Consider the following 72,089-nt stretch of genomic DNA (forward strand, 5'->3'; position numbering starts at 1 on the left):
CTCCAGATAGGATGTATCTGCAATAAAACATTACAGCCCCCTACCCAGAACCCCGAGAATCTGGGGGGAAGGACAGTGGAATCCCTTTCATCAGAGTTGGCAAGCATAAAAATGACAAACATTTAACAATCCACTCTAACACAAGGACTCAACGTCTCCCATTGCATTGCAACATTGCCTTAATAAAAACCCATATTCCTGCAAAGCCTTCACATCATCAGATTTTATAAGTGGCCATTTACTGACCCTTTCAATGTAGGCAGCAGCAATTTTCAGCGAATTGCCAAAGTTCTCCTGGAGCAAAGATTTAGCTGTAGCATATCCATACTCGGCAGGCATATACTGACAGCTTCTGACCATTTCTCTTGGATGGCCTCTAGTGTATTGCTCGAGAAAATATAAACAATCCTTAGCACTGTGAGCTTGACTCTCCACCATGTGCTCAAAAGCTCTCATAAATGTTTGATATTGCAAAGGATCACCATCAAAGAACTGAATGTCACGCCTTGGTAGCAAAAACAGAGACTGCTGCTCAGCCAATAAAGTTGTAATTTCATTTTGTTTCTTCAAAACGGTGACTAGATGATCATGACCCTCACTACCTTGCGCTGTATGTGTAAGATGTTTTGATTGTGCCTGAGACTGCGACATCACATGAGTAGTCGAAACTGCACCTGGGAATACTTGATGTAACTTCGTCTCTGACTTTTCCAACGAAACGACCTTGGGCTGAAAAGTATTTTTAACCTTGGGCATCCAATACCTGCGCTTCATGATCACTTGCATCAACACCCTGAAATGGTCGCTCTGGTAACACAGTGTAACACTAATGTGTCTCTAATACTCTAAGACCAAAAGGTACTTCACCCAAATTTGATGCAAAAGAGCTCACTGCTTTGGACCAGTAGGTTCGGCTATGTACAGGAGAGGCAAACTGAATGAGACTCAGGCAACTGTGAGTTTTGAAAATGCCGGCTTTGTATTTTTTGTCATCCAGAAACAAAAGAAAGAAAATTACAAACATACAAAATATTATAAATAAAAGTCTCTGTTTTTGGTACCAGTATTTTCCTCAGTGACAACCCTGTGGCACAATCACAGTAATCACAAAAAAAGAAACCTTACCTGGGTGCACCCTTCTAAATGTACAAAGTTCACTTCCAAAATGAACCACAATATCACTTAGCAAAATCCAAATAACAACACTTGGTTGTATCTTCATAGACTTTGTTAACAAATTGCAACAATTATTCAGCTGGAGAAATAGATCCAACCGCCCACACCCACTTCCCTTCCTGTTCGTGGGATGTATAGAGTCCGTAAAAAGTCCTTAAAATAAACCGTCCGTAAGTCCAGGGGGATGTGTGTGAAGAAGGGGAACAGTAAGTTCAAAGTGGCGTGGTGTGTTTTTGTTTTGTTGCAACTGGCCTACCACACTCTGCTGTGCAGCACAGAACAAAGTCAATTGGTCCTTCAACGGGGTTGGCTCGCCATCGATTACAGGATCCGTTGCAATGCATCAAAAGGAAGATACAAAGGGAACAAAAAAACCTGACCTGTCAACGACAGTGTCATAGGACATATTAAGTTCTCATATAATCACAGTTCAGTATCAAATAAAATATATTATTTGCAACGTTAGCCATGTTACAAATTGAAAATAAACAGTAAAACACACACTCAGCATTTGCTTCAAATGCTGTTTTTTTTTTCAGTAAATTGAATAAAGTTTTCCACAAAATATTTTTAAACAATTATCAAATAAACACTGGAACATTTTGCTTACAAAGAACTAATGAAAAGTGCAGATAAACAATGAACTATTAAAATACTTTGCTCACCGATCTCAGAAAAGAAAGGCGGAGCAGCGCGAGATGGCGCAGGAAAGATGAAATGGCGTCGTCTCTAACTCCCGACCTTCGTCGACCAAACAATGTAAAAGGAACCAGCTAGTTACTTGTCTTAGCAGTACACATACAATAAAAAATCTTTCATAAGCGGCGAGTGCTAACTCTCCCGTTTATATTATTTTTTCCATACCTCGTTTCAGTGAATCGCCGTGTCTTTTTCCTTGCTAGCGTGCTCATGGAGGATTCGCGAGAGAGAGAAGGAAAAGCCTGTGCTCTCTCAAACGGAGATGGCAGGCGGGACCCTGCACCACGTTTCAGCAGCTCATTGGCTTAGAGCAACACACGTCTACACCAGAGCAGTTAACTCTTTAACTGCTGCACCTATGGCTTATTCACTATAAACAGAGTGTACTGCTAAGATTAATGGTCCCTTTTTTCATTTTGGTATATTTTATCCAAGCCATCCTTAAATATGGGTTACAACAGGTTTGAACGTCGGAGCATTAGGATTTAAAACGCCTAAACGCCCCTGCTCTCGTTCCAAATACGAATTCATTCCATCGGATTTACCATTAACAGCACTTGAGACTCGGGACATTTCAGAAGCTTTTAAAACATTCACCTTTGCTGCCGAGGCTGCTATTTCAGTTTCTAAGTCAAGCAGCTCCTTTCTTTTCTTAAGCTGTATTTCTTGTTCTTCCAAAGCATGCTTTTCTTTCAACAACCTCTGTCGAACAAGAAGGGCAGCCATGTCAGCCTCTGCCGTTATGCGTGCTGACAAGTCAGATGAAACCATGGAGCCACTGAGTGATGATTTACTTTTCCTACAACTTTTGTTTCCAACATTAGAGATGCTATCACTTGGATTAACATCATCTATCGCAGCACCTTTACCAACATTCCCGGCGTGCCTAGAAGCACCAGAACCATTTCCAGCAGGTAATACATCAGAAGACTCAACACCAGGTGGATTTAACTGTGGCAAATCAAGCTCAGACACCAGATTTTTACTCTGAGGGTTTCCCTTTGCATCATGAAGCCATTTCTATCTCTTCCATAAACTCAGTATTATGTGCTCGCACACTTATAAACCAAGCAGTCTGTTTGTCTTGCTCTTCTGGAGGAAGCAAAGGAAGCAAGGTTTCATGCAGACAAGTTGCCTCATTAAGTAACACAGACAAATTCTCTAACTGAGCCTGAACAGTGGAAACATTATCTTCAGATTGCTTTAACTCTTTAATAATCTTTATGACCTTTTTAATTTTAATCTTAGTGTGACGTTCTGTTTGAAGCCTTTCAATCTGGTTCTCCAAAGCCTTAGCAGTCGGTTTCGGCTGTCTTTTCTTTCCATCCACATCAACACATTGTATTAATTGGTGTATCTCCATTTTTCTTCAAAGCATTACAAAATCCAAACGCTAAACTGCACCTATGCCACACAGTTTCATTCCAACACATCAACTTAATTACATTCAGTTCATAAAACCTTGGACACACACAATTAACAGGAGCAATATCCCCCACTATCTGCCTATTAAACCTAACTAACTCACCCTAGTCTTCTGTACATACTAGCGGTGGGTATTTATGTATCTCCATACCGTCAGCTGTGAGGAAGACAAACTGTCTTAAATACAAACTGCGGCGGTACTCCCAAGCCAATGGCTTCAGCCGCCTGATGCACAATAACTAGAAAGCAAATCAGTACAATGCCTAGTGCAGCTGTACTGCTGAAACCTAACAGGGGAATAAGACTCCTGAAAGAAATCTGTTTTGTGTAGCCAAAGGCTTAATCTAAAAGCTGTGTGGACAAAGGCAACAGCAAACTATAAAACTCACCAATAAAACTCATCTATATAGAAATAATCCAATGAAACCTACAAACTTTTCTGTTGACAATTTGTTGCGGCTCCTCCAACCTATGGCCACGGCAGGCTAAACATGAGGACACAGATGACGTGCAACAATAAACGCATAAAATACACTTCTGTACCATTTTCTCCTTTTATTCCACATGCAGCTGTCCAATATACAAATCAGCACATGGGATTAACTATTAAACAAATGCACAGACTACACAAACAAATAACGGCAACTCACAATGGCTGCACTAATTACTATGCCAAATTACAACTTGGCCTATGGCATCAATTAGTGCACAAATATACATAAACCATCAAGTTACAGTTAAAATACATCAAAATCATTCAAGCTGCGGTCAACAGAAAGTTTTGCCTCATGCTCACCCTACCTTTCTGCTCATCAACATCAGGTGCAGTGAACAGGTGAGTGCAACCACATTTATCATCTACCACACCCATGAGACACGCCCCACACCCATGCACCAATACAGTGAGTCCATTTAAACCAACCCACTTTAGTCAAAGAGGGAACAACTCATATGGCTCCTACATAGCCTGTAACCACAGTTTTCTTCACACAAAATCTCAGTAATCCTGTGGTAAAAAAAACATCATTAAGTTGTGTCCTGCTGTAAATCACGTGATCAAGAGGGGAGAAGCAGACCGCTCCGACTCCGCAGCAGCAGGGAGGCCCCACATTCCAGACCCCAGTCGGACGGCCAACTCCTCCCAGCCCCCCCGCTCCAGCAGGCCACAGACAACGGGGGTGTGAGAAGACTCCAAACCTCCCTCCACCCGCTCATTGTAGTGTTCATGTGTGTTCTAAGGTGCATTTAAAACCCAGGAGAGCATGGAGCTACCTGCCAAAGAGCAACAGATAAGCGCATAGCCTCTCCTACTAACCCTCAATGTCTACATGTATTTAAAATTGAGAGGTGAGCAACGATGTCAGGGGTGAGGTGTACACCCTGATGGTCTTTTGGAGTCCGTGTAGTGCGCCCACCCCCAAGATCATATATGTATGTGTTATGAGAGTGTGAGTAATGTGAATGTCTAAGTTGTGAGATAAAATTGAGGCACAGGCAGCCAGAAGGGGACAGAGGGGGGGATGCCTCCCCTGCACCCTGGTGACACACCTTTACCCCAAGGCCCTGCATGTGTGGGTGATTGTGGTGGAGCGGGAAGAGGGAGGCAGCTGGAGATGGGGAGGGAAGGAAGGGAGGGGCAAGTGACCCTGTAACTTTGGTTTCTTTTGGTCACTTTGCATGATTGACACCTCTTTGTAATTGTTTGAGCCAATAGAGTCACAGTAACGATGCCACGCTCACATTACGTCAACCAATCAGACGTTGTAATGCCAAAACCCACGTGGGCCCAGATTTACTGCATGTGACGTCTGTCCAGTCACGTGTCTATAGGTGGGTCTAAATTGGAGGTTGTTGACGGAAAACGGCTCTGATGTGGCTAGGTAGGCATGGTAACTACCGGCAATCATGTGGTTACCGGCTACCGGCGAAAAATAACGGAGGAAATCTGGAAGGTAAGCCAATTTCTGTCTTAGCGCATTTGCGCCGCTGTGTGTTTTTGTGGTCTTCTTTTGCGGCTCATTCAGTGAATTGTGGTCAGGGTGTGGTGAAACTTGGTGTTTGGAATTAGTGATAGCTCTGGAAGATAACCAGCCTTTCTTTAGCCGGTTACATGAAGTCTGGAGAATTTCTGGTTCGCCTTGTTTGTTTAGCGGACTTGTGCGCATTTACATGACTGCTTGTTGAATCATGGCTTGTTTTCGTTGAGTTTGGTGGTTGTAGAAATGGTTTATATGACATTTTAGTTGAGATTCAGAGGTTTCTGTGGCTACCACACATGTCTGGACTTATATTTCTCACCCCGTGTTATAACCGATTAAACGTGATCTCCTCCTTTTGCTTTCATGGCACCGGGGCGTGGGGCTTAAAGCACTTGTTGCAGGCTGCTGAGTTTGCATCTTTTGCTGTGAAGTACAGCCAGACTTTTGACCGCTTCACCTTGGGCATTTTTAATCTGTAGCTCTGCTCTAAAAGAATGTACGTACCTGGGCCCGCCTACTATCCTTGTAAAGGTAAAATGATTGGCTAGAATCCAAAGCGTATGACATCTCAAGAAAAAAAAAGCACCGAAATAAAGCACCGAAATGTGCGCTGATTTTAGGTCTGGTTACTACCATTTATGTCAGAACCGGTGCCATCACGGCACCGGACACCAGTACCCATCCCTAGTCAGCGCAGACCCTCCCCTAGCCCCGCTGCATGGAGCCACGAGGAAACGGTCACCTGTATATTTTGGAAAGTAATTTGGGGGTTTTAAAAGTAAGACTTGTCAAAGGAGTTTGCAAAGAAAAGCGTCTGGACTTCTTTAAGTAGCTTGAAGACGTTTCACCTCTCATCTGAGAAGCCATAGACAGGGGAAAACAGTGGAAAAATGTAATCAAACATAAGCTCCTAGCCTTCATTTGATTGACCATTCTTGCAGGAAGTGAGAAGAACTGGGATGTACCAGTCGGTGTGTTTTTTGGGGATTCCTCTGCATAACCCATTGTACAAGGCCACTATGTCTATTCAAAGATTTAAAGATATTCGCCGTTTCTTGCACTTTGATGACAAGAGGACCAGAGCCTACCGACTGAAAACAAACCACATGGCAGCTTTCCGCTACATATGGGGCCTGTTCCTGGTCAACTGCAGGCAGAAATTCATCCTCAGTGATTGTGTTACAGTGGATGAACAACTTGTGCCTTTCAGAGGGAAGACCCAGCTTCTGCAGTATACGCCGAGCAAACATACAAAAGTGATACAAGTGATACAAAAACTGCAATTTCTTAAAATTAATGAAAAAAATAAATAAAAATGCAAAGGGCCTCATGTCACAAACATGTTTTATGAGGAATAACTCAAATATGAACATATAACAACTCTTCGTTTTAAAGATTTTGAAGAATAACAATATTTTTTATAGCAAAATGCATTGTTTCTATTTGGGGTCATTTTTGAACCCACACTGTAATCCCTAACAGTTGTTCTAGCTCATAACTAATAAGCTCATAACACTCAAATGTCGTTTTGTAGTTGAGCAAACTATAAAGTATTGAGCTCTGTTGGCTTTTATGCAACTTTAATTGAATAGGGCTCAATATTTTTTAGCTAATTTGTTTGGAACGCTCAAAAAGTTTAAGAAGCATATATTAGTGACGTTCTGGTGGGTGGAGTCTTGTCGCTCCCTCAGGAAAGCTGAGTCAGCCATCTTGAATTTACCTTGATGCGGGGAAGATTTGGCCAGCCCGTGTGGATTAAGAGTCCCCAACTTCAACCCACCACGACCACCACCTTAATTTTTTTCATCAACTGCCCTAAATTTGGTAAGTCTAACGTGTTTTTGTTTTGTTTAAATTTAATTTCAACAAACAGTCTTTTTATTTTTTACTGGAAATATATTCGTACTTTGTGCACAGTGAATGTTTGTTATAAATAAATTCGAATCCAAGTAATTGTAACTTTAGAAGTTTTCGAATGTGACAAATACGTAATGTTATTTCAAATTACAACGGTGTAACGTTTTGGCGGTTTTCCGTGGGGGACAACATTTCCCATAAAGCATTGTATTCTTGCCCGGGAAGTTGACGGTGGCAGTTCTAGCTCCATGCTTTGAACTTTCTACTAAAACTTTCTACTGTCCGTTTCTACCGGTTGTCGTATTCGCCGGCAATGCATGTGCGTATTGTGAGTATACTTATTTCAATAAGTGTCCGTGTTACACAGTCAGTAGTTTACGCTATTGAGCTATATGTGTGTGTGTGCTAGCATGAAACGAACAATGCTAAACAACATGAGTGTGTTATCATGATTAGACATGTTTGTATTTTTTCGTAGTCTCAAATATGTGGTTGTGAGATAATCTCGAAATCCTTTTAACAGTTTAGAGGGGTATTCCACTAAGCGAGCTTGTAACGTGCGGTGGAGATGAAGCCAGCCGCGGAGGTGTGCAGGTGGATAGCGAATGAGCAACAGCTTCTGACTTTCCAAAAGTACTTATTTATTTACAATATCAAAAATAAAAGTGCCACCTCTACCACACATTACTAAAGAGCACACTAGTCCGCGTACACACGGGAGCATCCATTACAGGGAGAGTGCGAAGAAGAACAAAAAAAGGGGTGACACACCATTCATGAGACAGAAGGCGCCGCCATGTGGTGATACACTGCATTACAACAGCAACTGTTACATAGTCCCCCCTGGTGAGAAAAAGGCTGTCCCCAGCCGTACACAGCTGAAAAAGCACACACCACATCTAACAGTACCCTATACATAGATGTCACAGCTAAGACTGGCACACACAGGGCAAAAGACCATTCAAAAACAAAATTGGTGAAAATAAGACGAACATGTACAGTGGAAAATCAGTTTTCTTAGGTTTTTCACTTTTTTTTTTTTTTTTTAAGTAAATGCCAACAATGAACCTTAACGCACTAAAGAGCCATAAAACTGGATTAAGTAGAGCAAACAGAAACACCTACACGAAAAAGGCTGTCCTCAGCCGTACCCAGGTGACCTTCCTCCCGCTACTCCCTTTCACTATACATAGTTACTTTAGGTAATAAGCAGGTTGTGAAAGAATTGTTATACAGCATTGGTACAGTCAATACAATCAATAAACAAAATTAGTGCTTGCCGGCAATTAGAAGGCTGGCCTCAGCCGGACCCCAGGTGACCCTCCTCCCGCTACCCCTTTTCACTCTACAAAGCTACTTTAGGTAGTAAGCAGGCTATGGAGGAAGTGTTATACACCCTTCCAGCCTCGGTACAGTCAATAAACAAAATGAGTAATTGAAGCAAACAATATAGAATATGCAGTGTTACTGGCTAGTCATCATCTGGAGATGGTCCTAGACAAGGGAAAAACAGACAAAAATACAACACATCCCGTCGCTTAATTCAGTACAATAGAAAAGCAAACCAAAAGCCTCTCATGGGCCGCGGTGACGAGGGTTCAGTGGAACAGAACAAGTAATCATCCCTTATGAACAGAACAATCACATTACATACATCTTGCATGAATCCAACCCTCAGTCAACCTCAAGTTCGTCCATATGATAACGGTTAGTCCACCTGGTACCCATCCAACCAGCGGTTGTTAAGGGGCACCGGCGGGGTTTGTTGGGGAGATGGCCGCTCTCCCGTAGCTCCATGATCCATACACTTCAGCAGGCTCTTTTGTAGCTCCAGCAAAGCCGGTAAGCAAACTCGCGGCTTCTCGACCTCCCCTTCCAAGTTTTCCACTTCAAGGTTGAGGTCAAGAGGTGTAGAGGGAGGGATGATGTACTTTGTCAGGCCGGGCGCTTCAGCATCCGGGTCGCAGCCATCTTCCTCACTCCCCGTGTCTGCGTGGGACGCCATTTTAAAAGTGTGGAAACTACTTGCTCCCACAAAAGTAATGGCGAAGAGAAAAGAGCTTTCACACACAGCACCTAAGCGTTAATATCAGTCAGACAGAGAGCGTCCATGCACACTCTAATGCTTCAATCCTTCAAACAAAACAACACGTCCGTCCGAATGAACACTGAGTCAAAGTCACTACAGCTTTAGCCTTAACTTTAGCGCCGCCGATGTCGTAACGGTCCAACAGCACGTCCAAATAACAGATCCACAGAGTCCATTCGCGTCGCGTTAGCTTCTCTCTTTTTCTTTTTTCCAAGCGGAGCAGCGGCACACCGCGGTATCCAGAAATTAGTCGGGTCCCAGCTGGGCTGAGGCTGCGGCCATGGCTGGGGAAAATGAGCTGAAAGAAATAATTCAAGAGAGGTTCAAGCCAAGACTGAATGGGGACTTTAGCCTTCACTATGTCCTCATGGACACAACCTATGCCCTATGTCGCCAAGAAATTGTTGGAGCTCCATGAGTGAGAGACTTCGTGGACAGATGGCCAGCCCTACTTATGGAGTCACAGGTAAAAATTAAAATATAAAATATGTGTATATATGTATGTATATATACATGCATATGTGTACGTGTGTGTGTGTATATGTCTGTCTGTCTCTTTACTGTTCTCCCAGTTTTTAAAAGTCTAGATTTTCAAACAATTTACCAAAAAGCAAATGACAGATGTGAAATGACAACACATCACTCTGTGACGTATTTTTTTCCCCATTCACAGTAAACGAAGTCTCTAGAAGTTTATTTATTTAAATGTCCTTTAGATAACATTACAAAGAATGACGAATAACTTTCTATTTTGGCCTTGGTTCTGACTAGAATTGCTCTGGTTTTGCTAACCTGAGAACTTTTTAAAATACATTCACATTTCTGTTCCTAATTCATCTTTGTTCATTTCTGTGTATTTCTGTTCATGTACAGGTGGTTGCAGAGTCCCACCGAATCAAGAATGTTAACCTGCACACTCAATTCTACAAGGAGCTGGACAGACACACGCCTAGACTCATCACTTTGTTCCCAGACAAGGCCATCAAGACTGGCAAGATTGCAGAGGAGCTAGCAAAGCTCATGAGAATTTATGACATTCAGGTAAATTTTTCATTTCACATGATTCAGAATTACATTAACAGATGGTCTGTACACAGCTGTAAGAAGAAGTAGTGTCAATTGCTTCAACTGTGCCCCGCGATTAAGTGATTATGCCATGGATACAAGGTTGTCATTTTAGGAGAAGGACATCTTGACAAAATGTATCCTTTCAAAAAGTGTTGTGTTAAAAAGATTTATCAGCTTCAATTTAAAGAAGTCCAAACAAGTACTGTTTTTGTAAAAATTGGTTTACATTTGGAAGTTTTTCCTTTGTGAGTTGTTGATGTATTTACAATGGAAACTTATTAATTTAAAATGTGTATTACTAAAAATGAGGTTATCCAAAATACTGGATTTACCATCTTTAGCCCGGTACACAAAAAGTTTGGACTCCCCTGATCTATAACAATGACAATCAGAACATGGCTATCCAACACTTTGTTTTTACTCTGCATTTGTGTAAATACTATTCTAATAGATATTGTATGTTCATCTAGGAACAGCGTGATGTAAATACAAGACGGGCCCTCGTCCTTCGTACACTTCCTGTGTACCTGCGTGAAGATGCCTCCACGTTATTCAGGACTTGTGATGTAAGTGTACTGCCCTCAGCATCAACCCCTTTGCCTAGCTGTTCAGTCGAATACTGTATATCACTCAGAACTCAAGGAGAACCAGGGTGTATATCAGGTTCAACACAGTCCTCATCTGACTTGTTTTCTCCCATATATCAACTATTGTTGAATAAGATTGCAAGAAGATTGTTACGCATAAACCAGAAAACATGAAAATAGTTGAAAGATTATTAAACAAAAACAAATCCACAGATAAAAACTCTCTGCCTTTCAAAATTCAAGTGTTCTATTTTTTTGGAGGTGCCATGTTGTGGTCAGAGAAATGTTTGGTAAATAACAAAAACAAATATCTTGACATATATTTATTATTGAAAACATTTATTTAAGCATATGTTTTGAAACCAAACCCAAATTAAGATTATTGTAATGCATCATGATGTATCAAATTAAATCGTTGACATTATAATCCTAAAAGAAACGTGCGACTTATGAAGAGTCACACCTCTAATCAATAGCATGATTTGTGTCCTTGAGGGGCTGAACTCATTGTTGTATTATTTGTGTTTTGCAGTCAGCAGATGGTCCAGACCTCACTGTCAGTCCTGTGGCTCTGCTGACAGTTGTCACGGATGACACTACTGATTCGGCCCTCTTCAGTCCCCAAAGCATCTGCATTGTCGTTGAGGATGAAATACTTGTGAATGGTCCCACAAATCTGGCTGACTCATTTCTCCTGCTCTTTGGGTACATCTATGCACTAGACCTACAATACCCAAAGAAACTTGGTTGTGATGTGCCTTGAGGACAACAAACCCCTGAAAGGGCGTCTACTGATGCTGAAGAATGATTTGTTCAATGAGTGAATCACTCAGAATGGACTACTTGTTGAGCTGAGTATTGAGGAAGCTTTTTTTTCCCCTAATCAGTTGGCTCTTCTACTTCAAATTTAAAATGACTGCTCATTTCGTGGACTATTCACGTTTAACGTTCTGTTGCCTAATACCTTAATGCACTGCCTTGATGTTTGTTACCTATGAAGTACAGCAGTGGAAACCAGTACATTTTTTTTTTATGTATTTTTAAAATAAGTGAGCTGCAGCTGTCAAGATACAGTAAGTGTTAAATGCCTCAATGTTCTAATAGCTGCAATTGCTGTTAATACTGAAAATGTTATTTAATTTTAGAATTGAGATGGAGACCCTTGGAGTCTAATTTCTTTTGTTTTGTTTATGAAGCACTTTTTTATGAGTGAGCTCCGTTATCTGTGCCTTTTTAAAAGCACATTGTTTAATAAAAAAGTTGTTAAATTGTTAGTGTTGTTACTTTCATGTTTTCTAACACTTTTAGCTGATTATAATTTACTGGGCAAACAGTTTAGAATTATTCGTAAATGCATTTCCCACAGTATTTTAAAAAATATTTATTAGATTTTAAGTGTTATTTCCCATATTATAAGTTAGAAAATATGAAAAAGTTTGAGTTTATTTCCCACATCCTATGAGTTGCAATATGTAAAATATTTTGAGTGTATTTTCCTCCTTAATTAAGTTGAAAAATATTAAACATTTTGAGTTTATTGCTCCCTAATTATAAGTTGAGGAATATCAACATTTATAAGTTAACATTGAGGTAATTTAAGGCAACTGCAACTGTAATTTTTCATTTTAGTTAAACTTAAAACTTTTAAAAACATCACTAAAAAACTGTTGTGTAATCTGTTACACAACAATTTTTGAGTTCTGTGAACTTATTAGGTTTTACAGTGCACTCGTGGAAGAGTGTAGGTATTGGTAGGTTGTGCATCCAAGGGTTAAACCCAGTGGGAGTATCCCCCCCAAAGAGGGACAAAGGACCTCCTGATGATCCTCTAATCACATGAGCCAAGGTGTGAAAGCGGGTGTGGGACCTAATCAGCCCGGGTTTCGGGTGAGCTCATTGTGTAACCTGGCCCCACCTTGTCATGTGAATTCCTGAGGTCAGATGGCCCAGGATGTGAGTGGGCGTTAAGGCGTCTGGGGAGGGAACTCAAAACTGGATTATAGATGGCAGACAGTTGGTGTTGTAAACCACCGCCTCTGTTCAAAATGGTCGCTCACAGTGGACATAGATGGCCTCTTTCACTCCTCTTTCACTCCTCTTTCAAACCATCTGTCCTCTCTGTCCAAAATGTGAACATTGGCATGCTCAAAAGAGTGACCTTTATCCTTAAGATGCAGATGGACTGCTGAGTCTTGTCCCGTGGAGGTGGCTCTTCTATGTTGTGCCATGCGCTTGTGAAGTGGCTGTTTGGTCTCTCCGATGTAGAGGTCTGGGCATTCCTCGCTACACTGTACAGCAAACACCACATTGTTAAGTTTGTGTTTAGGAGTTTTGTCTTTGTGTTGCTGGGTCTGAAGTACACTGGTGCTTGGAGAAGACTCTCCTGAGTTTTTCTGATACACCGGCTACATAGGGGATGACAATATTGTTGTGTTTGTCTTTCTTATCCTCCCTCGCTGGTGTCTGATCTTTTCTGTGCTTCCTTGCTAACTTGATGAGCTTTAAGAGCTTCCTTTAAGGATTCAAGGAGCTTTATTTGTCATTCACATCACATGTTAACATGAGGTGGAACAAAATTACAGGTCCTTCTCAAAAAATTAGCATATTGTGATGAAGTTCATTATTTCCTGTAATGTACTGATAAACATTAGACTTTCATATATTTTAGATTCATTACACACAACTGAAGTAGTTCAAGCCTTTCATTGTCTTAATATTGATGATTTTGGCATACATAACTCATGAAAACCCAAAATTCCTATCTCAAAAAATTAGCATATCATGAAAAGGTTCTCTAAACGAGCTATTAACCTAACCATCTGAATCAACGAATTAACTCTAAACACCTGCAAAAGATTCCTGAGGGTTTTAAAAACTCCCAGCCTGATTCATTACTCAAAACCGCAATCATGGTACCTGACTGCTGTCCAGAAGGCCATCATTGACACCCTCAAACAAGAGGGTAAGACACAGAAAGAAATTTCTGAATGAATAGGCTGTTCCCAGAGTGCTGTATCAAGGCACCTCAGTGGGAAGTCTGTGGGAAGGAAAAAGTGTGGCAGAAAACGCTGCACAACGAGAAGAGGTGACCGGATCCTGAGGAAGATTGTGGAGAAGAACCGATTCCAGACCTTGGGGGACCTGCGGAAGAAGTGGACTGAGTCTGGAGTAGAAACATCCAGAGCCACCGTGTACAGGCGTGTGCAGGAAATGGGCTACAGGTGCCGCATTCCCCAGGTCAAGCCACTTTTGAACCAGAAACAGTGGCAGAAGCGCCTGACCTGGGCTACAGAGAAGCAGCACTGGACTGTTGCTCAGTGGTCCAAAGTACTTTTTTCAGATGAAAGCAACTTTTGCATGTCATTCGTAAATCAAGTTGCCAGAGTCTGGAGGAAGACTGGGGAGAGGGAAATGCCAAAATGCCTGAAGTCCAGTGTCAAGTACCCACAGTCAGTGATGGTCTGGGGTGTCATGTCAGCTGCCGGTGTTGGTCCACTGTGTTTTATCAAGGGCAGGGTCAATGCAGCTAGCTATCAGGAGACTTTGGAGCACTTCATGCTTCCATCTGCTGAAAAGCTTTATGGAGATGAAGATTTCATTTTTCAGCACAACCCGGCACCTGCTCACAGTGCCAAAACCACTGGTAAATGGTTTACTGACCATGGTATTACTGTGCTCAATTGGCCTGCCAACTCTCCTGACCTGAACCCCATAGAGAATCTGTGGGATATTGTGAAGAGAAAGTTGAGAGGCATAAGACCCAACACTCTGGATGAGCTTAAGGCCGCTATCGAAGCATCCTGGGCCTCCATAACACCTCAGCAGTGCCACAGGCTGATTGCCTCCATGCCACGCCGCATTGAAGCAGTCATTTCTGCAAAAGGATTCCCGACCAAGTATTGAGTGCATAACTGCACATAATTATTTGAAGGTTGACTTTTTTGTATTAAAAACACTTTTCTTTTATTGGTCGGATGAAATATGCTAATTTTTTGAGATGGGAATTTTGGGTTTTCATGAGTTATGTATGCCAAAGTCATCAATATTAAAACAATGAAAGGCTTGAACTACTTCAGTTGTGTGTAATGAATCTAAAATATATGAAAGTCTAATGTTTATCAGTACATTACAGGAAATAATGAACTTCATCACAATATGCTAATTTTTTGAGAAGGACCTGTAATTTTGTTCCACCTCATGTTAACATGTGATGTGAATGACAAATAAAGCTCCTTGAATCCTTAAAGGAAGCTCTTAAAGCTCATCAAGTTAGCAAGGAAGCACAGAAAAGATCAGACACCAGCGAGGGAGGATAAGGAAGAAGGGCCTGTATGTACACATGGTCCAGGAGTGAAAAGGAACAAAAATAATGAAGAAACAGAAATGTTTTTTTTAAGTATTAAAAAAAATGTGCTTGTTTCTTCTTTTTCAACTGAAAGCTCTGAATAGATACTTAAAAGACAACAGACAGCTGCTCATTGGAATTCTATACTGTGGGTGCAGCCACAGAGGAACCCTGTTTGCTAAGTGTGCGCAGCACACAACCAACAATATGGGCTGCACACATCTGGTGCCCACAGGTTCATATGGCAGGGGAAAAAACCATGGATTAAGTACCAAACTATCCAGTTGGCTAAAGATAAAGGGGGGCTGGGGTTCCCATGTTTGAAAGATTACTATATTGCAGCTCAATTGAGGATATTAGTGTGTTGGTGTAATGTAGACTACCAAGCGAGATGGAAAGAAATAGAAACAGAAACAGAGGCCTTAAAAGATTTCCCAATTCAGGCAAGTTTAGGGGATGTAAGACTTATTAAAAAACAAATTAATCAAGGAAACCAATGGATTAACTTGCCTTTAAAACTTTGGTCACAATTTCTTAATAAGAACGATTGGAATGAAGAGGCCAGGATTTTAAGATGGTGCTCTTATGATCTTGACTTTCTACCCAATAAGTTAGATGTAAGATATAAAAATTGGGCAGGACAAGGCTTAATGGCATATTGTATGTTCTATGATAAGGGAATTCTTAGGGACTTCCAATCACTAAAAGATCAATACCAGTTAAGCAAAACTGATTTTTTTAGGTTTCTCCAAATTAGGCATCACATACATAACTTTATACCTAAAAGAACAGATCTTTTCTCTCTTCCTGTTTTGAATATATTTGTCAAGACTTACCAGGCAGATCCTGGCCACAAGGTGATCTCTAGATTGTATAAGGGTATACAAGAGGTTAAGAAGTGGAATACTGCCTACATTTAAAAAAAATGGGAAAGGGAAACAAATACAACAATTTTAAATGATATATGGTATCAGCAGTGTGTTTTTCAGTGGAGAATCTCTAGTTCTAATATATGGAGATGTTTTGGTTGGAAGAGTCTATGTAGGTTTTTTATTACCCCTGCACAAAGTAAACATTATTCTATTCACTCCAGCTGTTGGAGAAAATGTGGGGCCCAAGGAATAAAACATTTCCACTTGTTTTGGTCATGTCCATTGATCAACACTTTTTGGGTATCGGTTCATTCTGAGTTACAGATCATTTTTAGTTTGCAACTTCCCTTTAATTGGGATGAACTTTTGTTTGGATATGTATACTCAGTGAATGTAGATAAATCGTTCAAGTTGTTGTATGGTATTTTGAGTCTGGCTGCCCGTAAGACTATTACCAAGAAATGGCTTAGTGTGAAAATTCCATCACTTAATGACTGGTATGAGATTGTTTATGGGATGTTTAAAATGGAAAGAATTACTTTCATTAATAGACTCCAATATAACATATTTAATGATATTTGGGATAAATGGAAACATTACATTTTGTCAAGGAGGCCTGATTTTGTTTGAATCTCAGTAATTATTTATGCCATATTTCTGAATGGCTATGTGTATATATGTATATGTCATTATGTATGAGTGTATAGGTGAATACATGTGTATGTAGGTATATGTATGTATGACTAAGTATAGTGTGTATATACACACTAGATGGTACACCCTTTTGTTTATTTTTGATTATTTGATTATTTTGAGTTATTTGTGCTCTTATAGGTTGTTTATTTAAAAAAAAAAAAAAAAAAAAAAAAAAAAAAACATCTGGTGCCCACAGTAAGTAGGGCACACATGTGCCCTACTCTTCACATTAGTACTGGGCCCCACCGGGCGCTGTGTCAGTCTGCATCTGCTTAAATTGGCTCCACACAAGGCCCAAAAAGTCTAATGTTTATCAGTACATTACAGGAAATAATGAACTTTATCACAATATGCTAATTTTTTGAGAAGGACCTGTATTGTACTTTGATTTTGCAATTATCTATTGTTTCTAGTCTTTTGGTTTCTTTGTTAATGTTCTGGTTTCTGTCTGTTTCTTAGTTGCTCTGTCTCCCCTGTCTTCTGTGTCCCCTTGTCAAATGGATGGAATGGACTGATTCTTATATACCACTTTTCTATTCTCCCAGAGTACTGAAAGTGCTGTAGACAACATGCCAGATTCACCCAATCACACCCATTCTCACAAGCACTTTCTCTATATGTAGTGCTTTCTAACTACATTCACACACATTCACACTCCGACGCATCGGAGAGCAACTTGGGGTTAGTATCTTGCCCAGTCTTGCAGACTGGAGGAACCAGGGATCTGCTGCTGTTCTACCTCCTGAGCTACAGCCACCCAAGTCCACGTCCCTCTTTTATGTTTCCTGTTTTACTTCCTGATAGTCCGTGTGTCATATTAATGTATCTGGGCTGTGTCCGAATTCAGGGGAAGGATGCTTAAAATGCCATATTTGGATGCAATGACGTCACAGTGACGCGACGAGGACTGTCCGAATTCAAAGGGCACTCAAAATGTGGCAACAAATGCATCCTACTTTTCCGCGAATTTGAGGCTTAGCTGTGTCCGAATTCAAAGGAAGGATGCTTCAATGCAATATTTGGAGGCAATGACGTCACGGCGACGCGACTAAGGGTGTCAGAATTCAAAGACTACTCAAAATGTGGCGACAAATGTGTCCTACTTTTCCCCAAATTCTAAGGATGGTCCGATGTATCCTTCATGTCCTACTATATCCCAGGATTCATTGCGGGTCATAGAGGAGATTTGTTTCTGATAACGATGGTGGTCGAAGCAGGAGAGGAAAACACTTTCAAATGTAAGTATATGAAAATCTGGTTGTACAAAAGTTAAATTGTTATAGCGGTCGTGTTGTTAAGCTTTGGGCATCTGCATAGACATGTTTCTTTTCTTTAAATAACTGTAAATCAGCTTGTATGGCGGGTCCCGCGGTTTGTCATGTAATGCCGCTTACATACAGCAAATTTTGATTTTTTCAAATTGGTGATATGTTGTGGGGAATAAAGACCAAACGACTTAATTTATTAAAACGAGGAGAAAACGATCACCTCTTCACTGGGGTAAAGAATTGGGCCGTTACCGCGTGGATGTACAAGAATAAATCAATTTCCACATCATATTCATATGAGTGCGGTCCTATTAACCCCCATGCTGTACAGCAGCGTCCCCAACCTTTTTGCACCGCAGACCGGTTTATGTCAGACACGGAGCGGCCTTTAAGGTATCGCGGATAAATACGACCACATAAAATGATCCGACCAAGACAAAAACGGTGGTATTTTGTAAATATAATAATAAACGTGACTGTACTGTGTAATTGTGTAACTTTATTAGCAGCGTCCTAGTGAAAATGTGCGAAATTGAGAGTAACATCCTCCTCTCTGTCGCTTAATGATCTCTGGTCGCTATGGTAACGTGTAAATATTTCTTTCAAAATAAGACACACAACTACAACACGGGAAAGACCCAGGGAAACAGAGTTAACGATAAAACCCTGAAAACCATAAATTTCACAGCGGACCCTTAACTCTCGTTGCCCGGTACCAAACGACTAACGGACCGCTGCTGTACAGAACCTGTGATGTCCAGACGGTGTTCCTCTGGTGTTCTGCTGTGAAAACTTTTGGGTTTAGGGATTAACATAGTTGCCATGGTTTCCTTTCTGCTCTTATTTGTTGTGTCTGATCAGGACAATTCTGGAGAGGATGGGCCTGCAGGGGGAAGTCACCCCCTTGCAGGCCAGAAGACATGAGATAACTTTAAAGAATACAAAGTACGTATGTGTGTTATCAAGAAGATAATTCTTAGGAACACAAGTTAATAAATGTGCAATTACTAAGAGTTGTTGTGGTGTTTTTATTTGCCTGCTGTCATTTTTATTTCCTCTGCCTTTAGGATTGCAAGTATCCAGGCTCAGGAGAGGGGGTCAGTGGGAAGCCCACTGCTGCTGCTACTTGGCCCTGGTTTGCCCTCATGGATGAGGTGATAGGACAGATGCCTTCCATTAAGCCTCCTGTCCTAATTTCCTCTCTCTCTGAGGACACTCAAGGGCCAAGCACAGCAGTGGGTGGCAAAAACGACAGTGATGACGAAGCGGTTCAGCCACCTGCGACACGGAGAAAGAGGAAAAGAGACGGGGATGATGAGCTGCTTAACAGAGAGGACATGAGGCAGCAAAGAGAGGCTGAGGAGAGGAGAGAACAGGGAGAGGATGGACAGACTGTTTTCACTTCTAGAAAGATTAGTTTCCAAATGAGTTATGTATTGAGAAATTTATTTCTTTTAATATATTTTTTACATTGTTATATTCAATTCAATTCAATTTTATTTATATAGCGCCAAATCACAACAAAAGTCGCCTCAAGGCGCTTTATATTGTACAGTAGATCGCACAACAATAAATACAGAGAAAAACCCAACAATCATATCATATGACCCCCTATGAGCAAGCACTTTGGCGACAGTGGGAAGGAAAAACTCCCTTTTAACAGGAAGAAACCTCCGGCAGAACCAGGCTCAGGGAGGGGCGGGGCCATCTGCTGCGACCGGTTGGGGTGAAAGAAGGAAAACAGGATGAAAGACATGCTGTGGAAGAGAGACAGAGATTAATAACAGATATGATTCGATGCAGAGAGGTCTATTAACACATAGTGAGTGAGAAGGTGACTGGAAAGGAAAAACTCAATGCATCATGGGAATCCCGGCAGCCTCGTCTATTGCAGCATAACTAAGGGAGGATTCAGGGTCACCTGGTCCAGCCCTAACTATATGCTTTAGCAAAAAGGAAAGTTTTAAGCCTAATCTTAAAAGTAGAGATAGTTTCTGTCTCCCGAATCCAAACTGGAAGCTGGTTGCACAGAAGAGGGGCCTGAAAACTGAAGGCTCTCCCTCCCATTCTACTTTTAAATACCCTAGGGACAACAAGTAGGCCTGCAGAGCGAGAGCGAAGTGCTCTAATAGGGTGATATGGTACTACAAGGTCATTAAGATAAGATGGGGCCTGATTATTTAAGACCTTGTAAGTGAGGAGCAGGATTTTGAATTCAATTCTGGATTTAACAGGAAGCCAATGAAGGGAAGCCAAAACAGGAGAAATATGCTCTCTCTTCCTAGTCCCTGTCAGTACTCTTGCTGCAGCATTTTGGATCAGCTGAAGACTTTTCAGCGAGTTTTTAGGGCATCCTGATAATAGTGAATTACAGTAGTCCAGCCTGGAAGTAATAAATGCATGAACTAGTTTTTCAGCATCACTCTGAGACAGGATATTTCTAATTTTAGAGATGTTGCGCAAATGGAAGAAAGCAGTCTTACATATTTGTTTAATATGTGCGTTGAAGGACATGTCCTGGTCAAAAATGACTCAAGGTTCCTCACAGCATTACTGGAGGCCAAGGTAATGCCATCCAGAGTAAGAATCTGCTTAGATACCATATTTCTAAGATTTTCAGGGCCGAGTACAATAACCTCAGTTTTATCTGAATTAAGAAGCAGGAAGTTAGCGGCCATCCAGGTCTTTATGTCTTTAAGACATTCCTGCAGTTTAACTAATTGGTGTGTGTTACCTGGCTTCATGGATAGATAGAGCTGCGTATCATCTGCATAGCAGTGAAAATTTATGCTATGTCTTCTAATGATGCTGCCTAGGGGAAGCATGTATAATGTAAACAGAATTGGTCCTAGCACTGAACCCTGTGGAACACCATAATTGACCTTAGTGTGTGAAGAGGATTCTCCATTTACTTGAACAAATTGGAGTCTATTAGATAGATATGATACAAACCACTGCAGTGCAGTACTTGTAATACCTACAGCATGTTCTAATCGCTCTAATAGGATATTATGATCAACAGTATCGCACGCTGCACTAAGGTCTAGCAGGACAAGCACAGAGATGAGTCCACTGTCAGAGACCATAAGAAGATCATTTGTAACCTTCACTAAAGCTGTTTCTGTGCTGTGATGAGCTCTGAAACCTGACTGAAACTCTTCAAATAAGCCATTCCTCTGCAGATGATCTGTTAGCTGTTTGACAACTACTCTTTCAAGGATTTTTGATATGAAAGGAAGGTTGGAGATTGGCCTATAATTAGCTAAGACTGCTGGGTCTAGAGATGGCTTTTTAAGTAAAGGTTTAACTACAGCCACCTTGAAGGCCTGTGGTACATAGCCGATTATTAGAGATAGGGAATTTTAATTTAGCATCTACATGGATGTTAAAATCACCCACAATAATTATTTTATCTGAGCTGAGCACTAAATGAGATAAAAAGTCTGAGAAATCAGAGAGAAACTCTGTGTAAGGCCCAGGTGGACGATAAATGATAACAAGTAAATATATGTGTTGCATTACTTTAAAGGTTTTATGTTATTAATAAATTGATTCAAACAAACAGTAATTGTCACTGAACTTAATTTGATTTACAGGCATTTGTAACATATATGAACATAACGCTAACTTTGAACAATATAACTTGGATATTTATTTGATAGTAATAAAGTAAATAACAATAAAAATTAAACAAGAATATTTCAAATACACAGTATGTAAAGATGGAAAAACAATATTTACAGTTGTTCACACAGGATTAACCTGAGTGACCTGTTCCTGGACCGTTTCTTTAACAACTGCAATAGATTACAGGAAGTCTCTGGCAGTGTTGCTGAATCTGCCCGAGCAAGATCAGACATGGATGGGGTGCTGCAACTGAGACCTGCGCTTTGTTTCTGGTCTGCGAGTGGAGAATCACACAGGGTGGTCTGCAAAGAGCTTTAGGATGCTTCCTCCCACTGTCCACTGCATCGTCCATCCACAGGGTTTGCAGGGCTGGCTCACTCGTGGCTGCCACTGTTAGGATGCCTGGGTCGTTGACCCAGGGTTTTGAGTTTATTATGTTATTTATCATTTCTAGTCTTTGGTTTCTCAGTTGGAGTTATGTCTTATGGTTTATGTCTCTGTGTAATCCTTAGTTGCTGTCTGCTATATCCCCGTGTCCAGTCAGTGTCTGTGTCTGCACTGTTCCCACCTCTGTTTCCTCTGTAGTGCTTGCCTGTAAGTCTGTGTCTGTAAGTTCAGTCTGTGTTACTTCCTGTTTTACTTTGAAGTTCCGGGTCTTATGTGAATGTGTCCTGCTTTGCTTCCTTGTCTCGTTAGTTCTGATTTCTCTCAGCTGCGCCCTCCTTCTGTGTCTCATTCCCCTCGTTACTTCCCAGTGTACTTAAACCCTGTGTTTCTTTGAGTCCGTGTCGCGTCGTCCCTCATGCTGTGTGTATCTCCCTGTGGCTCCCTGTGTGTGTTTTGTTAGATTCTTTTCAGTTTAGGTTTTGTAGATATTCTTTGTTCAGCAGTAAAGCTGTTTTGAGTTCATGACTGTCTCCGGAGTCTGCACCTTGGGTCCTATTCCTGTCTGCACACAGCCGTAACATGACAGAACGACGCGACCAGAACATGGACCCAGCAGACTCCATATGGTATCGGCGACCCGCAGTTTCTGCCTTCCTCAGGGAGAGCGTGAGGCAGGAGGCTAAGCATGCCCAGGAGCTCCAGTCACCCTTCTATGGGCCTCGTTTGGCTTTCGGAGGGCCCCGCAGCCTCCAAACCGCCATGGCTACGGCTGAGCCGGCACCTATGCCTCGGAAGGTCAGATTGAGCACGTGCTCATTCTCTCCGGTCGCTGGGTCCTATTCCTGTCTGCACACAGCCGTAACATGACAGCCACACCACTAAGATGTTTTCAGAAATATGCAAGCAGGAGATGGTGGATGCTATATTATTACTATAATACTTGTAACTCTGGAGCAGACAACAGTTTGATAAAGCGCTGTGTAAAAAAAAAACAAACAAACAAAAGATTAGATTCTATACGTTTCAAAGATATATAGTTTATATATTTTATATGATACAGTACATGTATGAGAATGACCGATGTTGTGGCAAAAAATGATCGTCTGCCAAAAACTGATTTCTGTTTTTTGCCCAAAACTGATTGCTGGTATTTAACCTGCTATAATTAACTTGTTGGTCTATAATATGTGAAACATGTGAAATGTTTCCCTCATTAATGATATCAAGTCACCTGCCACCAGCAACATTCCTGTAACAAGGTAGAAGCTGCAATCAGTTTTTGGCAGTGACTTATATATATCCTTTATTTATCCAGTTCACAAACAATCTTGTTGACATTAGAAATTTATTTTTTTAAGAGTAATCTGGCCAAGAGGACAGCAGACAGCGCAACAAATAAATCAATTGTACCTACATTACAACCAGTTATAAAGATACTTGAAGAACAGGTAATTATTGTATATATAAAACACCTTTGTAAACCATGTTCACCGAAGTCTATTTACCAACATACATAAAGATATTACACATATTACACATGGAAACATTGGAAATCAGTTTTGGCAGGCGAACGCTTTTTTGGCACAACGCTGGCAATAATTCAATTATCCGTGTAATTAGCTAAGTAATTCCTAAACGCGTGTAGATTAAAGGAAATTATTTTACCTGGATATGATTGTCTCTGATGAGCCTAAGGTACAAAACGTGCGGGCGACGACGATAAGGTTTTTCTAGCTCCTCGAGAATTAAAATTAAAACGGAGCGACATTTCTGGGTCCATTTTGAAGTTTTCGCGCTGTGGCGCTAGCGACCGGGAAAAAACGCAAGTAAGGGCGGAGTTGAAGGATAGGAGGCTGTCCACAGCCCATCTGTTATGTTGGATACTCATTGTTTGTTCAATAAAGTTTCTATGGAGAAAAAAGGGGGGCTGTCCACAGGCACTCACTTCCTGACTACCCGTCCGTCTAAGGACACTACCTTGTGACGTAGGTAGGTAGTGTCCTTATGAGCATCCTTCCCCTGAATTCGGACACAGCCCTGGTTTTGCTTCCCTTGTCTCGTTAGCCCTGATTTGCCCCAGTGTGTTTCCCTCCTGTCTCTCATTCCCTGATTGCTCTCTCTGTGTATTTAAGCCTTGTGTTTCTCTGTGTCAGTGTTGCGATCTATCCTTATTAATTCAGTCTGTCTGCGTTTATTCTTTGTATTTTGAAGTTTGTTACTTGCGAGTCAAGCATTAAAGCTGTTTTTTTTTTTTTTTTTTAGTTTACATTTTGTCTCCAGAGTCTGCACTTTGGTTCCTCGTTTTCTCCACTCCTGACTGCACACAGCCTCAACATGATAGAGGATAGCTACCAGAACATGGACCCCGCAGACTGTTCCACCTCAGACTTTGATGCCGAAACGGAGAGGTTGGTTAATTGGCTGGACCGCATCTCTCAGGCCAATAGGAGGAGTAGGAGTCAGGAGTTACAGGCTATGTCTGTGGGACTGAGTGCGGTGGACGCAATGATTAAGACCAACCCCCGACTTCATCAATTCTCCTTGAACACTAATCTGGGCAGCACTATAGCTACGCGGAGGTATAATAAAAAAAAAATTGTTTGAACAGCTTACCCCAGGACCGGTGTTCTGAATGGATAATTGGAGGTGAGCTTCTCTCCCTCCAGCATATCTGAAGGAAGCGGTGCCTGAGGAAAGCAGGGAGGATCATCAAGGACTCCAGTCACCCCAGCCACAAACTGTTCAGACTACTTCCATCGGGAAGGAGGTTCTGTAGCATCCGGTCCCGTACCAGCAGACTGAGAGACAGCTTTTTCCATCAGGCCATCAGACTGCTGAACACGTCATAGACACCTTACCTTCACTTACCATTTTTATTTTTATATTATTATTATTATGATATTATTTTTATATTTATTCAGATAACTCTCAGATTTAGCCATTCTTATATTTTGCTTCTTTTTATGTTGTATTTTTGCACACCTCTGTTGCTTGTGAAGCTCGCACACAAGAATTTCACTCACATGTGCTGTACCAGTGTACCTCTACATGTGATGTGACAATAAAAGTGATTTGATTTTGATTTGAAATAATTGCTGCTGTAAATAATTCGAGTACCTCTCTCTGCGACACTGGAGTGAAAGAGATTGCCAGCATTTACTGCTGCTTGTCGCCAAATGCACGGGAGGAATAAACCAAGAGAAAACCGGCTTCCTTTTATACAGACTGACGCCGCCCTGCAAGTAATATGCAGGCGGATTTGCAATTAACCTAGTTACGTACGTAACCGAGCGCAAGAGTGGTAGAGCGAGCTAGAGAGAGAGAGAGGAAAAGAGGCAAGTAGCCCGTCTGGCTACATTAAGACCACCTCCCCATGCCTCTGTGTCAGTCCCATCCGGTCCTCCATCTGCGGCTTCCACGCCATCACTTGCGTTACCGCCACTGCCTTCCGCGCGGCCGGCCTCCAGACCGCCTTCGTCTGCACCACCACCATTGCTTTTTGCACGGTCAGCCTCCTGAACAGAACTTGTTAGAGTGAATTGTTAAATGTTTGTCAATTTTATGCTTGCCATCCATCTCTACATTGTTTAACTGTGGGATGAAAGCAATTCCACTGTTCTTCCCCCCAGATTTTCAAGGTTCTGGTTGGGGGGGCTGTAATGTTTTATTGCAGATACATCCTATCTGGAAGATCTGCTTCTTTTGATGTAAACTTCCTGCGTTTACGACCCTTGGTCAGCAGGAGGCCACACACACACACACTCACACACACACACACACATTCTTACTTACATCCAGAAGTTCACACCTATGTCTTAGAACTAAGTGGGCGTTACTTTGCTATGACGTGTTTTGTGTGAACTGTGTCAACAAAAGGCAGCAGGAGGAGGTCAGAGTCGAGGTCATTTTCGTGGTGGACACAGGCCTCCCTTGCGCAAGTGATTGATCGCTGTTGTCTTGTTTTCTTCATGATGAATAAGTCTCTAGAATTAGCGGGGTCTGAGTTTAGACCCAACAGAACTGTTTTGGACTATTGTGCTGTCAACCTCTGGGCCAGCCCCCTGAACCTTTCTGAACTGTATTCCTGAACCTTTCATGGGCTTTATTTTGCTTTGTTTTGGACTCTGGCTCCTTGTTTTTAGTTTGTTTCATTTTTCTTTTGTAGGGGAGGGTGTTGCGATCTAAAAGTGGTTATGAAACTTACATTTTCTGAATCTTAGGAAAAAAATTGCTAAAGATTATACTGATTCAATTGTGTTTTATTTTTTGTAGTTCATTAGTTCCTGGGGCTCAGAGTTCAGAGTTGTGATGTCATCAGTAAGCGCAGGAAAAAGAAAAACAGTGTGTGAGACGTAAGAGCATTGTTTGCTGATCATATGCTATGCTGCCTGTAAACTCCAAACCTGAACTGAGAAGAATAAAGTTGCCAAAAGGAGAATGGAGTCATGTCTCTTTGAGGGTACAACAAGAGCCCAAGGTGGACAATCAGAGGGGCAGTCGTGCCATCCTCCTGGAAAGAGCTAAGGAGAGCCCAGATAAACCCGCAGGCTCCATCAACAGCCACCTGAGCCAGCGCGAACCAAGCCACAGGCCCAGAGGCCCAAGGCCCCCTTCCCCCCCGAAGGGGGCTGACTGAGCCATGGGCGTCAAGCCCTGCCAAGCGGCCACTGGGAATGAGCCGGCGTACATATTTGAGCGTCCAGCCCCAGACACCGAGAACCACCAACGCACTGACGGTTGAGGGCATAAGCCACCGGCAGGGAGTGTGGTGGGGGGAGACAGGCCCCCACACCTGGGGGTGCCTGAGATGTTCCAGAGAGGTGGAGTCTAAGACTTGACCTGAAATATAAACAAAGACAAACAGGCACATACAGACACAAACATGCATTCTGACCCTCATGCACACATATCATACTAAACAGCTAATTCCTTCTCTCTGCCCGCTGCCCTGATGGTGAACAGAGAACAGGGGTGTGAAGACCCACTACCGCTCTCCGCCAACTCATACGTGGTGTTGCTGCGTGCTACACTAAAGTGCATTTAAAACATGGGAGGAGCACGGTACTCTCTGCCAGAGAGCAGCAGGTGTCAGCACGGCCCTTCTCAAGAACCCTCAATGTCTACATGCATTTAAAATTGAGAGGTGAGATTGAATAGTGTTTTTTCTGTGCAAGGCGTCACCTCTACAATTGGAGAGGATGTGTGGGTTAAATCACTGGTGAGTTTAACAGGACTTTGATGCTGTATGATGGCTAGTTCTTATTGTGAGATTATTATATTTTCTTATGCCACGTTAGACCCCTAATTAAAGATTGTGAAATCATCATGTAGTTTTAGTTTGCATTATTCTCCCGACTTGGAAGAGGTGATAACTATTACACTTAAACACTTACACTTAAACTGATTTGTATTACATTAGATTGCTGATTTATTGTGAATGAATGATATTGTTTTATGATGCATTATACTGCTGAGGTATAAGAAATACTGTTTTCAGAGATTCATCGCCTTATTTGTCTGATTAGAAAAGAACAGAACATACTGCACAGGAAGCCAAGGTCATAACTTAGGCTCACTGAGAGAGAGAAAGAATGTGAATGTTTAGATTTTATGACTAGGTGGAGGGGGGCTGAAGCTATAAGAATGTGAGGAATTCTCAGACACGTCGAGATCAGGCGGACACCCCCCTGCGCTCATCTCCCCTCCGGATGGTTTATGCTCAAAAGTGTTGTATGGAATAATAAGATTTGTATCGAATAAAAGATTGTTGGTTGAGCATTTATACACCGAGTATTGTCCTTCCTTCAGCCCAAAGATCAAAAGAATTGGGAGGATTTAATAATGTATTTCGCATGGGTTACACAAGGAAAATAAAATTACAACTAAGATCGTTCAGTTTCTTGTGTGGCTGAAATGAAAGCTCAACACACCCCTCTACACTTAAGCGCTGACCTAGTGGTCGTTGTCATTTATAAAGCAGCTGATGTGATGTAACACCAAGTTTCACCAAGAGATGGCAGCAGACTTTCATTAAACTTCACTGAGAGGTTTAATAGGAATAGGACTCGGTGCTTGTTCAGGGTATGTGATCCAGAGGGAAGTCCAGTCTGAGTCACATATTTATAAGTTTATCAGGAACCAAACACACAGATCACAAACTACTGAGTAAGACAGGACAGGACACCTCCTGACAGTCAAGGTTTATTTCCTCTTTGTCCATGTGAAAGCCTGACTTTAACATGTAATGCACAGGTGTCAAACTCCAGGCCTCGAGGGCCGGTGTCCTGCAGGTTTTAGGTGTGTCCTTGAGCCAACATCTGATTTAAATGGCTAAATTACCTCCTCACCATGTCTTGAAGTTTTCCAGATGCCTGGTAATGAACTAAACATTTGATTCAGGTGTGTTAACCCAGCGTGATATCTAAAACCTGCAGGACACCGGCCCTTGAGGCCTGGAGTTCGGCACCCCTGAAACATATCCCTGATTATTTCCTGAAGCACATTTTAACTTGTTCTATTCAATTTAAATTCACAAATTAAAAACTCTTCGGTCTCAAACACACACATCCTGCACTGAAGCATTTCACACTGAATGATGCCCCTGTGGTTTTTAGTCTGTGCTAATGTTTCTTTTCTGCTCTGAAGAGAGCAGTGTGTCAGTTTTCTACAACCAAACCACAACAAGTCAAAATTTCCAACTGACACCTTTGAAACCCACAGGACAACACGAGGAAAACATGTACAACTAATGACATATAATAACAGCATGCCAATAAATTAATTAACTGATTGTCAGTAATTAGTTCTGGGTCATGAAAGTCTAATTTAGTGATCAAGAGACATAAAACATATTAAACTGTTGAACATGTGGATGTCATCTGGTCTGAGGTGCGGAGGGGACCAGTTAGAGACCAGCAGCTGGACGCCAGTGGTGCGACTGGTGGACTACTTCAGTGAAGAGTAGACGACGTCTGGCTCTGGTTTAAAGTCTGAACACAAACACACACAGTTCAAACAACAGGAAATATGATTACAAGCTTTGTAGTTCAATAAACATTGTTTCCTCTCTGTTCCCTGTTTTGTTTCATTCATGTGTCACCATTTCTGGTTTCAGTTTGGGTTGCACTTTATTTGGATTAATGGCTTCCGATTAATTTTGGATTATGTGCACATAAATTGATACTAAAATTATTTTAAAAAACTCTGGCCATGTTTACTATGAACAGCCACCACTGGAATATGAGATATATGACATGAAATAAGGAAAAGCAGAACAGGTCCACTTTACCAATGGAGCAAACATTTTTAGCTTTATCTTTGCATATATCCAAATGAAACCTGGCTGCTGTTCCCACTGTGCCTAATATTCCTTATTTGTTCTCACCTATTCTGACAAAAACTTGCATTTATTAGAAAAAGACTTCTAAATTTGCTGGTACATAAAAGGTACTATATTTTATTCACAGAAGAACTTAATAATAGACTTTTGTCGAAATGCAAGTGTGGAGGCAATTCTATAATCAACCTTATATTCTGCTTTATGTATCTCTTTAAAATAAATTACAGAGAGAGTTAGGGTTGATGTAATTCACAAGTCTGACCTCTGAGGTTGAGTCATGATGTCATTTGTTCAGCTTAGCATAGCTAGCTTGTCTCTGTTCACAGTCACAGATAAAGAGCAGCTGTACCTGGGCCTCCTTGTTCTGATGGTTGTTTGTCCATAACTGACATCTTCACTTCTCACAGCTGAGTAGACCACAGCTAAATCAGTCTCTGTGGAATAAAACAGATTGAGGTACAACAACAACATCTCTGCTATAGCCAAATATTTTTGTTGTTTTTTAATTTTGCATCATAACAAAATTAAGTAATATGATTTATGAACTGTAGCAGCTTTTCAGTTTTCTTATTATTACCAAAAAGTGAGTACATGAAACTTGGGTGGGGGTGTTTGGTTGAAAAAGATGGACGACCACAAAGCTGCCATTTTCTTTCAAAGCAGACTGACACACTTAACCACAAAGCACAAAGCAAACATGTTCTCACATCAAGAACACTGTTGTTAACCATAACAGGATGCACTTCATTGAAAAGCCTTATAAATGTCATTTCATGAACAGGCTGAATGTATGTGGTTTGCAGTGTTGTGAAGGTTACTTTTAAAATGTATTCCACTACAGATTACAGAATACATGCCCCAAAATGTATTTTGTAATGTATTCCATTACGTTACTCAGTGAGAGTAACATATTCTGAATACTTTAGATTACTTAATATGTTATCAAGCTTTTTACATCTACATGAATGTACTGTGTGATTTATTGCTATTACTGAAGGCTACTCACCATAACAGTACCAACTAGATGTTTAAATCTTAATATAAAATCAGTAACAGTAGGGTGGACATTAGGTAAGGCTGCACTTTTTGCAGCGATCTCATATAGAAAACTATTCTGGGCGTATATGAAACAGGTCCGCGGCTCTGAACCAAAGTAAAGGGACCTCTGGCTAATACGTCGGGTTCGTGTCGGGCTCGTAGCCGAAAACTAGCTTTACTTTGTTGTGTGGGTCAACTTTGCTTGCAAGAGACAGAGAGAGGCGTTGAAAGGCTGCTCCAACCAAACTTATTGTTTCGGAGGAAAACACGAACACAGTGTACAGTCGAGTCTTAATAGCTTACTTACAACTGGGCTCGTCAGGCACTCTTCTTGGCTGCAGTGGTTATTATTATATTTACATGCTTCCAGCTCCCGTTTCTGCTCAGTGACAACTTGTACTTTTCACTCTCCTTTCTCTCCCTCCCTCACTCACAGACACATAACGGGTATGGTAGTCCATTCTCCCTGCAGCACGGAGTACACTGCCCATGAGGCTACATTATTTAGGGCTATGCCTGTAACACTCTGCAGATTGCCCTCATATTAAATAATTTTTTCAATAATAATTAAAAAAATATTTCTTCAAGTCATGATGCGGGCCTCAAGTAGAGGTGACATGGGCCGCGAGATTGAGACCCAGGCATTAGAGCCTCTTGATGTGTGTTTTGTTTGGGTTTCCACCGGTGTGGAATTACCAGAAATAGAGAGGGCATAGCCTAACATATGAAACAGGGAAGTACCGCTGTGTAATCCATTTATTTCAACAAAGTAACTGTATTCTGAATACCACCTTTTGAAACGGTAACTGTACAGGAATACGGTATTTTGTATCTTATATACGTAACACTGGTACATGTATTCTGTTACTCCCTAACACTGCTGGTACTTACTTAAGTCAGATTTAAAATCTAAGAAAAGATATCGAGATAGAATTTAAGTGTTGTACAAAGATACAATAAAAAATTTAAAGGGTAAATTTAAAGGAAAAAAGTGAGGACACTGATATTCACACAGCTTCTTTTGAAGTCCCTCGTGTTTCAAACAATCCACAATTATCACTGTCCCTATGAAACTCTGTCGATGGGTTAAAAGACTGTAGACCTGTCACCATGCCCTCAAACGTCCACCTGTCCAAACAATAGAGACACTTTGGACACTCATTTTTCCACCTCTCCCTCTCCCCCCACCACAGAGCCATCACGACCATCAAACACTTCACCCACAACAACCCCCTCCTCACCCCTCATCAAGGAGGATTTCACACCACCTTCTCCTACTACAACCCTTCATATTCATGAATCAGATGTGACAAAGCAGTTTAAGAGCCTGAATGCTCAGAAAGCTCCTGCCACTCTCAGACATTGTGCAAACGAGCTGGCCCCAATGTTTTCTGGCATTTGAACTCCTCACTGCAGGCATGTCATGTGCCTGCCTGCTTCAAGTCCTCCACCAGTCCCTGTCCTGAAGAAGCCAAGGATCACTGGACTAAATGACTACAGACCTGTGGCTCTGACATCTGTGGTCATGAAGTCATTTGAATGCCTGGTTCTCTCCTACCTCAAGATCCTCTCCTGGACTCCCTGCATTTTGCATACAGAGCCAAGATCTCTGTAGACGATGCTATCAACATGGCTCTACACTTCATCCTGCAGCATCTGGACTCCCCAGGAACCTACGCCAGGATTCTGTTTGTGGACTTCAGCTCTGCCTTCAACACCATCCTTCCAGACCATCTCCAAGGCAAGCTTTCCCAGATGAATGTGCCTGATCCCATCTGCCAGGGGATCACCGACTTCCTGATGGAGAGGAAGCAGCACGTGAGGAGGGGAAAGAATGTCTTGGACTCCCGGACCATCAGCACCGGATCCCCTCAGGGCTGTGTTCTTTCTCCTCTGCTCTTCTCCCTGTACAATAACTGCTACACCTCCACCCACCAGTCTGTCAAGCTAATCAAGTTTGCAGATGACACCACCGTTATTGGACTCATCTCAGACGGGGATGAGTCTGCCTACAGGAGGGAGGTTGAACGTCTGGTGTTGTTACAGTATGTTTTGCACTAAGTGCCGGTAGCCATGTGACTATCAGCAGTTACCATGCCTACCTAGCCGCATCAGAGTCGTTTTCCCTCAACAACCTCCATTTTAGACCCACCGACACGTGACTGGACAGACGTCACATGCAGTAAATCTGGGCCCACGTGGGTTTTGGCATTACAACGTCTGATTGGTTGATGTAACGTGAACGTGGCATTGTTACTGTGACTCTATTGGCTCAAACAATTAAAAAAGAGGTGTCAATCATGCAAATTGACCAAAAGAAACCAAAGTTACAGCCCATCAGAGTTTAAAGGGCCAGAGGCCAATGAAGCGCTCTATGCGCAGAAAAGGCCCATTACCATGTAAATGTGTGGTTAATTCTTCAAAAACGCATTTTTTAAAAAAAGCATTTTTAGGCATGTTAATAAAATTAATTAATGACTGCTCTTAAATACCTAAAAAAATCAACTGGCATGGTGTCCAATTGTGTGCAAGGATTGGACATTTTTGTACAACGTCTGGATATTCATGTATTGACAGCGCTGTAATTTTTCACTGTTTCTCTTTTTAAAAACATAAATCTTTGTACAGATGATGTTTATATGTTGTTACGGTTCTTATCATTTTGCAGAAAAAAAGAGACTGCTAAAAATCAAAACATGAGAGGCTTTTGGACGAAGTTTGTGTTCTCCATTCTTTAAGCACCGGTTCGAGCACCGTTTAAGCACCGGCACCGTTTCAAAAGTACCGATTTGGCACCGGTATCGGATAAAACCTAAACGATACCCATCCCTACTGCAGACCCAGTATTTATTTTCTATTCTATTCTATTCTATTCTATCACACTCTGGCCACAAACTGTTCCAACTCATCCCCTCTGGTAGATGCTACAGAGCACTGTACACCAAAACAAGCTAATATCTCTACAGTTTCTTCTTTTCCACAGGCTGATAAACACATTGGACACTTACATAATATGTAAACATCCACCATACCAGCTGCAGAATCAAAGCATGCTATGCAGTTAGGTCCATATATATCTGAACACTCACAAGTTTTCAACTGTTTACTGAAACATTCCACTCTACTTGGTGAATTCCGCAAAGTAACCAACTTTATTTTTTACAAATATTATAGATGTTTTAAGGCTGTAAAACCCCTCACTACACACTTTATACACTTTTGTTAGATAGCCATAAACATTTACACACTTTATCTCTTGTTTAAACACTCTCAAAGTTCAGAACTTCGTAGAAAAATAAGTCCAGTATTATAGAATGAAAACAATGATCAAACCCTGTTTTCAGGTTCAGAACATGGGAACATAGCAGCTGCCAGAGAATTCAACATTGATAAATCAGTGGTACGGAAGTAGAGGAAGCAAGAAGAATGAGTTGAGTAAAGTTTGACTTATCTGACTGGTTTGTTTCACTTAATGCATCTCATAATGCGGTGAGCTTTGAGGTCCGAAAAATACAGTAACTTCTACCCTCCTTTAGCATGTCCAGAAGTCCAACGTTTTGTGCAATGGTTAACATCTTCCTCTGCCTTTTGGGTGCTACCGCAGGTGCCTTTGACGGTGCAAAACGTTTTGTCAACATTGTTGTGTTTGCTGTAGAGAAAACTTATAAACATACAGTACAGCACTTCAGAGTTACACTGCTAGTGATTGAAGATTAAATAATAATAATAATAATAATAATAATAATAATAATAATAATAATGGATTGCATTTATATAGCACTTTACGCCTAAGGCGCTTTACAATTCCACTATTCATTCACTCTCACATTCACACACTGGTGGAGGCAGCTACAGTTGTAGCCACAGCTGCCCTGGGGCAGACTGACAGAAGCGAGGCTGCCATATCACACCATCGGCCCCTCTGACCAACATGCCTTGGGAGTGAGAACGGGCTGCTCTCTTTATAAAGGGACCAAAGGTAATTGAACAACTGACTCAACATTCAAACATTCTTTGGACAGATGAAACCAAGATCAGCTTCAATGAAAAATGAACATGTTGGATTTACTTAACTCAGTACTGGTCATTGGTTGCACACAGATATTTTGTTTTGGCAGCAACCTCAACACAAGTTATTCATATTCAATAAACCTGTGCAGTTTGTGTTGATAAAATGTGATTGAAACGTGTTTTAAAGAAGAAAGTTGAGCTCTTGGAAAGTTTAAATCCTTCACAATTTTCTCATTTTATTCCAACACTATTCCAGAACTTTTACCTCAGTTCTACTTGGGCACTTAAATATTACATGTTGAAAAGAGCAACAAAAAGGAAATCCCGACTTCCGGTTTTGAAAACGCCACCGTGATGGCAACGCTGTGAGTGAGCTCTCGAGGGAACCTACTAATATGAAAATTTAACCCTATCAAGACGATACATTTTTGCCCAGCGAGGTGATTACAGAAGTGTGAGCGAAATACATCGAACCGATATTCCGATCCAGCAAGAAAGTGGTGGGAAAACAAAGCTAATACGCTTCGCTGCCCGTGGGGTATTGACACGCTGAAGAACTGTCATTGCACATTGTGATTTTATCACAGTGCTCAACGGAGGAAATATGGTTGACTTGACCACCGTTTTACAGGAAATAAAAAACTTCCGCCAAGAAATCAGTGGACAATTGGCGGAAATTAAGGAAGAAATCCTAAAGGTGAGCAACAGACAGGACGAGGCTGAGGAAAGGATTGAGAAAGCGGAAGAGAGGATCCAGAACACCGAGGATGCCACGATTAAAATAATAAAGCTGCAGATAAGGCTGGGGGATAAACTCATAGATCTAGAGAGCCGCACAAGAAGAGAGAACATACGTATTTATGGTGTTCCCGAGACAGCAGAACAAGACTTCACAACAATGATTGAGTTTGTTGAGAAGTTGCTACGGGAAGGCCTGTGGTTGTCGCTGTCCCAAGAAGACATCGAACGAGCACACCGCTCCCTAGGCCCGCCACCCCTAGGCGATGCTCCACCGCGATCTATTATTGTGAAATTTCTCAGCTTTAAAACAAAAGAACTTGTGCTCCGTAAGGCATGGCAGAAAAGAGGATTTACTTTCAACGGCAGACATGTGAGCCTGGATCATGATTACCCCCCTCAGATTCTAAAAAAACGAAGAGAATATGCAGAGGTGCGCAAATTTTTGAAAGAGCAGCAGATCCCCTTCCAGACTCTCTTTCCAGCCCGGCTTAAGGTTAAATATACTGATAAAACAAAAACTTACAACACTGCAGCTGAAGCCACCGAAGAAGCCACTGAAGCAGCTGAAGCCACCGTTAAATCACCTGAAACTCTCCTGGAGCAACTGAAGCAGCTAACATGGAGTAAGGTGGGCAGAGAACCAATGAGTGCAGCGGTGAATAAGAAACGCGATCCCGGCTACAAAGAAAAACTCAGAGCCTTTAGGAGGACGACACCTTCTTCCTCGGGAAATTAAGGTTTATTTTCTTTTCCTCCCTCTATATTTAAGTTTACTATATGTTATACAATACATAGATAAATAGGTTCTCTCATGAATGCTCTTCATGGTGAGGCCTAAACCATCGAGAGCCTCCCTTCATAAACTGATGAGGAAGCTGCCTCTCGAGGTGAAGCAGGGTCCAGTTAAAGCTAGAGTTAAATATAAAACGCTCCAATTAAAGAAAGAAAAGGGAGGTTGTGGGCTTCCCTGTCTGCGAGAATATTACTATGCAGCTCAGTTAAGACCACTGATTTGTCTCTGTTGTCCAGACTACACCGCCGGATGGAAAGACGTTGAAGGAACAATAGTGAAAGGAATACCAGTTTCAGCGTTAATATTGGACATAAAATTGCAGAATAAAATATATATGGCAGATAAACCTATACTACAAATAATGATATCTGCTTGGAAAGAAGTAACAAAAATTGGTGGTTTGGAAAATGCCTCTAAAGTTTTAAGATGGTGTTCATATGATTCAGATTTTACTCCAAATCAATATGATATTAGATTCAAAAACTGGATTTCAAAAGGTATAACTAATTATTATTCATGTGTCCATAAGGGAGCATTTCAAAGCTTTGAACCTTTAGGGAGTAAACATGACTTGGGGCCAGATGGATTTTTTAGATATCTACAGATCAGAAATTATTTTAATCAAAACTTAAAAGTGAACCTAAACGAATTACAATTTGTAGAAACATTCTTATTACTAACCAAATCTGGAGCGCAAAGTAAAATTATTTCCAAATTATACAACAGCATCCTACAGTGTAAAAATGACAGCACTCTGTATATTAAAGCGAAGTGGGAAAAGGAGGGTAATTTGTCAATTACAGAGAAGTGTTGGGCTCATGCATGCAAGATACAATGGGCTACCACTGGGTCTAATGTTTCATGTGAATTTTGCTGGAAAAGCATCATGAGATTTTTCATTACCCCCGCTCAACAAAGATATCGAGGAATTGGTGATAAATGTTGGAGATGTGCTGGAGACGGAGCCAACCATTTCCACATCTTTTGGAGCTGTAAAGTTATCCGCCAGTATTGGTCTCTAATCCATGATCATTTACAAAATGTTTCTTCATTTGTTTTTCCTTTAACTTTTGAGACTATTTTTTTGTGCAATGTACCAGTGGATAAACTGAATTCCAACGACAGAAGACTCCTGTATATCCTACTGGCCGCAAGTAAAAAGACTCTTACTAGAAGATGGCTTAAGCCTGAACCACCAACGATGGAAGACTGGATACATGCTGTACAAGAGATCTATACGATGGAAAAAGTGTCATTTTCTCTTAAACTTCAGAGGGATACCTTCTACGGAATATGGTCTAAATGGACAGACTATGTTAAGCATATGAGGTGTGATTTTGTATAAGATGTTACAACCCTGAGTATTATGTAAACCTACCTGCCCTGCTGCCCTCCAACCCTACTCTTTTTTTTTCTTCTCCTTTTTCTTTCTTCTTTATTTTTCAATTATAAGTTAAAAATGTGACAGCAAAGAAAGTGAAAAAAGGCATACTACTGTTATGTTCAACAGCTGTCTCAATAAAAGAGATAATAATAAAAAATTTAAAAAAAATAAAAATATTACATGTTATCCTCATATACAAAGTTTTCAAAAAAGTCTAGGTCTGGGTTAGCATAAAATTTTAATAGATTTATAACAATTTTCACTCCATCCATACTCTTGTCTTTATCAGGGTTGCAGGGGCGTTGGGGCTATGTCAGATGTGATCGGATGAGAAGCAGGGCACATTGTATGTATACAGATGGCCAGTAAAGCTGTCTCATTCTATTTAATGTAATTAATACTGCTTTTAATGGTCTGTGTGCAGCGTTTCCAAATGATGTCTACATGTTCCTTCCTGTTTTTAAAATGAAAAAATTCGCTGTGTTGAAACACCTGCGGCTGAAGTGTTTTCTTTCTATCAGAAACAGGATGCTGGACGACTGCAGAGCTGTTAGCTTCAGTTAACCACAGACCGCAAACACACAGTCCAGCTCACAGTGAACAATAATCAGTAAGTACAGAGAGAAAGACACATGGTTTCATCTGACAAAGGTTTTATATTTTCGTGAAATAAGTAAAAGTATTTTTTTAAAGCACAAACTTAAATTTTGTGATATCAGGTTTTTAATAGCATCAAATAAGAAAAATGTTTGTTTTACCATTGTAACAATCCACTTATAATCTTCCCTCATCTGCTCCATAATGTCCATGTCTATTATATCATCAAAGTCAGTAGTCTTCATGAACCTAATTCTCATTCTATCTATATTCTCCGAGAGATCTGAAAAGGAAATGTTATCATAATCAAAACCACGCTCATTATGCACATTGTTTTTAATTTCATTATAGTCTCACTCCTACATGTTTACAGTAGGATGGTTATGTTAGTTTAAATAAATCGGTTGCCATGACTCCTCCAGATTTCAGAAACCTCGTAGCACAGGCCAAGGAGAGGGTGTGGCAGCAATTTTCCACACCAGCCTAGGTTTAAGGATAAAATCCCCCCACTGCTATCATCTTCAATGCTGTGTGCCAACACACTGCAGAGCAGCTACTTGAACGCTACTCCAACAGAGGTCGATTATCTTGTTAATAATTTTACCTCCTCACTACGTACGACTCTGGATACTGTAGCTCCTGTGAAAACTAAGGTCTCAAATCAGAAGTACCTGACTCCGTGGTATAATTCTCAAACACGTAGCCTAAAGCAGATAACTCGTAAGCTGGAGAGGAAATGGCATGTCACAAATTTAGAGGATCATCATTTAGCCTGGAGAAATAGTTTGCTGCTTTATAAGAAAGCCCTCCATAAAAGCCAGAACATCTTACTATTCGTCACTGATTGAAGAAAATAAGAACAACCCCAGGTTTCTCTTCAGCACTGTAGCCAGGCTGACAAAAAGTCAGAGCTCTACTGAGCCAACAATCCCTTTAACGTTAACTAGTAATGACTTCATGAACTTCTTCACAAATAAAATTTTAATCATTGGAGAAAAAATGTACCCATAATTTTCACAGATGTAACATTATCTACTGCCACTTTCAGTACCATTGATATTCATCTAGTATTTTTCAAGTTACAAGTTATAAATTCTAAAAGCAATTAATTACTTGAAAGGTAACTATTGCGTTACTTAAAAAAAGCTTTAACTCTCTGGGGTCCAGGTTATACTTGGCCATTTTAACTACTTTTGATTTTACCTCTACATTTCACCTTAAAAACTATTTACTTTGCCTTGTTTGGTATCATCCTTTTCAGTCGTTACTTGTAACGCAGTTATTCCCATCACTGGTAATTACTAACTCCAAACCATCAACGTGTCTTTTAGACCCCATCCCTACAAAACTGCTCAAAGAAGTCCTGCCATTAATTAATGCTTCAAATTAAAATCTGATCAACCTATCTCTAATAATCTGCTATGTACCACAGGCCTTCAAGCTGGCTGTAGTTAAACCTTTACTTAAAAAGCCATCTCTAGATCAAGCAGTCTTAGCTAATTGTATCCCAATCTCCAACCTTCCTTTCATATCAAAAATTGTTATAGGGTAGTTGTCAAACTGCTAACAGATCATTTTCAGAGGAATAGCTTATTTCAGGTCATCGTAGTCTAAGGAGCTTGGAAAGAAAAGCATCTGGACTTCTTTAAGTTGCTTGAAGACGTTTCACCTCTCATCCCTATTTCTAGGGTCAAATAGTGGAGAGTCCCACAGTACCTGGAAACACATGATCCTCCACAGTATGGTTATGGTTAGGGGTCTGAGTTGTTGTTTGTTTCCATTTCTACAGCTTTATTTAATGGGTACAGTGAAGGGTGACAGGAAAACCAAGGGAGTGAGAGCAGGGAACACACTTTTAGCCATGTGGCATATCTGGCATCTGTATAAATGACTCGGTCCCAGCCTTTATGACCCATTTTCAAATGTATCTATGCAGGTCACGTGTTTCTGCCTATTGTGGCAGTGACATGTCTCCGCTTACTATGGAGCTCCACAGTGTCTGCAGCCAGACCCTTCTCTGTTTTCCGCCTTCTGGTTCTTCCAGATCTTCTGCAATTACACACCTGCCTCTGATTGCTTCATTGTGGCCAGCTCAAGAGGAAGTGGCAGAGTGCCAGTCTAAGGATGTGGATGTGTAAGAAAGGCCTTGGGGAGACTGGGGCAGTGACTAATGTTTTTGGACCTTTCGGAACTGTTGTTTAAATTCACTGTTGATCATTGGAAGCTTGTGTTTCAGTTCAGCTTTTTATGTCACCCTGACACTGAATTGGATGACAATGAATAGCAGTTGTGCAACAGATCACGGTTGATCTGTTGCACAACTGCATCCCACTTCACAGTTCCGCACGCACGTCACCAGAAGATTCAAAAAGAAGAAAAATTATATGTGTATGGTGCGCATGGTCAGTCTGTCAAGAGATAGTTATGGTCAGCGCTAGAAGAGGAGGAGGAGTTTGCGGCATTTAAGCAGCCCTTTGCTGCCCAATCCGTCCAGGCTAAAGCTATTACAAAAGCTAATGGGGTGTTTAGCTGCAGACGGGAGGCCATATTCCGTTGTGCAAAACAAGGTTTAAACTATAATGAACATGCTTGAGCCACGCTATGATATCTCGTTGCGCGTCCACTTCAGTGACAAGATCGTTCCAAGCATGTATGAGCAGGAAAAGTTTAAAGTTATGGCTGAGCTGTCCCAAGCATCTTCTATTGCCCTAACTACAAATGGGTGGACCTCCAGGACAACTGAAAACTAAGTGACTGTGACCGCTCATTATACAGACGTGGACAAAATTGTTGGTATTGTTGGTATCCTTAAACTCACAGAAATAACAGAAATAACTGACAGAAATAACTTTAATCTGACAAATGTAATAATAAATAAAAATTCTATAAATCTTAACCAATGAAAGTCAGACATTGCTTTTCAACCATGCTTCAACTGAATTATTTAAAAAATAAATTCATGAAACAGGACACGACAAAAATGATGTGACCATTGTGAGTTTTTCTTTCACTCACCAAAGGATACGAACAATTTTGTCCACGTCTGTATCAGAGCAGAGGCGTTGTGTGGAATGACTCTTGAGCTGAATGTTTTTTAAAAGGCAAAAAACCCTTAAATAAGTGAATAAGTAAATGTTAAAATTGTTTCTTTTTTCCTTTTTCTTTGCTGATCTGAAAATTGATCCGATCTGTGACTTACAGCCGTGAGATTTTTGATCCGTTGCACCACTAATGAATAGGAAGAAAATATTACCTCTTTTGTCTCTGATTGACTGTTGATAATCTGATCTTTTGACGTAACTATACATGACATGGCTGATGACATCATTGTCTTCACCTTCTTCTCGATCGACTAAAATGATACAAAATTTAAAATAACATTAATGAAATATCTAAACAGAGATAAATTTAAAGAAAATTGTTACTGTGATCATAATGAATGTGAACTTTATTCTACTAAATAAACTCAAACATGAAAATCAGGAAGTCTGATTCTCACCTTCAGGTTTCCTGTGAACACTTCGTCTCACCACCAGAACCAGTAGCACCAGTAAAACCACAACACAGACTGATCCAACAGATGACAGCACAGAGAGAATGGGAGGAGAGAGTGATGGAGGAAGAGTGATGGAGGTGGAACCAGGTGGAGGTGTGGATGTGGGTGGAGGTGTGGTGGTCAGTTTCTCTAAAATAAAGCAAACTCAGTCATTAACCTCTGGTCACCAGTGTTGTGAAGGTTACTTTTAAAATGTATTCCACTACAGATATCAGAATACATGCCCCAAAATGTATTTTGTAATGTTTTCTGTTACGTTACTTAATGAGAGTAACGTATTCTGAATACTTTGGATTACTTAATATAATATCATGCTTTTTACAACTTCATGAATGTACTATTGCAGTGTGACTTATTACTGTTACTGAAGGTTATTCGCCATACCAATACCAACTAGATTTTTAAATCTTAATATAAAATGAGTAACAGTAGGGTGGACATTTTGCAGCGATCTCATATAGAAAACTATTCCGCGCGTATATGAAACAGGTCCGCGGCTCTGAACCAAAGTAAAGGGACCTCTGGCTAATATGTCGGGTTTGTGTCGATGCCTGTAACACTCTGCCTATTGCCTTCATAACAAATCAATTTTTGAATAATAATCTTTAAAAATGTTTCTTCTCGTCATTCATGCGGGCCACAAGTAGAGGTGACATGGGCCGCGAGATTGAGACCCAGGCATTAGAGCCTCTTAATGCGTGTTTTGTTTGGGTTTCCACCGGCATGGAATTACCAGAAATAGAGAGGGCATAGCCTAACATATGAAAGAGGAAATGACCGCTGTGTAATCCATTTATTTCAACAAAATAACTGTATTGTAAATACCACCTTTTTAAACGTTAACTGTACAGGAATACAGTTACTCATATTTTGTATTCTAAATACATAACAGTGGTACATGTATTCCATTACTCCCCAACACTGCTCCAAACATTGTGAATGTTGAAAGCTGCAGAAACACAGACAGGTGAGTGTGTCACCTGTGACAGTGATCCAGCTGGATGGAGACTCTCCATGAGCGCTGATGTCACACTTGTAGAGGCCTTCATCAGACCTGGAAACATGCTGGATGGTCATGTGACCTGTAGGCTGCTTCCTGATGAGGGAGCCATCTTTATAGAAAGCAGCTGGGAGGTTGGAGGGAGTGGTCTTTGTTTTACAGAGCAGAGTGACGTCATCTCCCTCCATCACAGGGAGGACAGGACTCTGCAGGATCACTGATCCACCTCAACACAGAGACAAACTACAGCATTTCATCCATTTACACACAGCTTCATCAACACTAACTCCACACACTCAGCTTACCAGTGACTGTCAGGTTAACCATGTTACTGATGGGACCCTCTCTGGACTCACACCAGTAAACTCCACTGTACCATATGTGAATATAGCTGATGTTACATGAAGAATTAATTGAATCAGACCATTTTCCCCACCCATCTCCACACTGAGTCCTCTGTTGTTTGCTTGTGTTTCTCCTCAGAGTCCATCCAGCAGAGCTGTTGTCCTCCTCACAGCTCAGAGACACAAAGTCTCCTTCAAAGAACTGAGAGCTGCTGGGACTCACAGTCAGACGAGCTGTGAGGGTTAAAATGAAAAACTGATGATCGGTTAGACTTTACATTGTGAAACATGAACCCAATCAGGTCATATCAGTGAGTATTTATCAGGTTTAAACTGTGACAGAAGAAGGTTACTGACCTTGGTTTGTTGTGCAGCTCAGCAGTGAGATCAGAACTAAAGAGAAATGACACTCAGGTTGATTTGAGGTGAACATAAAGAACAACTGCACACAAACAGCTGACAAACGCACGAACTCATCTCTCTGATATATCTGCTCATTTTCTGTTTGATGCCGGTATGATCAGGGTCAGGGTATAAATGTGACAGGACATCAGACAAATGCAGACCTGACACATACCTGATAAATAAAAAACTACTCTTATTCACAGCAGCGTAGAATCCCCATAAACCTTAAATGTCTACGGGACTTGTTTTAATCACATTTTAAATAACACTTTCCACACATCTATTTAACAGCTGTTATTGTTAATGACACATCTGGATACTTCATGATTCCCAGCACTAACTGGGGAAATACAGAAAAATACCCACTACTCTTAAATAACCCAGTACAGTCATGTGTCCACTGTGCAGCTGTGTTGATATAATGAGTGAATGATTTGATCTTTTCACTGCCTGCTGTGTTTCCTCGACTCCTGAGCAAAGATAAAGAGTCAGTTCAGACCTGCAGTTGGTCCTCGTGGTGTTTTGAACTTGAATTCAGCCTGATTTGTTTTTCATGTCTTCTCCTCCATCATCAGTTATCAGGAGAGCAGACAGTCAAAGTACAAGAATTCAAACAAACACAGAGATTCTACTTACAGAGCAGACACAGCACAGATGTTTCCTTCATCGTCCTTCTCACTCATTTCAGCTTTTTTTCATTTCTCTCACTGACACCAAGTAAAGCCCGCCCTCTTCCTCTGAGTCTGTGGTTTTTCTGCTGTTGAGTAAACGTTAGTTTTTTGTTTTGATTTTTCAAATAAAACCTTTAAAATCCTGCAGGGCTTCTTGTTCTGAAAGTAGTTTGAATCAAAACCCTGTTGCTGCAAGCTGTTTTAACATAATTTCTGAAAAATTAAATGTCCTCTGGTGGCATTGAGCTGTAGTTTTTCATTTAGTGGATATCACTCCTGGCATTCAGCCTGTCCATGTACACTCATCCATATAGAGGAGGTGGCTAATGTTTGCTCCATTCTGTAGTTGGTATCTGTAGTCAGTGTTGGGATTCAGAGATTCTTGTATTGCTATCATATAATCTGCCTTATGATGAATGCATTGATAACGTGTTTTACAGTATTATTTCAACAGTAGTATTGTTTACAGGGTTCTTATTGCATTGAATATGTTGGTCATCACATTGACCTTTCTATTCACAGGTTTATTTATGATCACTCTATACACAATGCATAACTGTGCTTGTTTAGAGTTGATGTTCCGTCCAAGAGGGTTTTAAGCTTCACTGGTGAGAGTGTCCAGGTGATACATGTTGAGGGAGGATGAGAACATAGCAGGTTAATTGCATGCATGCTTACAATACATAAATCTAGCAACAGGCCTGAGCGCAGGCCCAAGTGTCTTTGACCTTTTTGTAACTGGCTGCCCTTTTACCTACTTGGTAGCAGATGACGGGAGGCAATAACCAGCCCTCAGACACTCTGAAGGCTTAAGACTATGATTATTCTGTCCCTCCTGTTATTTCTAAGGTATGCTTTTATAAGTTTGTTATATAGCAGGTCATAATCATCCGTTCTGTAATTAATTGTAGCAACATGTCAGAAAAATATGTTTATTCCTGATCTTGTCTGGTCAAAGCCTGCCATCTAGTGGGTTTACAGGGTAGCGCCATATTTGAGCGCAAGCAGTGATATTCTCCCAGCGCTCGACAGGGAAGGTCCATTTCTCTGTGTCTCTGTAAAGTCCTGCATCTGGCGCTCTTGAAAAGGCATAATCTGTAAGTGTGGCAAAACGATTGATTGTTCTCACTTATTAGTACCTTGTTCAGCAAAGTAATGAGTTTGTTGTGTGTTTAGCAAGTCTGTTACATTACTAGCATAAGCTAGCTGTTAGCCCTTTGTTTAGCCTGCCAGCATGAAACATACCAGCATGTGATGTTAGCTGTATCTCTTGAAATGCTACGCGGGTGCAGTGTTGATACTGAGATTGTGTAGTGACTGTTTATATAAGTCAACAATATTTAATGTAATCGTTGTGTATTTGTATGGAGAGTGAATACGCTGTATTCTATTTCTGTTATTACAGTTTTACAAATGAAAAATATGGATCAGTAAAGCTCTGAAGAATGCCACACGGTTTCCTGAGTGTTTACTGAAGCCAGTTAATGTTTAGCTCTCTGCATAAGCTGGATAGGGACATTCAGCTGAGGGCAGAAGAATGATTGTGCATGGAAGGTGTTGCAGAAAGGGGAAGTTATATGTCTGTTATATGTCTGTTATATGTCTGTTATATGTCTGTTTATAGCTATTGAAGATGTACCAGATATACCATTGACTGTACACGATGAACTTTTGTTTTGTGTTGATGCCATGGGGGGGCGGATACCCCACTGCTTTAAAAGTGTTCTCAACATGTATTTTTGTCAGAGGACATATCCTGATATGTCTTCTCCGCTGCTAATAAACTCATCGTTTGATTGCACTTTTCTGGAGCCTCCGTCGTTTGTTGTCTGGTCTGCAGTTGATCAATCTCGCTTCATCAGTCTTGTTAATAATCTCACTGAGGGGGTTCAGGCTTATGCAGAACAACAGTGAGAACACACATGGTATATCCCACACTTTATAGTGACTTGTGCAACTGGCTGTTGTTGGCATTGCTCCTCCTTCCTGTTAATTTCTTTCTGTTCCCTTCTCATGTATTAAATCATGTGCCTGTTCATCTTACCCCCGTGTGAAAGGAGCCTTCATGTTGTGTTAAGGCAGATTTTGGTTGGCAGCACAAATAACCTGATCACTAAGAAGCCCCGGGATCAGAAATGTCTGGCCAATGACTAGCTAATGGTCCAGCTTGATGAGTGGGCCTTTGGGCCTTGTGTGGAGACAGCGCACGGTGGGGCCCAGTACTGATGTGAAAAGCAGGGCACATGTGTGCCCTACTTACTGTGGGCACCAGATATGTGGAGCCCATATTGTTGGTTGTGTGCTGCGCACACTTAGCAAACAGGGTTCCTCTGTGGCTGCACCCACAGTATAGAATTCCAATGAGCAGCTGTCTGTTGTCTTTTAAGTATCTATTCAGAGCTTTCAGTTGAAAAAGAAGAAACACGCACATTTTTTTTATTACTTAAAAAAAACACATTTCTGTTTCTTCATTATTTTTGTTCCTTTTCACTCCTGGACCATGTGTACATACAGGCCCTTCTCAAAAAATTAGCATATTGTGATGAAGTTCATTATTTCCTGTAATGTACTGATAAACATTAGACTTTCATATATTTTAGATTCATTACACACAACTGAAGTAGTTCAAGCCTTTCATTGTTTTAATATTGATGATTTTGGCATACATAACTTATGAAAACCCAAAATTCCTATCTCAAAAAATTAGCATATCATGAAAAGGTTCTCTAAACGAGCTATTAACCTAACCATCTGAATCAACGAATTAACTCTAAACACCTGCAAAAGATTCCTGAGGCTTTTAAAAACTCCCAGCCTGGTTCATTACTCAAAACCGCAATCATGGGTAAGACTGCCGACCTGACTGCTGTCCAGAAGGCCATCATTGACACCTTCAAGCAAGAGGGTAAGACACAGAAAGAAATTTCTGAACGAATAGGCTGTTCCCAGAGTGCTGTATCAAGGCACCTCAGTGGGAAGTCTGAGGTTGGTCCACTGTGTTTTATCAAGGGCAGGGTCAATGCAGCTAGCTATCAGACCATCACTGACTGGGGTTCAGGTTAGGAGAGTTGGCAGGCCAATTGAGCACAGTAATACCATGGTCAGTAAACCATTTACCAGTGGCTTTGGCACTGTGAGCAGGTGCCAGGTCGTGCTGAAAAATGAAATCTTCATCTCCATAAAGCTTTTCAGCAGATGGAAGCATGAAGTGCTCCAAAATCTCCTGATAGCTAGCTGCATTGACCCTGCCCTTGATGAAACACAGTGGACCAACACCGGCAGCTGACATGACACCCCAGACCATCACTGACTGTGGGTACTTGACACTGAACTTCAGGCATTTTGGCATTTCCCTCTCCCCAGTCTTCCTCCAGACTCTGGCACCTTGATTTACGAATGACATGCAAAAGTTGCTTTCATCTGAAAAAAGTACTTTGGACCACTGAGCAACAGTCCAGTGCTGCTTCTCTGTAGCCCAGGTCAGGCGCTTCTGCCGCTGTTTCTAGTTCAAAAGTGGCATGACCTGGGGAATTTGGCACCTGTAGCCCATTTCCTGCACACGCCTGTACACGGTGGCTCTGGATGTTTCTACTCCAGACTAAGTCCACTTCTTCCGCAGGTCCCCCAGGGTCTGGAATCGGTTCTTCTCCACAATCTTCCTCAGGGTCCGGTCACCTCTTCTCGTTGTGCAGCATTTTCTGCCACACTTTTTCCTTCCCACAGACTTCCCACTGAGGTGCCTTGATACAGCACTCTGGGAACAGCCTATTCGTTCAGAAATTTCTTTCTGTGTCTTACCCTCTTGCTTGAGGGTGTCAATGATGGCCTTCTGGACAGCAGTCAGGTCGGCAGTCTTACCCATGATTGCGGTTTTGAGTAATGAACCAGGCTGGGAGTTTTTAAAAGCCTCAGGAATCTTTTGCAGGTGATCATGATCCAAAGCTGAGGTCAGCAGTACGGCCTCCTCCGGGTGGTCTGGGCAAATCCAGGTTTTGAGTGCGTGATTTTTTTTTTTTTTCCTCTTTCAGAAATATGGGAAAGAAGACGTGCTGTGGTTGTGTGTACAACCGAGAGTGGTGGAAAGAGATGTGTTAAAATGTGTACAGAAGAATAAGAGAGGGAAAGTGTTAATGAGCAGTGATGAAAATGATATCAAATAAATGTCTTAGTGTTTTTGTATAGGTGGCTACGGAACTGGATCAACGTCCTCCACAAGCACAGCGGCCGGAGCAAAATGATAGATTAATATAATTGGAACCACATCCAGCCGTGCTTTGGCTGAATATTACACAGCTTCACTCCATGTACATCTTCCGATGAAGAACAAGCTTCGAGGGCAATCGATCTCTCCCTGAAGACAAAATGCAGTTCGAGAGCAACGGCGTCGACTTCAAGACTCAACAATGTGAACGCACAGCAACACTGCCCTAAACCTTAAAGGGTTTAGCAGCATGTACAAATACCGTGGATGGATGGAAGTATGCGCTTCCAGTGACATCACTGTGTGTGAATGGACTTGAGAAGACTGTCTGAGTTTCACATTTGCCATACTGGGAGCTGAAATGGCAAAGGAAGAGACTGAAAAGAGTGAAAGACAAAAGGCAAAGCTGAAGAAGAACGGCCCACTGGGCCCCTGACATGCCACAACTGTGAACTGCTGCAGATGTGGGAGACAGAAGCTGTGAGAAGAGAGCATGGAGGAAAAATGAAGTCTGTTGTTGTTAATGTGAGAACACATGAAAATTGGAAAACTGTGGCCGGCTGTCTTGTGGAGGTTGAGAAAAGTCCGTAGGATCGCAACAAAGGTAAAACTAAAACACACACAAACACAGAGATAAATGTGAAGGAAAGGCAGCTCTAAGGAGCTAGCTTAGTGTAAATTTAACAGAGACTTGTTATCAAATGCTGAGTGTATCCACTGCTGACAATTAACTCTCCAGGTTGCAGGACTACAGTTTAACTTTTGTGGGAAAAAAGATTCTGGTTTGACCAACCAGTGATCAGACAATAAATTTAGTTGTTAATATAGTAAATTGTCAAATACTTTCTGCTTGATTGGTGCAGCAAGTAATTTACTGTATGAAGGAAATTTTCTTTTGTGATAATATTTTGAACATGCATTTCTGTTGTCCTGTCAACTTGGTGGGTTAATAGCTGATATGCAAATCAGTTGATTGTTACTAGATCAGGGAAGGGTGACTGGATTATAAAACAAGTGAATAAGATGTAGCAGAGGGTTGAAATGAGTTTCCTGTTTCTGATGTATGGGTGAAGCTTACACCCAGATATAAACTCTGATTACATGAGAACAAACTTGTTTTGTGAAATACACGACAGCATGTTACATTTTATGTTTGGGGAAGAAAGAAAAGGGGGAAGAAATTCACATTCCAGTGATAAAACATTGATATGAAGTGTTTAGGAAGCTTTTAATGGTGAACATTAGTGTTGTGTGAACTGTGCAGCTGCTAATAAAAAAGGATGGACAGTTGTCTGTGTATTTAGCAGGTGGAACTTTGTTGGTTGGCCCCAGACTTTCCAGAATTGTGTGATATTCTGGAGCACTTGTGGTCAACCAGTAAATATTATGTGGGGAACATGAGCAAAGGTAGTAAAGTCTGATTTCAGACCATGTAAGCACCAGTTGTTAATTAAAGCCAGAAGCAGTGACTGCAGCACTGCATGGCAGGTTCTAATGCATACAGCCTGTTATTTCACCTGAAGGCAAAACTTTTCCTGTGATTTTTACGGTAAATTTTGGGGTTTTTGTTTTAGTACCAGGCTGATTCTGCCAGTTAGGTTTGGGTTGTTTTTCTTTTCCTAAGAGAAAGACTGTTTTTTTTGTTTGTTTGTTTGTTTGTTTGTTTGCTTTTTTACACTTAGACATGCCCGGAACCGGGCCTAATTTTGGGGTTGTTGTTTCTTTTTTGTAACAGTGCACTTAGGAAAAAACCTGCCAGGTATCGCCCCTCTGGGCGTGATATTTTGTGTGTTGATGATTTAAAAGCAGGCCTGCAAGATGGGGAGCAAAAGCGCTATAAAATATCAGATGGTAAGTCCTGTGTTTAAAAGGATTGTAGCGATTCAATCCACTTCAAAAGCAATAAGAATTATTTTTGTTTTTGGAATGACGAAATATTGCTGTCAGTGGATATTTAAATTTGTGCGCGGTTTTCCACTGTCAGCAATGATCGTTATGAATGCATGTGACTGGATGAATGCATGTGACTGGTATAAATGCAAATGCAGAGGACTGTGGCTGGACTGATGATGTGGACTAAATGTGACTGACTTGAAATTGAAAAGACAGTAACTATTTTAGTATTAGTCACTTCTAATGCCTAACCCACCCAAACAGTGAAAGAAGGTGGATGTGTGTGAGTTTGTTTGCTTGTTTTTGCAGGAGCAGAAGGATGACAGAGACCAGAGGAGGAGAGACTGTAGGTTCACATGAGTATGGCCGGGCCTTGCAGACTTAACCTTTAAGCTGCTACTTTTCTGTTTTACTGATTTTGTGTGAAAGAAACTGGTTTTACTGGCTGATTGTTGGTTATAGTAACACACTGTGTTGTTGGAAAATGTCAAATGTTAGAAGTTGGTAGAACACATAGCGGCCTTGAAGAGCTTGCAGAGAAGGCCAGCCCACATCAGCTGCAGTTAAACTATGCTCTGATGAACGGCTTTCACCCGCCCACTGCTGACTTCATTAGGAAACAACATTTTAATCAAAACACAGACGGGTCCGTTGAATGCATGGATTGGGCCCGCCATGTGCAGGAAGTCACAAAGCTCTGACCATAGATTTAACCGAGGTGGATAAATGCTAAAAGTAGTGAGGTTGCACCTCCGCATGACGACAGGGTGGATGTATCTATGTGTGTTTCTCTGTTTTTAAAGCAGTGCAAAGATGACAGCAACATCCTAGGTTGTGTGCTGATTTAACCTTTTAAATGCTACTTTCTGTGTCTGTGAATTTACCAGCAGAGTGTTATTATGACCTAGTATTGCCAAATGCAGAGGTCACTGTGAGAAAGTGTGTATACACCTGCGCAGGCTAACATTTACATTCTCTTTTCTTTCATCATGTGATCTGATTCTGTGATTTATGGTAGGACACACAACTGGTTAATTTGTTTTTTTTTCTCACAGGATTACTGGGTTTATGTGTGAAGGCAACTGTGATTACAGGTTATATGTTAGTTATGCAATTACACTATGTTGTTGAGAAAATGTTGGAGAAAATGTGAATACAGTGTCAAACATACTGTGTTTGAAACCAGTATTACTTCTTTCTTTTAACTTTATGATCTTTTTGCAGCACCTCTGGAACCTGTTGATCCAGGAAAAACCTCCAGGATGCTTCATATGTTTTGCTGATGTTTGCTTCTCTCTAAGAGTGCTGGTGGAGGATTCGGCACAGACACAGACAGACATAAGTGAAACAAAACAGGTTGTGCAGTGATTACAGAACATCTTACTGGTGGGCTCATAGTGTGAAAACAAGTGAGTGACAATACTTAAGAAAAGTCACTGGGTACTGTAGGTTTGATTAAACACATGGGGTGATTCATCATTTGGGTAAATTATGGCAACAGTAGTGTTTTTACTTATCTGGGGAAACAAACTGCACATGGCACACTTGTGTCTGTGGTGTGGGATGCCTTATTGCTCCTATGACCCTACAGTTGTTTGCAAGTGTGAAGTTTGTATTTACTCACCGATTTTGCTTTCTGTGTAATTGTGGTGTGGATTCGAGCTCCAGGCAGAGCCAAGAGTTAGACCAACTTAACACTTAATACTAATTTCATTCTCTAACAATGGGGTTTACAGGGCTGGTGCGAAATTACTCTGGAGGAGAAGCCCTGATGTTGTCTGAGAAATGATCTAATTAACCATTTTCTTTTGTTGTTCTCCTAGTTCTGATGGGTTGACTCATGGGAGAGACCATGTGTCAAAAGGAGGGATTCCAGGTTTAACATGAAACAATGCTTTCTATGTTTTCCATGATGATTTTGTCCATGGCTTTTTACTGTGATTTGTGGGATAACAGTTCATTTCAGGTATTAAACCTCTACAGGGCGTAATTCCATGTTCAGATAAGCTTTTGATGATCTATAAGTAAACTTCACTGAACTGGAAGGGAAATGTGGTTTGATGATGGTTGACATGTTTTCCAAACGGTTAGAAGTTTGTCCTCCTATAAAGGGATACAGGTGCAGTGGTCAGAGTATTGCTGGAAGAAATCATCCCAAGAGTGGAATCTCCAGATTGAGACTGGATGCTGATCAGAAGTCTTCAGAGACCCAGCGAGAAACAGGGACCATTCATAGCAAAGCTGACAGCCCAGGCAGTGGTTGAGGTCAAAGGTCGTGCGGTTTGGGGCCCTACTAAAAATCATGAGAAGATTCCAGAACCACAGCAATGACCATAAAGCTGCATTGGAATGAGAGGGTGAGGGGTGAAAAGAGCGCCCTCCTCCAACAAGCTCCAACTCAACGACTGCAGAGCAGACTCTGAGCCACCCAAGAGGGATCAGCGAATGAATGCAGATCACACCTGCTTAAACAGCCAATCAGTTTCCCTGGAAAGCTTAGTATGTTTTTAAGTTAAGGAGGTCGTTGGTGTGATGTTAATAATCATTTTATAAATGATATGCATTTACATGACTCTCCGAACATCACAAACTCTGTTAGCGTCCTGAGCCTGAGTAGAAGTGATTGGAGTAATTATAGCATGCAAGCTTTACAGCAACTTGAGCGCATTTTGTAGGGAAGCTAGACTGATTATCTAGCATGTCAGTTCCTGATGCTGAAGTGCATTAGACCCTCATTGTCTGAGTAAACATAGTAACAACAGTTGTGAGTTCTTTTGACATGTGTACTCAATTTTGACACATTTGACACCGTAAAGGTAGAATTTGGGGTTCATCACATTTCATTGAGGGATTTTGCTCTCAATGAAATCAACCTCAAACATGCTGGAAGCACCTAAAGCAGGAGGTCTAGAGTTAAATGTGGTTGTTTTGGTTTCCCCAATCACTGATGTGGGCACAGTAAAGATGATTGTAAATGCCCTTGAGAGGGTTTACACCTTTTAAACAGGCCGATGGCCCCACAATAGTAAAGAGTACAGTACGCTGCATAGATGGAGTGGAAAGATCTATAATTCTGTTGCAAAATGTAGCTCAGAAGTGTTTGATACACGTTGGCTGTGTGGAAATTCATGGCTACTTTGGGGTTTTACTTTAAAACTCGAGAAGCACTAACATCAGTGTTAGTATATGTTTGTGGTATTAATTTACCTACAGGTTCAGACATATTCACTGTCCTTGATGGCAAACATCTGGACACGGCAAAGCAAATGGCACAAAGTAGGGTGTGATGTTCGGTGAGGCATGTGTGCCTCAATCCCTAATAACACTGGGGAAGAGGGTCTTTTATAGAAACAGTTAATAAATTGGGAGATTTAATGATAAAGTGGGAAAATATATCACACACTGAAAAACTTCCTCATCTTAACAACGGGTTCTTATGAGAGAGCAGCTTGATGTAACTAAGGGTGAAGTTTTTTTTGCAGATGAAAAACGAACACTGTTTCATTTCTATACATGATCTCATATTGTGTTTTCTTTTATGATATAACTGCCATCCTTCGAACAAAGGGTGGAGACTCAGATGGAGAGAAGATGACCATAAAATGTAAATTTGTGGTTTCCTTCTGACCATAGGGAAGATGCACATTGTGAATTCTTTGAGTACACAATGGTGCTGATGTTCAGTAGTTAGAAAAGAAATCTCCATGTGTTTTTATGTGATTCTTAATTAATTATTTTTAATTCTTAGTTGTGGTATCACAAAGGGTGGAATGTGGTGGCAGATTTCTTTTCTCATGTATTAATCACATATTTAATCATATCACATTAGTTATAGTTATATCACTTTCTCACTTTACTTTACTTTACTTTAGAGCACTCCTGTTACTAGTTTACATGCACATGTAATGTTAACACAGTGAGGCCATTGTAATGGGAGACGTTAAACAGATAGTGAGACTCCTTCTGCTTATCAGGGATGTAAATCCTTAGGTGAAGGCTAAGCAGAAAACAAGGTCATAATTCTCTCTGTGAGGGAGAAAGGTATAGCCCCCCCGTGAGAGGGGGGTAAGACATGTGAGAGTTGTGGAATGTTCTTTGTCTGTGTCTGTATATAAGATGTAAGGGCGGTGGCCACAATTCAGAGATGGTCCTGGTGTTTCACTGGGATGCTCTCTCCACATTGCAATGTGTTCATTAAACCCACTTCAAATCAAGCTCACTGGGTGTGTTGCAGGTTATTGTTAAAATTTCCACAACACAAGGAAGCACAGAAAAGATCAGACACCAGCGAGGGAGGATAAGAAAGACAAACACAACAATATTGTCATCCCCTATGTAGCCGGTGTATCAGAAAAACTTAGGAGAGTCTTCTCCAAGCACCAGTGTACTTCAGACCCAGCAACACAAAGACAAAACTCCTAAACACAAACTTAACAATGTGGTGTATGCTGTACAGTGTAGCGAGGAATGCCCAGACCTCTACATCGGAGAAACCAAACAGTAACTTCACAAGCGCATGGCACAACATAGAAGAGCCACCTCCACGGGACAAGACTCAGCAGTCCACCTGCATCTTAAGGACAAAGGTCACTCTTTCGATGATACCGATGTTCACATTTTGGACAGAGAAGACAGATGGTTTGAAAGAGGAGTGAAAGAAGCCATTTATGTCCATGGTGAAGTCTTTAAGAGGATGGATGGACCTTCCACCTTTTCAACACTTTTTTCATATTTTTTTGTTCAAACAAGTCAGAGGTGTCATCCACATATCTGAACCAATGGCTTGGTGGTGTTCCAGGGTAGGATAGCAAAGCCCTCTTTTCCACTTTGTCCATCTACAAGTTACCCACAATGGGTGAAACTGGGGAGCCCATGGCACACCCATGTTCCTGCCTGTAGTACTGACCCTTACACGTGAAGTAGGTGGAATTAAGACACAGTTTCAAAAGCAAGCACACTTGGTCCAGTCAGCAGCATTGTCTTGTTCTAACTACTTCAGACAGTCTATCACCTTCTTCCTGTAGCCACTTCCTGGGTCTCGTTTCAGTCTTCAAATCTAAAGTTTTTACAGCTTATAGATTTTAAGTTCTGCTCCAATCATTTGGGTAAAGATAATAAATAAATAAATATGACTCGTGTTTAAGTTCACAACAGTTTCAGTTGCTTATCACAGTATAGAGGCTGTAAATTGTACTCTTCACCAAGGAGACTGTCACGGTCCTGGGTCATGTTGACCCAGCATTTTGAGTTCTTACATTCCTTTGTATTATGGTTTGGTATTCTGATACTTTTGTTATGCTTTGTTTATTAGTATTATCCTTGTGAGGGTTAGTTCTTGGGTTGCGTCTCATGTTTAGTATAGGTTCACCTCAGTGTCAAGTCTGTCTGTTTCTTGTTTCCTGTTTTATTCTGAAAGGTTGTGCCTCATGTCATTGTGTCTTACTTTGCTCCCCATGTCTCGTTAGCCCAAACCTTCCCAGCTGTGTCTCCCTCGAGCCCGTTCCGACGTTTTGTCACGTCCCGTGGCGTTCCTGAGGAACGCGAAAGGTGACCTTCCGCGTTCTTATGGTACGTGCCGAGTTCCAGCCCTGTATTCCAGGCCTAAACCTAACCTTATCCCTAAGCCTAACCATAATCGTAGCCCTAACCATAACCATAACGTTATCCCTAAGCCTAACCATAACCTTATTTCTAACCTTAACCATAACCGTATCCCTAAGCCTAAACCTAACCTTATGGCTAAACCTAACCATAACCTTATCCCTAACCATAACCTTATTCCTAACCTTAACCAGCACTTTAATGACGTGAAATAGTGTTTTCCCAAGCGATTTTAAGGAAAAGAGCAAAGATGTGTGGATTGAGTCCAAACGGTTCTCATGTGTCCTCACTTTTCCGATGTCGTCATGTAGGAACGCGTTGGGTGCCCGAAAACGTAATATGTTGACAATTTGTCACCTAGCGTAAAATGTTACGCTTAGGGAGTGAGAACGTGTTGCTCCCTCCTGTTTTTCATTCCTTGATTACTCCCCTGTGTATATAAGCCCTGTGTTTTCCTGTGTTCCCTGTCGCGTCGTACCCTCAACTAGCTGTGTGTTCTGCTTCTGTGTTTCTATTGTTTAGTCACCAGCTCCCATTTAGCATTTCAGTTCCAGTGTTTTTGTCCTCCAGGGTTTTTTGTTGTCTTTAGGTCAGTTTTGTTAAGTAGAGGTTTTTTCCCCAGCAATAAAGGTGCGCTTTAAGTTTCACTTCCGTGTCTGAGTCCTGCATTTTGGGTCCACCACTCCTGCTTGCCTGCCTGCCACACAGCCCACCATGACAGAGACAGATGCATCAAATCTAAATAAGAGCTGGATGGAGGCACAGTGACAGTATTGAAGCCTCATTGTTTAAATTGTGTCCAGAGCCCTGTAGACAGAGTGGGTGGATTTGCTTCTAGAAGTTGTTGCAGCTCTACAGCAGGTGTTTGTTGTTTGATGACATCACATTCAGCAGTGCTGTGACTGAGCTATAAATGTCAGAGCTCAGATGAGGTCCACACATTTGTGTTATCTAGTGTTGGTACACACAGTTAAGATATGGAACATGTGAACATGAGACATATGAAGAGACTGAACAGATAAAATGTCCTTTACATCCATCAGTGACTTTTTATTCTTTTAAACTTGATCTGCATGTAAAACACAGCAGCTTCTTTTTGACTCGAGTTAGTCTGATACTGATGGAGCTTCTTGCTGCAGTGTGTTTGGGTTTGGCTGATAATAGTGGTCATGCATGTTTCCTTCATGCTCTGTGCTCTGTGGTAAAAGTGCAGCTCTGTGGTCGCCCTTCTTATTTTTCTCAGAAACATCCTGATTTCTTTGTGCTCAGTCTGTTTCACAGCAGAGGGGTTAAGATAAAAAAAAAAACTATGAAAAGCTGCTGCAGTTTATATAAAGACACCATTTAATGTCTTTAAAAAGCATAAAATAACAGAATGTAATGTCTCCATCGCTGTAGTGTAATAACAACACAGTACTTTAGCAGTTATTTTAATATGTTTATTGTACAGAGACTGATTCAGCTGTGGTCTACTCAGCAGTGAGAACTGAAGACGTCAGTTATGGACAAACAACCATCAGAACAAGGAGGCCCAGGTACAGCTGAAAATCAACTATTGCATAATTCTTCTACCATTTTTCCATCAAATACTTAAACTCAGGGCTCAGACTTGTGAAAGATATCAAACTTCTCATCTTTCTATCAGGAAAAAAAGGTTTCTTTTAAAGTTGACCTGCTCCTTTAAAGAGATATGCAACAGAAGGTCAGTTATAGCGTCGTCTTCCTACTTATCTTGACACAAATCTTAAAGTCAGCAGATTCTATTCAACTGAATTCTTTCATCTCACGATTCCCAATTCAAGTGCACAATCTTAGATAGTTAATAATCATAGGAAGTTGTAAATTAGTTTCATCTCAACAGATGCACTTTTGGAACAACAACAGGACAACCCTCAAAACACTTACAGCTGGAGGCTACTGACAAGTTTCCTTTCTCATGTTTTCTGGCTTTTTTTCCACTAGTTTTGCATTTGGTTAGGGTCAGAGTCAGAACTGGTAGGTTGAGGCAACACCTGGACCTTACAGAGGTTACACAGATAGTTCAACTGCCACAAGGTTTGCTGTGTTTGTCAGCACAGTGTGAACATGGAGGAGATTTCAGGAGACAGGCAGTAACACTAGGATAGCTGGACAGGGTTGCAGAAGGTCTTTCTGTATCTGTGAGCTGCTGCTGGCTCTTCCTCCTCCTCTTCCTCACACACTGCTGAGTTTGTCCTGGTGGATCATCAGGGGTGCAAAGCCTCACAGATGATGTGCAGCAGTGGGTCCCTCAGTCTGTCCTCACCAGAGAACGCGTTACTGTAATCTGATTACTTTTTTCAAGTAATGAGTAAAGTAAGGGATTACTATTGCAAAAACGGTAATTAGATTACCGTTACTTTCCCGTAGGAACGCTGCGTTACTGCGTTACTAAAACCATGATTTTTTTGCGAGAATGTCTCATGACAATCACGTAAGCGAGTGCGACGGCTGTGGTAGCACGTCTGTAAATCAACAATAGAAAACATGGAGTACGATCGTGCAGCATTTAATACTTGGAAATACCGACATCACTTTGAATTTGACTCTTTAAAAAGCGACAAAAACATAAGCGTATGTTGTACACTCTGCATCGGAAGAAAACTTCTTTCTACGTCGAAAAATTCCACTTCCAACCTGAGGAAGCACCTAGCACGCTGCCACAAGAATGTTAAATTGACAGAAAACCCCCAGGATCCCCCCACTGACATGACCGCTGTGGCTACCACATCTACTTCCACCAGGCAAACCTCAGATGGACCCACTCCTGCTAAACAGGTTAAACTAGACGTAAGAGCGACAGGACTTAGTGCCGCTGAACTGAAGAAGCTCGTCGCTGCCTATATCGTTGAGCACATGATGCCGATTTCCACTGAATCATTCCGACTCATCGTAGAAAAAATACCAACTAAAAGTGGTGTCACGCTGCCCCAGAAAAAGTCATTTGTAGGATACCTTGAGAGAGAATATAACAAAATGAACTCTAACTTAAAGGTTACACTCGAAGAGGCAGAGTTTGTTTCCACCACTGCTGACATCTGGACTGTAAATAATAAAAGTTTTATGGGTGTAACAGTTCACTGGATTAATTCCACATTACAACGCAACAAGGCCGCCCTAGCATACAAGAGAATTAGAGGCAGCCATACCTATGATGTAATTGGAGCAGAGATTGAAGAAATCCATTCATCATATGGACTACAAGGCAATGTTATTGCCACTCTAACGGATAATGCATCCAATTTTGCCAAAGCATTCAGAGTATGTCAGCCCTGTCATTTGGAGTCTGAATCTGAAAATGAAGAAGGTGATGACGAGGAACCGACCTTTACTGATGTCATAGAAGCTCTTTCAACCGCATCTGGTGATGCACAGTTAAGCGATGTTGACAAACATCTAAATTCCTGTGCAGACACCAAGGCTGTATATAGGAGTAGTATTGCAAAATGTTCTGCTCTTTGGACTAAAGCAAGTCGATCAACATTAGCCTCTGAACAGGTGGGGGAAGTCAGCCGGAGGAAACTAATGGTACCGACATCCACAAGGTGGAATTCCCTGTATGAGGCCATTTCTAGAATCATCACAATTCCCTTGAATGAACTTAATCCCCTGTGTGTAAAACTGGGAATCAAGTGCCTTAATGAAAGGGAGTACCAGTTCTTGAAAGAGTACTGTACTGTGATGAAGCCCCTGACAGTGGCTCTGGACATCTTACAAGGGGATGAGTGCACCTATGGGGCTTTACTGCCAACACTCACAAGCCTGATGTCAAAGACGCTTGCCCTGAAAGATGACCTCTCTAGAATGACAGCCAGCCTTCCAGATGTCATTGTAAAGGTAAGATTATTATTAATTGCTTTGGGTGGATTTGTTAAATTTGTTATACCATTCACAGCGGGTGGATGTTATACTTTGTTTTAAGCAGCATGTACAATTATTAAAATGATAGTATAAAAGACCAAGTATTCACCCCTTGTTAAATATCAGGGATATTGATCATCATTAATCATGAATATTAATCATAATATCAACAAAAGCCTCAACCAAAATGAAATCTCATACAGTATTGATAATAGAAATTATAGATGGTTTAGAGCTGTAAAGCTCACAAAATAATGACAATAGGTAATTATATAGTAAAATAATTTTATTCTTAGATGCATCATATTGTATGTTACAGGCAATCAAGACTCGTTTTGATGCTGTTCTGGACAGCCAAGAAGGACTTCTCGCAGCGGCCACTTGTCCCAAGTTTAAACTTCATTGGCTGAGAGATGAGCATAGGAAAGAGCATGTGAAGGAGCTCCTGATAACAGAGTGTCGTAAAGCTGCTCCTGCAACTGAGAACACTAATGTGTCCCAAATGCCAGCCAGCCAAGCCGAAATGGACTTTTTTGAATTTCAGAATCAGCCCACAGAAAGCTTCTCAGCAGAAAAAGAAGTAACTGACTTTTTAAGGTCAGGCTATGAGCTTGAGATTCTGAATCAGTTCCCAAATCTCAAAAAGATGTACATGAAATACAACAGTCCAACTCCATCCAGTGCACCAGTGGAACGGCAGATTAAAAGTAATAAACATTTTTTTAAAAAGACACTTTTCCATTTCATTCACTTTTATATGATGGATTATGCAGAAAAAGAAGAATTAGCCCAAAAGGTCTATTGCTTTATCACGCATGATGATCACGTAGTGTATCATGTTTTTGAAAAGTAACTAATTACTTTTGAAAATAAGTAATCAGTAAAGTAACGGGATTACATTTTTTGGAGAAGTAATCAGTAATCAGTAACTAATTACTTTTTTCAAGTAACTTGACCAACACTGGTCCTCACTCTGGACACTTGCAGTCGTCACACATGGAAATCAAATGTGTGATAAGCTGCAGGATTCAAACACAAGTGTAACTTATAAATACATGTTCATACTTTTATTCCACAATCAGAGAGAAAGAAACAGAGAGAGAGTGCAGGACAGACAGACAGGTGACAGTCTCAGGTGTATACACTGCTACAAAACAGCACAAGAGAAGGAGGATTTAGTGTTTGTGTTATTATGAGTGCTAAACAAGAAGAGTTCCAGATGGTCCAGTGGACACATGTGTGACTCCTGTGATTAAAGCATCTTTCTTTCAGCTTAACGAGTGAACCGTCAGCTTGTTCAAACACACGTTAAAGTCCGTTTGGCTCGACACCACCGAACAGAGGCAGCAATATAACATAGCTAACATTAACAGTGCAGTGAATCCTGCTTGTGCCGTCATATTCAGGACTGCAAACCGAGCAGCATCACTGACTTTCAGCTTGTTGTGTTTGTGGATATATGACTGACTTTAATTATCCATAAAATCATCACAATCAACACATAAACAGATTCTTGCTTTGTTCACATATATTATATGTAATTATATATACTTGTACATTGTACCTATGGTTGCAGCCACTTGGCCCTGCCCCATTGTTGTGACAGCCCTGATTGTACTTATACACTGCATCTGAACAGATAACAGTCTGCCACATTAATGTATTGTGTGGCTTGTTTGCAATACATGACTTTTTCGCTTACAGATGTCAAAGTCTCAACCTCATGCTGCCCTCCCCCATTCTCCTAAAGTAAGTATTTGTTGTTATAGTTTTTTATGCAGTGTCTGTGTCACATGCTAAGCACAAATATTGAAATGATAACAGTTTTCTAACAGATTTTCCCAAACACTAGCTATGTTTGAAGTCATTCAGACCAGTACTGCTGCTTAGACATTTCTTAGTGGTCATGCATGTTCAGTGTTGGGGAGTAACGGAATACATGTACCGCCGTTACTTATTTAAAATACAAAATATGAGTAACTGTATTCCGTTACAGTTACCGTTTAAAAAGGTGATATTTAGAATACAGTTACTTTGTTGAAATAAATGGATTGCAAGGCGATACTTTCTTGTTTCATATTGTCGCAGGTCAGGACTGTTTGGGTTTTGTTTGACAGCTGTTCTGTTGTTCCAAGCGGCAGCGTTACGGTTGCCATGGTTACAGGGTGAACCTCTCTCTCTGCGTGTTTCCTGGGTGAGAGAGCACCTTTTTGTTGTTGTTGTTGTTGTTGTGGTAAGCTAATAGGCAGAATGCTACAGGTATCGCTCTAAAGAATGTAGCATCATGGGCAGTGTAGTCCGTGCTGCAGGGAGAATGGACTACCATACCCGTTATGTGTCTGTGAGCCAGTGTTGCCAACTTAGCGACTTTGTCGCTATATTTAGCGAGTTTTCAGACCCCCTAGCGACTTTTTTTCTAAAGAAAGTCGCTAAAAAAAGACGTGAAAGCGCGTATTGCTTTTACTCTCAACAAGCAGCGGGTGCTGTAACGCAGTCAGTTCTTCTTTTACTCTTATGCTGTTTTGTGGATCACAAGGTTTAAAACTACTTATAAACACACACACACAAAGTAACTCCACCAGAGTGCCTATTTCGGGTCATCTTTGCCGGTCCAAGCCCGGGTAAAGGAGCAGGGTTGGAATTGTGACATTAAAAAAACAATAATTGCTAAAAGAAATTTAATTTGTAGTTCTAAATAAACTCTAAATGCATTTAGGACGTTTTTTACTCACTTTATGTCTCTTCCACGATGTTATTTCTCTTTCCAACAACATAGGTTACAATTATATTAGCATGACCAATTATGCAAATTAGGTTATGACGTCATTTAGCGACTTCTAGCGACTTTTAGGACAACCAATAGCGATTTTCCTTACTGAGGAGTTGGCAACACTGCTGTGAGCGAGGGAGAGAGAAAAAGGAGAGTCGAAAAGTCCGAGCTGTCACGGAGCAAAAACGGGAGCTGGAAGCATGTAAATATAATAATAACCACTGCAGCCAAGAAGAGTGTCTGACGAGCCCAGTTGTAAGTAAGCTATTAAGACTCAACTGTACACTGTGTTCGTGTTTTCCTCCGAAACAATAAGTTCGGTTGGAGCAGCCTTTCAACGCCTCTCTCTGTCTCTTGCTAGCAAAGTTGACCCAGACAACCAAGTACAGCTAGTTTTCGGCTACGAGCCCGACACGGAACCCGCTGTATTAGCCAGAGGTCCCTTTACTACGTTTCGGAGCCGCGGACCTTCAGTAACAGTAATAAATCACAGCAATAGTAAATTCACGTAGTTGTAAAAAGCATGATTATATATTAAGTAATCCAAAGTATTCAGAATACGTTACTCTCATTGAGTAACGTAACGGAATAGGTTACAGAATACATTTTGGGGCATGTATTCTGTAATCTGTAGTGGAATACATTTTAAAAGTAACCTTCCCAACACTGTGCATGTTTGGCAAGCTTGTTATGATACAAAAAAAAAGTAGGCCTGTCACAATAATCGATATATAGACTTATCGCACAATACATGTACATGACCTCAATAATTGTTCATGATGCAATATATCTGCCATTATATTTACATAAAAAATTACAAAAATAAAATATAATAATGTAAGGAAGAGGACTCCCTTACTACATTTATTTGTATTATATTATCTGTATAGCACTTTAGAGCACACCTTTCACTTTATTAAAAGCACCTTATCAAGCACTTTATTTAGCATTGCACTTTAAGCATGGATTTGCACAGTAAAACATTTGCACACAAGAAGTTTAAATATTTATTGACTATTTATTCAGATTTTAAAATCAGTTGGTAGCCTTGTTTCAGATCCTGCATGATTGAGATCGTGATTAAGGTTTACCAGTAAGGAAAACTAATGCAAATGTGTGTGTGAAATCTAGGAATAAAAGTGGTGCAAATAAGTGTTTGTAAGATAATGATTACTCACCTTTCTTGCCTGTGTCCTCTTCAAGGTGTTTGGGCAAATGTTTCCCCGGGGGTCCAGACACCATTTAAAGGTTCCGGGAGAGACCATTGGTAAAGAGAGTGTGGTGAATCTTTTTGTGCTTGGGTTTCTGGGTTTTTATAATATTGGGTTTGGTGTAACATTAAAGTGTGAACTATTTATTAATATGAAAATGTGAAATGTATTTATTTATTCTAATTGATATATTGTATACTGTGGTGGAAGGTTGGGATTTAAGAATTTACCTAAGAGGGGAATAATGGTTAAGTCGGTGACAGCTGAACATATTTAAGGCTGCCGGTTGTCATTAGAAGAGGGATTTTGTGCTGTGAAGAAGCTCGACAAGTGAATTGTTGTAAGGAGAGCTGTATGGCAAATAAATACTTTGTTCCACTGCACTTGCCTTAGTCCATCTCACTGTGTTTCCAGCCGCTAAGGGCTGCCCTGTTACAAATAATAACAAGACAATAACATTAAATAACATTGTTTTCTGTTTGTTAGAAAATTTACTGTTTATTCAAGTTTTTAAGGTAGCTAATATTTTGATACTTAATTTCAATGATCTAAATACTTTAAGAATTAGATGTTGGTTTGTCAATTGAAAGTGTGTAGATTTTGCATTATTATGGTGTTATATTATGATTATACATTCAAAGACATAAAATGGTCTTAATATGACAATGACATAACTTGTCGCAATTGTTCATGGGGCAATATACCGACCAACAAAAAGTTGTTATCGTAATAGGCCTTCAAAACAGACGGTTTTATGATTGATAAATACAAAAAATAAATACATTTAATTTCTTTGAGATTCTCTGATTTTCAGTTACAGTTCACACCACAGTTACTTGTACATGCAGTATTATACTGTAAATTTAAATCTCTGCATTTAGCATCCCACTAGAAGAGTCACAGTTACTGCCTCTTTTTTTTTCTTTTTTCTTTTTTTTTACAAATACCTGGACTATTACTAACACATTTACTGTTTTACCTTTAGCCTGTGGATACAAATACAAATGTCCTTAATGTAAGTTGTGCATTTTAATTACATCATGTTATTTTTATGTTAGTAGAATGTCAAATATAATGTCAGTATTATCTTTTAATTATATAGGTTTACTTATGGTAGAATGCTGAATGTAATCATTTGTGTTTAGAAGTATGTAGTTGATAGTATCCTGAAAGAATGTCTCACCCTAGGAAGCTTGTGTGATTCCAGAGTGTTCTGGTTTTCACACCCACATCCTGGGAGCATGGAAGAGGTCGTACCTTTTATTGTTTTATGGTAGGATAAACGTATCTATGTCTGTTTTACTACAAGTGCATTTTGTTTAGATGAACTGCTGGACTTCCAGGCCAGCAGGTTAGGAAGTTGGTTCTGGACACACACACACACACACACACACACACACCTAAACACACTGAAAAAAGAACCAACTTAATTGAATTATTTCAATTGGTAACACCTAATTTAATTAAGTTCTTTGAAATGAAGTGAATACATTAGAGTGCACAACTGATTTATCTAATGTATTAACTTCATTTCAAGGAACTTAATTAAATTAGGTGTTACCAATTGAAATAATTCAATTAAGTTGGTTCACCTATTTTCTTTTTACAGTGCATCCACTTTCCAATGTAAAGAACAAACACCCACTGATGTATAAATAAAGAACAGGGCAGTGGCACGGCGCGAGTCTCAGAGCCCGCACTTCTGTGCGAGTTCTGTGGCTGCCCTTGCTTGCAAGTAACTAACTGCAATGTGTGTTTTGTCCTCTCTGATTCTCAACTGAAGAAGTGTTTTAGAATTATTATTTATTTATTTTATTTTACATTCAAATATCTCAAGCTTCTTAGTTAAATAAGCTTGATTGCTAGTAGATAAAGAATAGTTCACCTATAATTGATATTCCTAATTAATTTCTCACCTCTGATTGAATGCCTTTGTTTGCTGGCCTTTTTTGACCATAACAAGATATTTTTGCAGGATATATATGGTGAATTTATATTCATAGATACAGTCGTAGTGCTTGACGCATGCACAGAGCAGTAGATGGACTAGAAGGCAAATAATTACAATCATGATGTTGATTGCTGATGTAATAGTAATAGAACTGTGACTTTTGTTTGTCACAGTTCGGTAAGGAAGACGTTTCCCAAAGTGTCCAGAGGGGCTTTGGGGATTGCAGTGAATTCGAAGCTGGGGGAACTGAGACTGCTGGAAAAGGAAAAAAAATTACATTTTAAGTATGTTGATTTATGTTAATAAAACACACACACACACACACACACACACATGTATATATATATATATATATATATATATATATATATATACACATATACACATACATATATATACACACACACACACACACACACACACACATATATATATATATATATATATATATAGTGGTTAAACTACACGCCTTTGGAGCAGAAGATCACAAGTTCTGTATCCAGTAAGGGTCCTAAGGCCCTATGCTAAGTGAGCCTACCGCAGACATGAGCGAGACAGATAGGGTATGATAGATGAAGGCATGCCGGCTCAGACGTCGCCCGGATCAACAAGGTCCGCGTCAGGTGTTGAGGAACCAGGGCACCTTGACGACAAGTGAGCTACTGGAACAAGAAGGCATCGGTGGGCAAGAGACGAAGACAGGGCGTTGTTGGAATGCTACTACGCAAGTAACCCTGGCGGAAGGGGTTACATGAATAGGATGAGGGACCTATGGATGCTTTGATACCCAACATCCACAATGACAGTGAAACAACTAGTAGCTCAGTGTTCCAACATTCAAAAGAAGGGACTGCTCTCACAGCTAGAGATTGACGAGGTACAACATAAATGCTACGGCAAGGAGGAGTCAGGGCCGCCAGGTCAGGGGGAGATATCATCACCCCACCCGAGATATACATAGCCCCAAGTGCGATAGGGAGAAGGATCGTTGAGTGCGAGAGGAACTGACCTGAAAGATAGGATCATGGCCAAGCTTGAAACCTGGATCCCCGTGGCGGTTACCAAGATTACGTGAAGTACCCTCAGAAGGTCTGCTAGATGATGTTAATGCAGCACTACGGATGATACCTACAACCACGATTACCGACACTAACAAGCTGATCTACACTACGGCAGCATTGATCAGTGAGATGCTTAGCTACAAGTTGAACAGCCACAAGGGGCAGTACCCTCCATGGAGAAGGAGACTAGAGGGCAAGATCAAAGTAACACGGAGGGAGGTTAGCCAACTAACGGAGTTGCAGAAAGGCGCGACAAAGAAGGTGCATAAGAAATACAGCAATCTGTCCATACCTGAAGCCTTGGAAACTGCCAAGCAAAGACTCACAGCCTTGGCAAGCCGCTTGAGGAGGTACACCAGAGAGATAGAAGGCAGGAGAATAAACCAGCTGTTCTCCACAGAACCAGCAAAGGTGTACTCTCAGTGGCAAGGGAACAATAACAGAACAGCACCGCCAAGGCTGGAGACGGTGCAATACTGGAAGAGCATATGGGAGAAAGACGCAACCCATAACAGCAATGGTCAGTGGCTAGTGGATCTGAGGGCAGACCATAGCGACCTCCCTGAACAGGGTCCAGCAACCATCACAGTAGCAGACATCCAAGAAAGGGTCTCCAGTATGAAGAGTTGGACAGCACCAGGGCCCGACATGGTTCACGCCTACTGGCTGAAGAAGCTAACTGCACTCCACGAGCATCTGGCAGCACAAATGAACCAGCTGCTAGTTAACGAGAGACACCCGGAATGGCTAACCGAAGGTCGGACGGTCCTGATCCCCAAGGACCCCAAGACCGGTCCCATCCAACTACCGAGCAATAACCTGCCTCAGTACTACATGGAAGCTCCTGTCAAGCATCATATCGGCTAAGATGAACAGGCACATGGGTCAATACATGAGCGGGGCACAGAAAGGGATTGGCAAGAATACCAGAGGCGCAAAACACCAGCTACTGGTAGACAGAACAGTCAGCCGAGACTGCAAGACCAGACTGACCAACCTGTGCACAGCCTGGATTGATTACAAGAAGGCCTATGACTCAATGCCCCACAGCTGGATACTGGAATGCCTAGAATTGTACAAGATCAACAGGACCCTAAGAGCCTTCATCAGGAACTCAATGGGGATGTGGCGTACAACACTAGAGGCCAACTCAAGCCCATAGCACAAGTCACCATCAAGTGCGGGATCTACCAAGGAGATGCTCTGTCCCCACTGCTGTTCTGCATAGGCCTGAACCCCTCAGTGAGATCATTAAGAAGACTGGCTACGGATACCGACTACGGAACGGAGCGGTTGTCAGCCACCTCCTGTACATGGATGACATCAAGCAGTATGCCAAGAGTGAACGAGACATCGATTCACTGATACACACTACCAGGATATACAGCAATGACATTGGAATGTCATTCGGACTGGAGAAGTGTAGTCGGATGGTAACAAAGAGAGGGAAGGTAGTCAGAACTGAGGGGATTGAACTACCAGAAGGCAACATTGCAGACATAGAGGACAGTTACAAGTACCTGGGGATCCCGCAAGCGAATGGGAACCATGAAGAGGCCGCTAGGAAAGCTGCAACCACCAAGTACCTGCAGAGGGTCAGGCAAGTCCTGAGGAGTCAGCTGAATGGTAAGAACAAGATCCGGGCCATCAACACCTACGCCGTGCCCGTGATCAGGTACCCAGCTGGGGTAATAGGCTGGCCAAAGGAGGAGATAGAAGCCACTGACATAAAGACAAGAAAGCTCCTTACCATGCAGGGTTTCACCCCAAGTCCAGCACCCTGAGGCTGTACGCTAAGCGGAAGGAAGGGGGCCGGGGACTGGTGAGTGTCAGCACCACAGTCCAGGATGAGACAAGAAACATCCACGAATACATCACGAAGATGGCCCCAACTGACAGCGTGCTCAGTGAATACCTCAGGCAGCAGAAACCCAAGAAAGAGGAGGAAGGCGAGGAACCATCATGGAAGGACAGACCCTGCACGGTATGTACCACCGGCAGATAGAGGAGGTGGCTGATATCCAGAAATCCTACCAGTGGCTGGACAAAGCTGGACTGAAAGACAGCACAGAGGCACTAATCATGGCAGCACAAGAACAAGCTCTGAGTACAAGATCCATAGAGGCTGGGGTCTATCACACCAGGCAAGACCCCAGGTGCAGGCTGTGTAAAGATGCCCCAGAGACAATCCAGCACATAACAGCAGGGTGCAAGATGCTAGCAGGCAAGGCATACATGAAACGCCATAACCAAGTGGCGGCATAGTGTACAGGAACATCTGTGCCGAGTATAACCTGGAAGTCCCGAGGTCAAAATGGGAGATGCCCCCAAGGGTGATGGAGAATAACCGAGCTAAGATCCTGTGGGACTTCCAGATGCAGACGGACAAAATGGTGGTGGCTAACCAACCGGACATAGTGGTGGTAGACAAACAGAAGAAGACGGCCGTGGTGATCAATGTAGCGGTTCAGAATGACAGCAATATCAGGAAGAAGGAACAGGAGAAGCTGGAGAAATACCAAGGGCTCAGAGAAGAGCTCGAGAGGATGTGGAGGGTGAAGGTAACGGTGGTCCCCGTGGTAATCGGAGCACTAGGTGCGGTGACTCCCAAGCTAGGCGAGTGGCTCCAGCAGATCCCGGGAACAACATCGGAGATCTCTGTCCAGAAGAGCGCAGTCCTGGGAACAGCTAAGATACTGCGCAGGACCATCAAGCTCCCAGGCCTCTGGTAGAGGACCCGAGCTTGAAGGATAAACCACCCGCAGGGGCGAGATGGGTGTTTTCTTTTTTTTTTATATGTATACATGTATACATATGTATATGTATACATATATATGTGTATATGTATATATGTATATGTAGAGCTGGGCGATATAAAAATTTTTCATATCACGATATGTTTTTTTCATTTCAGGCGATAACGATATATATCATGATATAAGCCAAATAACTATTTATAAGATTTAAATGTGCCGTTGCTCACAAGTAAAATGTGAAATAATTAGCAGCTTGTTCTGATTTAAATATTTATTTCCCATAATAAGTTCAACAGGGTAGATGTACTTAAGGAACATGAGACTTTTTTAGATAAATAAAGGCAAATATTGCAAACTACACAAATGGCAGCCGCTAAAGTGTTTAAGTTTCAAAATAGAACAAACAAAACAGACCACTAAATTGTCAATTCCACTTAGAAACAAAATATTAATTCTAAAAATAAATCTTAGTTTGTTTTACAGAAGAACAGACAAAATTGACTAACTTTTGTCAATATCAAATAAACTGAGAACTAAAAGGAAATTCTCAATCTCTCCTTGTTGTAAAGCTTAGCTTTTCAAACAGTTACTTTAGTCTGACAAAAGCCGAATGACGAATTAGCGCTTTCAGTCAGAGATTGAGCATGCACTGGTTTATTGTATTTCCAGACTTGCTTTCGGCACAATTTACAGTGCGCGCTACTCAGTTTTTTGTCAGACTTGAAATAGCTGAAATACCTTCACACTGCGGAACTTCTATGGCTCTTCTGTTCGACAAGCTCTCCGGCATTGGAACCATCATCGTTTTTTTCTTCGGTAACCTTCGCTCACGCTCTCGGTTGATTTTTCTCTAGTCGGCACACTCATTTCCTCCATTACCCGGACGGCACGGCGGCTGGCTGCTTCCCAAACAAATACACATGTGCGGCTTGGCACTTGTGCTGTATGTAACAAGACACGTGAAGTGACGCTGCGGCTGTGATTGGTTTGATTCAAAGCTACTTAATTTGGATTGGCTGTTCTTCTTTTTTTTTTAAGAGGACAAGAGAGATGAGGCCTATCGTAATAGTTTAATTCTTCTATCGAGAAAAAGTTATTTCTCAATACATATCGTTATCATTCTATCGCCCAGCTCTAGTAAAACTACTACAGTATGTCGGATGTGCTAGCAGTGGTTAATTACATCGGTGGGAACACAACAAATATGAATGCACATTTACGCCGGCATCACCCTAGTGCAAAGACAAGTGAAGGCAGACAAAAACAACAACAAACACACATGCTACAAACTTTGCCGGAGTCATTTAGACAGCCGTTACCTCATGATTCTAAGAGGGCAAAAGAAATCGACAGGGACTTTTATTGCTGTCGACATGCAACCCTTTTCTGTTGTACAAAACACCGGGTTTCAGGAAATGCTGAGAGTACTTGAGCCCCGTTACAGTATTCCTTCACGAACCTATTTCACTGATATCGCAGTTCCTGCTTTGTACAAGGAGACAAAAACAAAATTAGAGACGGCAGTGTCAGCAGCAGCTGCTGTTGCTCTGACCTCAGACGGCTGGACGTCAAGAGCTACGCAGAGCTACCTCACTGTCACCGCACATTACATCGATCCGGAATGGCAGATGAAAAACTGTGTTTTGCAGACACGCCTGGTCGAAAGTCACGCCACTGACGACTTAGCCAAAGGTCTCTCTGAAGCTGTGGAAGACTGGAAGTTAGTGCGACCAAATGTGACAATACCTGTAACTACTGACAATGCTAAGAACATAGTTAATGCCGTCACAGCTGCTGGACTGGGGCCACAAATCGGATGTTTTGCACATACTATTAATATAGCTGCTCAGAAAGGAATGGCAGTGCAGAAGGTTTCCTATCTCCTGGCAAAGATGAGACGAATTGTCTCCTTCTTTCACAGAAGCACAGAACTTGTCCTGAGCATTGAACAAGTAGGTATTCTTTTTTTATTTTTGAAATTTTATTTTGCTACTGCTAGATTTATAAATATTATTTAAACAAATACAATTAACAGTTTGGTTGTTTATATTTCCTCAGGATCAAGCCGCAGGCACCACAGAAACTGCGACCTACACAGAGACTCAAGCAGCAAACTCTTCAGATTCACCATCAGCATCTCCACCAGAGAAAAAGTCGGCCATGAAGGAGTTCTTTGGAGAACTGTTCATGGCACAGGAGCCAAGGACCAGGTCTGCAGCCGAAGTGGCAGAGGAGGAAATTAACTTGTACAGGTTAGCAGACTGCATTCCCACAGATGGTAACCCACTGAGATGGTGGAAGGAACATCACAGCTTGTACCCTCATCTTTCCAAGTTGGCACAGTGTTACTTGGTTGTACCTGGAACCTCTGTCCCAAGTGAGAGGGTGTTTTCCACAGCAGGTGACATTGTCACAGCAAGCAGATCTGTACTGTCAGCAGAACATGTGGACATCCTAATTTTTCTGAAGAAGAACATGGAAATTGAGTAAACTATGTTTTGCTTTGTATTTAACAGGACCTTTTATTTTAGTTGTTTATGCTGTATATGCAGCCAAGTGCTAGCACTCCAGAAGATGAGTGTTAGGGGAGGTCCATTAAAGAGTGATTCATTTTATGGGTGCCTGATTTGTTATGTATGCTACTGAGAATATACCCCAGAAGAAGGTTATAGAATAGCTTTAATTTGTATTTATTTTATTTTTTATTTTTTATTCCTTACATTGTGCTTCTTTTTCTTTCTTTTTTTTGCACAACAGAAAGTATGTGAAGTATAGCTTTACCAGATTTAAATTTTCATGTGTTTTCTGTACA

At 41.2% G+C, this 72,089-nt stretch overlaps 2 long non-coding RNA genes across 2 annotated transcripts; one reads left to right on the top strand and one right to left on the bottom strand.

The window, feature by feature from the left end:
• Positions 1–913: 913 nt before the first annotated feature.
• On the bottom strand, positions 914–2,140 carry LOC120438372. The gene is made up of 3 exons (XR_005611850.1): positions 2,041–2,140; positions 1,842–1,917; positions 914–1,556 (listed from the first exon to the last, which is right to left on the bottom strand). It is a non-coding gene; the product is annotated as an uncharacterized LOC120438372 (long non-coding RNA).
• Positions 2,141–44,948: 42,808 nt separating this feature from the next.
• LOC120438363 lies at positions 44,949–45,755 on the top strand. Its single transcript, XR_005611841.1, has 2 exons — positions 44,949–45,051; positions 45,360–45,755. It is a non-coding gene; the product is annotated as an uncharacterized LOC120438363 (long non-coding RNA).
• Positions 45,756–72,089: the final 26,334 nt, after the last annotated feature.

The sequence above is a fragment of the Oreochromis aureus genome, linkage group 3 (genome assembly GCF_013358895.1).
Source record: "Oreochromis aureus strain Israel breed Guangdong linkage group 3, ZZ_aureus, whole genome shotgun sequence".
NCBI lineage: Eukaryota > Metazoa > Chordata > Actinopteri > Cichliformes > Cichlidae > Oreochromis > Oreochromis aureus.